Source organism: Schistocerca nitens, chromosome 4 (genome assembly GCF_023898315.1).
Source record: "Schistocerca nitens isolate TAMUIC-IGC-003100 chromosome 4, iqSchNite1.1, whole genome shotgun sequence".
NCBI classification, from domain to species: Eukaryota; Metazoa; Arthropoda; class Insecta; order Orthoptera; family Acrididae; genus Schistocerca; species Schistocerca nitens.
In genome coordinates, this window is record NC_064617.1 from 905,068,235 (window position 1) to 905,140,323 (window position 72,089).

Here is a 72,089-nt window from a genome sequence, read left to right on the forward strand (position 1 = left end):
CTTATCATCAACAGGGTAGTACATGACTAACAACTCCAACACTGAGAAAAATAGTAGTGGTGCTTTACAATTAAGTTTATTTAAATTTCACTTGGGAATCACTCACTATTTGAAATGCAACTAACATAAATAGATATAACCAGAATTGAAATGGACAACTTGTTAGCACAGAGTTTCGTTAATTTCTTTGAAGATCTGCACTGATCCCAGCTGCTTTCTTTTACAGATCCTTCTTTTCCACCACAAAAGCCACATAAAAAAGAAATGAGAGTGACTTAAGTTTGGATTCTATGAGGTTCTAAGATTCCACCATTACATTCACCAAATACTTATAGTATTGGAGATGACATAATCACCAAAAAGTTTTAGAAGTTTGATTAAAAATTAACTTCAAAAGTTATCACACAATTTTGTGTAAATCATTGATTAGAGACTTTATTTTAGACCTATCACTCATCCACACCAAAACATCTGTTTCTTACAATTCATGGAGATTCATATGAGCCCCTTCAAGCCCATGTGGTGTAACTCAAATTATTCTTATTGTGAGATATTTAATGCTGTACAATGATTGTTATTCACAATTCAACAGTACTTTTTGTATTACCTTTTTATCATATATGCTGTCAGAATAGTTTATCCTTACTAAAATTAACAATTTCAATAAATTTTATTCAGTTGTAGACCTGATGTAAGGGCCCAAATTAAGTTAAACCACTTGTGATATAAACAAGTAAAGGATTTTATTTGCTATAAAAATAGACATAGGTTTTACATAATGCATTAGATGAGTATGTGCCAAGCAAGATCGTAAGAGATGGAAAAGAGCCACTGTGGTACAACAACCAAGTTAGAAAACCGCTACGGAAGCAAAGGGAACTTCACAACAAACATAAACATAGCCAAAGCCTTGCAGACAAACAAAAATTACAGGAAGCAAAATGTTGTATGAGGAGGGCTTGCGAGAGGCATTCAGTGAATTCGAAAGTAAAGTTCTATGTACTGACTCGGCAGAAAATCCTAAGAAATTTTGGTCTTATGTCAAAGTGGTAGGTGGATCAAAACAAAATGTCCAGACACTCTGTGACCAAAATGGTACTGAAACAGAGGATGACAGACTAAAGCCCAAAATACTGAATGTCTTTTTCCAAAGCTGTTTCACAGAGGAAGACTGCACTGTAGTTCCTTCTCTAGATTGTCACACAGATGACAAAATGGTAGATATCGAAATAGACGACAGAGGGATAGAAAAACAATTAAAATCACTCAAAAGAGGAAAGGCTGCTGGATCTGATGGGATACCAGTTCGATTTTACACAGAGTACACGAGGAACTTGCCCCCTTCTTGCAGCAGTGTACTGTAGGTCTCTAGAAGAGCATAGCGTTCCAAAACATTGGAAAAGGGCACAGGTCATCCTTGTTTTCATGAAGGGATGTCGAACAGATGTGCAGAACTATAGACCTATATCTCTAACGTCGATCAGTTATAGAATTTTCGAACATGTATTATGTTTGAGTGTAATGACTTTTCTTGAGACTAGAAATCTACTCTGTAGGAATCAGCATGGGTTTTGAAAAAGACGATCGTGTGCAACCCAGCTCGCGCTATTCGCCCACGAGACTCAGATGGCCATAGATATGGGTTCCCAGGTAGATGCCGTGTTTCTTGACTTCTGCAAGGCATTTGATACAGTTCCCCACAGTCATTTAATGAACAAAATAAGAGCATATGGACTATCAGACCAATTGTGTGATTGGATTGAAGAGTTCCTAGATAACAGAACGCAGCATGTCATTCTCAATGGAGAGAAGTCTTCTGAAGTAAGAGTGATTTCAGGTGTGCCACAGGGGAGTGTCGTAGGACCGTTGCTATTCACAATATATATAAATGACCTTGTGTATAACATCGGAAGTTCACTGAGACTTTTTGCGGATGATGCTGTAGTATATTGAGAGGTTGTAACAATGGAAAATTGTACTGAAATGCAGGAGGATCTGCAACGAATTGATGCATGGTGCAGGGAATGGCAATTGAATCTCAATGTAGACGAGTGTAATATGCTGCAAATACATAGAAAGAAAGATCCTTTATCATTTTGCTACAATATAGCAGGTCAGTAACTGGAAACAGTTAATTCCATAAATTACCTGGGAGTAGGCATTAGGAATGGTTTAAAATGGAATGACCATATAAAATTAATTGTCGGTAAAGCAGATGCCAGACTGAGATTCATTGGAAGAATCCTAAGGAAATGCAGTCCAAAAACAAAGGAAATAGGTTACAGTACACTTGTTCGCCCACTACTTGAGTACTGCTCACTGGTATGGGAACCGTAGCAGATAGGGTTGATAGAAGAGATAAAGAAGATCCAACAGAGAGCAGCGCGCTTCATTACAGGATCATTTAGTAATCGCGAAAGCTTTACGGAGATGATAGATAAACTCCAGTGGAAGACTCTGCGGGGGAGATGCTCAGTAGCTCGGTACGGGCTTTTGTTGAAGTTATGAGAACATACCTTCAAGGAGTCAAGCAGTACATTGCTTCCCCCTACGTATATCTCGCAAAGAGACCATGAGGATAAAATCAGAGAGATTAGAGCCCACACAGAGGCATACCGACAACCTTTCATTCCACGAACAATACGAGACTGGAATAGAAGGGTGAACCGATAGAGTTACTCAAGGTACCCTCTGCCACACACCGTCAGGTGGCTTGCAGAGTATGGATGTAGATGTAGAATTTTAGTTGTCATCATTAATATTGTTATTTCCATTCAGTGGCCCAATATCTCCAGCATTGTCAGAAAAAAAGAAGAATATGAAAGATCTGGCAGTGAAAAGACTTGACAATAATATTGTACCAATCATTGGGACAAAAGATCTGTTGTGTCTTGTTGCAGTTTTCTATTGAGGCAAGACCACCATCATTGAAGAGATCGGAATGGCCACTGTAACGTTGTTGCATTGATTTGTTATGAAAGCAGTGCTGATAGACAATAAAAGCGGGTTAAAAGCTGATATATATAAAGAGAATTTAAATAAAAAGAAATAAATCAGTTTATATTTGGAAATTTATTTTAACATTGATCATTGAAATTTCAGCATCTTAAACTTGATTCATAACTAAACTGGTGCCTTATTTAGGCTTGTGAAAATGTGAGATTGTAATCTTACAGAACACATCAAATATGGAGCCAAGATTGGGAGACTGCATACAACACTGCATTCATAAAATAACACACGAAGAACGTTGAAACATATGCAAGAGGAAATTAACCACAACCAACCGATTCAATTTTCACCCAAAGAAGTTACGTTCGTAGCACAACCCTGTCCGTCATGTAATTACCACACACTGGTATACTAAATTCATACTAACTCTCTGTGAAATCTTCCCGAAAAGAATAGCAGAGGGCTACTTTGATGATTACACCACATGCTTCACGTGGTCAACTTGGTTTACACAAAGAGTGTAACTCCACAATAATTTTGATAATTAAAATAAATTAGATCGAAAAGCAATTTACAAAAGAAAAACCTCGAACTGGTTACTATTGTCTTACTATTAACCTGATGGGTCAAACAATTGTATAAGCACGTGGTACTGGTCTCACAAAGTACACCCGCCGGCCGAAGTGGCCGTGCGGTTAAAGGCGCTGCAGTCTGGAACCGCAAGACCGCTATGGTCGCAGGTTCGAATCCTGCCTCGGGCATGGATGTTTGTGATGTCCTTAGGTTAGTTAGGTTTAACTAGTTCTAAGTTCTAGGGGACTAATGACCTCAGCAGTTGAGTCCCATAGTGCTCAGAGCCATTTGAAAGTACACCCCACGTGGGTTGAACATAAATAAAAGTTGCTATATTGAAAAATATTGTCAAGACGAGACGTTATAATCTCACGCACATTCGCATTGAAGATTGATGATGCTAGTTAGAGTTACTGATCAACACGTGGTTCCACTTTACTCACAAAGTAGTGACAAAGCAACTACTGGAATGTATTCTGAACTTCACACTCGAATTACACTGTGTTGCAATTTAAGATAACATTAGATATTTTAGAGCTAAACCTGAAATAAAGGTGATTAAATTTTCAGTTAGGCTGATCTTAAGAAATCCATTGTCCTACAGATTTAGCAGACACGCGCTTAGCCGGAGATCTTACCACTTCACATGCTCGCCACGGACAGATTGCCATGGTCCCTTCCTGAGGGTGGCTCACAAATACAAACGGAAGTGGCCAGAGAGGCAGCTTCCTATACCAACATCACAAGGACGGACAGGACCATACTAAGAATAGAAACCTCTCTGCTTTTAGAAAGCGTAGCTACCTGTTCCGACGTTGGTCCTACTGTTCTCTAGCAGACAGGCTTGTCTGCTACCATCCAGCATGCAACTAGAAATACATTTGCTCATTCATTCTTTCACACAGAAGGGAAGGGGGATGACAGTATCTTATCATATACAGTATATAAAAGAAAGCGGATGTAGGTTCCGTATGAGACTGTGACATGAATTACATATAAACTGTGTTTTAAAGTGTAGTAGTGTGACAGATCGTTCTTGTTTATGTGTAAAAGTAACACGTTCCACTGCTCAGTCTCTTCCCAGATAGTCAGAAACACCACAGTAATTTTAGAAGTGGAATGTATGCCATAAATGACAACAGATTTAAGAAATTAACATGAAAGGAATCCAACAGAGACCTTTCACCACTTTTCATGAACTTTTGGTCTCTGATTTCAATATTATTCTACTCCTTAAAACTAGTGTCATTAATTTCAGTGCTATTTCCCAGTTCCTAGTATGACTGTACATTGCTACATGTTTTGAGGATGGTGGTCGTATTTCGCTCTGTTTGATAAAACAGGAACGAATTTCTTAGAAACATCGAGCTCCAACCACTTCATTCCAGCAGTTTATGAATCCCAATTTTGATGACAGCTCGTGGCATCCAAATTGGAAACATGTGAATTATGTTTGTAATAAGTTACTTAATATGTCAGTGCAGGATAGGGCAGAGAATTTTCTAAATCAAAAGAAAAGGCATAGTTGGAGCTATCAGAAACTGATTTTTTGTGTCCATTTTCATGGAGTCCTGAGTTTGTCCAGGCTTATGTAGATGCAATTCATGGTCTTGTTGAAGCTGCTGCCTTTTCTTGTTCATCTGTTGATGCTTGAGTTTATTAGCTAAAGTATCACATTGTACAAAAGAGAATTTGTGATGCACTTGGGAATGGAAGGTGAATGTGGCAAAAGTTCTATAGTAAATGTTTTTTGCAGCTGGCTCATTTCTTTGACTTTCAGTATGTTTTTTGCACAAATTACTGAGCAGCTGAATATTCAATTTTTCTGTTTAATATTTTGTGATTGGGTTGTGGGATCTAGTGTGGGATCTAAGAGGGGAATGGCACTATGTGATCACTATGGTGTCACCGCCAGACACCACACTTGCTAGGTGGTAGTTTTAAATCGGCTGCGGTCCATTAGTACATGTCGGACCCACGTGTCGCCACTGTGTGATCGCAGACCGAGCGCCACCACATGGCAGGTCTAGAGAGACGTACTAGCACTCGCCCCAGTTGTACGACGACGTTGCTAGCGACTACACTGACGAAGCCTTTCTCTCATTTGCCGAGAGACAGTTAGAATAGCCTTCAGCTAAGTTAATGGCTACGACCTAGCAAGGCGCCATTTGTACCATTGCATGTATCTCAAGATAGTCTCACTTGTAACATCAAGAATGCTGTATACCAAAGGACGATATAAAAGTTAAGTGTTCTAGTAGCTACGTTCTTTTCTTTATCACATTCATTACGAATCCTGTTCCAGACTTCGCGCCAGTCGGTGTGTGTGTACGTGGGCCCTTTCGGCTACCCGTCTCTGTGGACTGGCTGCCTTGTCAGTCCACTACATTGGCGACGAGTCTAAAAAGGGACTTTAGCGTTCGTATTGCACTAATTTGCTTGTGTCATGGCTTCGCCACAATCTCCAGATGTACTGTCCGAATTTTATCGCTTGCAGAATCAGCAGACGCAGGCGTTATTGGATGCCCTGGGACAGCTCGTCCAGGGTCAACGTGCGCTGCAAAACGATGCGGCCGCCGCCGCTTCATCGCTACCGCAGCCACAACACGCAGTTGCACCGTCCTTCCGTAGTTTTGATTCAACCCAAGAAACATGGCCGGAATGGTCTCGACAATTTGGATTTCATCTCGCCGCCTACAGAATTCAAGGTAATGAGCGGTAGCCGTTTTTGCTTTCGTGTGTAGGTGTGTCCACCTACCGTGTGATAGTGAAATTGTTTCCCCGACGCGACGTAGCAACTCTGTCCTACGAAGAAATTTTGTCAGCTTTAGATGCCTATTTCAAGGAAACAGTAAATGTCGTTGCAAAAAGGTATGCGTTCTTTCGTACCAAACGTACGGCCGGTCAGACTAATCGGGAGTGGGTTGCCACTTTGCAAGGACTTACTAGGGATTGTGCATTTGAATGTGACTGTGGACTCCCTTATTCAGATACGATGGTCCGTGATGCAATTGCACAGAACGTTTCTGATGTTCGCATAAGGGAACAGATTTTGAAACTAGTCAATCCCTCCCTTCAACAAGTGATGGACGTATTGGATAGGCAAGACACACTTGACTTTGCTCAGGAATCATTTGCAACTTCGCCAGCAGTGTGTCGCATTAACCGGCCTGCCGGGCGCGCTGCGCGGACCTGTAAACAGCCTTCGCGCTCGTCCGCACCGCCACGTGTCCCACGTGTCCCGCGAAAGCTAGCAAATGCAGTGAAATCATGCCCGCGGTGTGCAACTAGACATTCGCGTGAGAATTGCCCGTCACGCCAAGCTATTTGCTTTTTCTGTAATAAGAAAGGACATGTTCAAAGTGTTTGCCAGAAAAAGCTTAGATCGGACACTACCAACCATTCCAGGCCCTTGGCTTCGCGCCGGAATCGCATCAAGGACACACAGGCTCGGGAACCTTCGCCAATGGACATTCATGTAGTTAATGCCACTCCGCCCAGTGTTCCTCTCGTTACCAGTGACTGTGTTCATCCCACAAAAAGTGTGCGTCAACGACGACGGAAGTCCTGTCACGTCGCACGTGATTCTGTACCAGTGTCTGTTCAAGTTGCACAAAACAGTCGCTCTTGTCGTCAGCAGGACAATAAACTTTTTGTAGATTTGGACTTTACCGGACTGAATGGCAGGGTGCGGGTGGCACAGCCTCACCTGTTGTTAGGCTCCCCACCCCATCGCATACGTCAACATGGGGTCCTCCCCACGGCGGGCGGAAGCCTTATCACACGACCGTTCGCCGATTTGCGGGGGAGGAATGTGGTGTCACCGCCAGACACCACACTTGCTAGGTGGTAGCTTTAAATCGGCCGCGGTCCATTAGTACATGTCGGACCCGCGTGTCGCCACTGTGTGATCGCAGACCGAGCGCCACCACATGGCAGGTCTAGAGAGAAGTACTAGCACTCGCCCCAGTTGTACGACGACGTTGCTAGCGACTACACTGACGAAGCCTTTCTCTCATTTGCCGACAGTTAGAATAGCCTTCAGCTAAGTTAATGGCTACGACCTAGCAAGGCGCCATTTGTACCATTGCATGTATCTCAAGATAGTCTCACTTGTATCATCAAGAATGCTGTATACCAAAGGACGATATAAAAGTTAAGTGTTCTAGTAGCTACGTTCTTTTCTTTATCACATTCATTACGAATCCTGTTCCAGACATCGCGCCAGTCGGCGTGTGTGTACGTGTGCCCTTTCGGCTACCCGTCTCTGTGGACTGGCTGCCTTGTCAGTCCACTACAATCACATACTACTACTACTTTTCTTTTGGAATTTTATACCTGGAACTTTTTGGCTTATTTATCTCCACGCGAAGGCTCTATAAGTTTTATCCATTTATGGCTCACGTCATTCCACCATCAGAGATTTTGAATGTTTCCAAGAAGTATTTTTTTCATTCTGTTTCACTTCTTCCATCAATATTCACATGAAAAATGTTAGTTGCAGTTTTTTTTTAAATTTTTACTGCCATTTGTTGGTCATTTTATCAGGCCACACAACAGCACATTTTGAGTAAAGATTCTGAATGTGGTGGAAAATATTAATCGCTGGATTCATTATCATCCCAAATAATTGTCTTTATCACTATAACTCACAGTGAAACACACTGAACCCAATTTAAACAACTAAATGAGTAAAATCCTGTTATTGGAACAGTCAGAATATCGAACATCTTACGTGAATTCAGAAAACTCAAAACAATAGCAAGCACAGTGGTGTAACTCACAACTTCACCACATCAGCTGTTAATGTATAGATGTCCGTACTTACAGCAGAAACTTCTGCTGCTATATGTGCTGTTGCTGAATGAGCATAGTAGAAATTATTGCTGTTACTGTTCAGTTGCTTAATGAGTTATGGATCACACCATTTGCACTGTTAACAAAACACCACATGCTGAACAAGATCCTGACCCTATCAAAAGAGAAAGAAAGAAAGAAAAAGTGTAGTTATACCCCTTAGACTTTAAGCAGCTCATAAATTATATTTATTGTATCAAATACTCCTAATTCAGATATACTGAAACTTTTTATGAGAGTAGCAAGAAGTATATTTTTATCCAACTCACAAACAAATATCCTGTGCCATATTACTGCAAGCTGTGCAGTGTGCAGTTTGGCATGGCGGTCAGCATTGCTGGCTGACATGCTGCAGGTCGCCAGCTCAAACCCGACAGTGAGCAGTTATGTGTTATTTAGTATTTATCATTTTTGAAGGCTCTCAAAATGTCTTATGTTTTTATTTCAACGCTGCTCATAATTTTAGGCATTGCTGTGGTATGCGAGGCGAGCAGGCAGGTGTGGAGGCATTGGTATGTGATGATATAAAGAAGCTTATTTACCTATCACAAGGCGGCCAGGCTAAGCCGTGAAATCTTGGCAACATCGCAGAAAAGCAGCGAAACTTCGAACATGCCTGAGGAGGGCTTTCACACCATTGTGTCACAAAGGTGTTGATATGTACATGCTTGGAAGGTACAAAGCAACACAATAAATGTATCATTAATCACTGTAAATCCCCTTTGATTCTAACAAGACTGTGCACAGTCTGGCAGCACGCTATGTGATACCATGGCTATGCACGCCCCCTCCGTGTTAGCTGTGAGCAGGTGAAAGTGATCTGGGCAGTCATCTGCACCAGACCAGCAGGGTTAAGTACGCACCCATGGACTTGGGCAGTATAATGGATGAGCTATCTTCAGGCTGTACAGTAGTAGCCAGAGTTCTGCCTTGGAGGTTAGCAGTTCACAGCCAGGGCAGTACGACTGCCATGCATCCTCAGCAGGGTGAACTTCTCTTCTGTTAGCAATGGACCTCTATGTGGATCTAGGCAGGAGTTCATGTTACAGACACTTCTTGCTCATAGCTGCACAGTGCTAAATGGTGCACATGCTACTGAGTGAGGCAAATAGTGGCAGTATAGTAGAATGTGGACGTCACACATCCAGCAGCCAACAAACCATACAACTCAAGGGACATATCTGTGGGGTTGGAGCTCTTCAATCATTGTTGTGCATAAAGATGTTTCAGCTTTCAGCCAAGTTTTCCTAGCCAGCAGCATCACCTAACACCTTGTCATTTCATCATCTTGACACTGTAGCGGCACCACTCACCCTGGGTTGTTACAGTTTGGTGTCAGTAGTATCTTGGTATTAGTGGACCTTATCTGGTAGATGTTGCCAGCACAATTGACCTACATGCAGCATGGCTTCGCAACCACATCATGCAGTTTTGTCAAACAGAGGGTGTGAGTGAACAGACTTGGTTTTTGTGGTTGTTTTCCCCATTTTGTGTGTAGAAGACATGGAAATAAGTGGGATATTCACAGAAATTTGAGGGCTTCACCTGTGTAGCCAATGGAACTGGCTGATCTTTCCCAATTCTGCAGTAATGCTTCTTCATTATTTGGTACTGGTGTGATGCGGTCATTGTAATTTGCTTGGACATTCTGCATGGAATCAATACCAGTAATTTGTGTTGCTGTAGGTACTGGCATATGGCTAGTCAATGCTCAGTGTTAAGATGGTTGTTGATAAGACACAATATGTAAATTTTGTATTGCGGTATACAATCTGTTGTAGGCATGTTCTGTGTTACTTCATGTGTTTTATTTCATGTGCTTTGGAGATTAAAATTTTGCAGTGACAGAGTTTCAGCACAGGACATCACGTGTCAGGATGCAGTTCAAACTTTGATTAATGAAGTAGCACCACTGAGAGTGGATGATATGCACTTGTGTAACAAGCTTGCAGCTAGGGTTGAGGAGTTGGAATTAGCCAAGCAACCTACTCCTTTATTAGATCCAGCCACAGACAGTTTGACCATGCCTTTCTCTGGAAAGTCAGCTGGCGACATAATGTATTTCTTGGATGACCTGCAACTAAGATCCAGTGTTGCAGGGTCAGTTACTGCTGGTGACAAATTCACAATTGTTAGAGAAAGACATATATCGGATGCACATAGGGACTAAGAGGTGCGCAAATGTTTGATGAACTGAAACAAGGCCCACTACAAAGGTACAAGAAGGAAAACAATGTAAGGTTTTCTCATGAACAGTTGAGTATTGTGTTGAAGAAAAGTCACTAGAGAATTTTGCAGACAGGACGTAAGGTGAATGTGCTGACATATGAATTAGGGGAAAGTGATGAGGGAAATAAATTCCTACTCCAGGAAGCAGAACAGAGGGCATTGGACACATTTTTAAGAGGCTTGCTGCCTGATTTGTTGAGAATGGTAAGAATGCATATCCAGAAGCATTTGTACTCTATGATCAGATTAGCCACAGAGTTTGAAGAAATTGATCTAGCAACAGGACTGTGGGATAAGAGGGGAGCAGTTCCACTAACATGAGATGCTACAAATGTGGGAGGACAGGACATGTGCAGAGGCAATGTAGTAGAGGCAAGGGATGAATAAGTAGGTGTTAAACACTAGAGGGAACCCCAGGCAAGTTCCCAGTGAATTTTGATGCAACAAGTACAGATGCAGAGGCAGAATGTAGTATATTTGGAGTAGTGAAGGGTATAAAGCACAAGTTTTTTTGGACAGAGGGGTGCATGTATTGGTAGCAAGTGTGGACCTCATGGGTCAGAGGCAATTGCACCCTCCATACCATAATTTACATGGTGTTGGAGATAATGACGTGGAATCTTTGGATTCAGCAGTGGTAGATTTTCAGGTTGGGACATAGTGTTTTAAGCAATGCATACACGTTGTGGCCTGGATAGGTGAAGGTTACGGCATGAGGTTTAGACTTTCTAATAATGCAGCATGCCAAAATGGACCTTAGGAATCATGTAGTTGAACTCATGGGGACAATGTTCAAACTAGGGGAGAAAGCTTGTAAGGGATGAAACACTTGAACTATGATCAACAACACTAGTGATTAATTTGCTTGTTATAGTGCCACAAGGGACCAGGAAGTTGGTCTGGGTAAATGTGGAACCAAAATTGCCTGTTAATGCATTGTGTTTGGTAGAACCACTTGCATAAAATGCCTTAGAAGTAACACATTGTTTCGCAAGGAGAAGCATTTTGTGCATATGGGAGAGATTGGTGGGAAAGTGGTATCCATGAACTTGGATAATGCTGCACCAGTGCTGTAGAGCTGAGCAAAGGAATGTTGGTAACTAATTTGGAAGTCCTGGATGATGTACAAACCACCTATAATGTTGGAAGAATTCATTGATTAATAACTAGGTGATGGAGTAGTAGAAGATAGCACAAGTACATTTGTGGACAGCCATGGTGGTTGTGCCAAGAAGCTACCAGATGGTACTAAGAGATATAGATTCTGCTATGAATGCAGACATCTTAACAGTAAGATGAAAAAAAAAAAACTACTCCACAACAGAAAATGAAATGCACAGTGTTGATACTTGGAATCATGTATTTCTGATGTTATTTGTATGGAAGAAAGCTCAAAGTAATAACTGACCATGCAGCTTTTAAGTGGTTGTTGGGGCTTAAGGACCACTCTAGTAGACTGACCATATGTGCATTAAGATTGAGCAAACTTGAGTGTGAAGTTGCCCACAAGTCTGTGGAATGTAAAATGTATGTGTCACAGCTGCAGTTCACTATTGGTGATGGGTTGTGTAAAACAGTGAGGTTGGGGCTGAGGGTAGTAGTGCCAGCAGAGCTTAAAGAAGAAATTCTTAAAGAAATGCATGATTGCATATTGTCAGGAAATGGGAATTGTAGAACTGCGAACAGGAGAGTAGTGGAACACTTTGGGTAGAAGTTAAGGAAAGATGATGTGGATCGAGTTTGGATATCGTGTTGCACAGAGTCAGGGTTTGGCAGGAGAGGTGATAGTGTGCAGGCATTTGGGCAGGTGAGACATTGTGTGTGGCTCACAGTGCACCCTGTGCAGTGTTGATGTCTGCAAACTGCTTAACAGCAGTTGGAATCCCTCCACCTGTGCCTGCGGGTTGGCGGGGGAGGGAGGGGGCGAGGTTGGCCATTGGTGGGGGCTGGACTTGCTGGGAGCAGTGTAGCAAGTCAGTCTGTACTGTGGCACGCTGCTATCTTCACCAGTGGTGGCAGGTGGAAGAATGGGAATGGCTGTGCAGTGCATGTGACCCTTTGCAGTGAGTGGTAGCTGGGTAGTGGGGGTGGTCCAGTCAAGAGTCACTAGTGCGGGAAATGCGTTCCTCACTGTCCTTGCACACATAAACTGCCTATGGTGCACTAGTACGTATAGTCGTTAGTGGTTGATTTTTCAGTTCCTTTATTGGAACAGAACACCATTACATAAAAATTAACAGGAGAACATTAACAAAATAAAATTATGTAAAGAGAAAAATTGACACAGGGGAAATAATTCCTATAGAACACGGTGACCTCACTGAACTGAAGGTTGCAGTGAGTGGAAAGTAACGAATTGTAAAGGTAAAAAAATAATATACATTGACTTCATACCTAAGCAAATACAGGATATAAAAAGTAAAGGATTCACAAATGTGCCTTGCATGAAATAATTTAATCTAAGTGTATGTGGTATCACTACAGATGAGATGCTGGGGAAAAGCCAAGATAACACCACCATAGGGTCTCTCAGTTGAGGTGTGCATGCCATTTATATACAAGTGGTCATGACGACGATGGAGGAGGCAACGAAAAAAGCTTGTGGGCATGCAAATGGTAGTCTACAATGATCAGGGGACATGCAGCATACTATCCACTAGGATACAATTGTTACTAAGAATACCGTGTCATGAAAGTAGCCTAGAGATCCCAAGAAACTGCCTGGGTTGGTGTGAACATCAGTATCAAGTTGATTTATATGAGCAAAAATTTAATCCTCTGCCACTAGCACTCAGCAGGGTTTGCAATGGCCAGCAATCATTGTTCAGCCAAAGCATGTAGTACATACTCAACTGGCATTGTGTTCTCATCATGTGTACATATCCTGAGTACTGTTACTACATTTTGTGCCAGGTCCCTTTTTCAAGTTCACATAGCACAACTGACACTATAAAACATTATATCACTCGGGCTAGCATATCAGTCGTTTGGCATCAGCACAGGAAGTTCCAGTCAGGGAGCTCCTTACGTTGCATGCTTCTCTTTTGAAAAGCCCTAAAGCTGCAGCAGGGCAACACTTGGTGGAGAGAGATTCCACTTCATAGGTCCATTTTGCTCATGGCTGATCCACATGTCATCTGCTGGCATGCAAGCAGTGTAGTGCATCACCACATTTCCTTGAACAGATGGTTCTGTATCCCACTCATGATGCAAGTACATTGGATCTGGTGGTGACAAACTGATCTGACCTCTTTGTGGATGCACAGATGGAAACTGGTATCAGTGAACAGGATTACTAAAGTACAAAGAACAACTAAAACAAGTGGAAAGATATATATCTTCAGTAAACTAGATAAAAAAGCAGCACAAAGCAGGAGTATGCACAGGAACTAAGGTTCAAGCTAAGAAGAATAGTTGACAATGCACTGGATAGATATGTACCTAGTAGAACAGTTCATAATGGGATGGACCATCCATGGCATACAATCACTGTAAAGAAACAGAGACTTATGCATAATAGGTGTAAAACAAAGCATAATACTGTAAATAGATCCTGAATGAAATGCATTTTTCAGTAAACAGCACAATTTGTGAAGCCTTCAAAGAGTACCATAGTAAAATATTGTCAAATGACCTTCCACAAGAATCAATGAAATTTGGATCATAAGTAAAGGCTGTTAGTGGCACTAAAGTTTGTGTCCTGTCCCTAATGTATGAGACAGGAACTGAAATTGAGCAACGCTGAAATGCTTAACTATGTTTCCAATTGTTCCCAGTGAAATAAGTATTTGTGTCAGTGGTGTTGAGAAACAGCTGAAATTGTTAAAATTGAACATAGTTCCAGGGCCCAGTGGAATCTCTGTCAGACTCTATGCTGAATATGTGGCTGAGTTAGCCCCTTTCCTAACTGTAATCTGTCACATACACATCAAACAAAAAACCTGCTCAGTTCTGGGGAGAAAGCACAGGTCATACCCCTTTACAAGAAGGGTAGTAAAAGTAATCCACAAAACTATTGTCAGTGTTGTTGACATCAATTTGTTGTAGAATCTTAGAACATACTTACAGCTCAAAAATGATAAGGTGTCTTGAACAGAATGCCCTCCTCCTTACCAACCAGCATGGATTCAGAAATATCAGTTATGTAAAACCCGACTTACACTTTTCTCACACGACATACTGAAAGCTTTGGACCAAGGCAGTCAGGTAGGTACAGTATTTCTTGATTTCTGGAAAGCATTTGACTCAGTACCATATCTACACTTATTGTCAAAAGTATGATCATATGGGGTATCAAGTGAAATTTTGACTGGATGGAAGATTTTTGATAGGGAGGACGCAACATGTTATCTTGGATGGAGAGTCATTGTCAGATGTAGAAGTAACTTCGGGTTTGCGCCAGGGAAGTATGTTGGGACCTCTGCTATTCATGTTGTAGATAAATGACCTTGTGGACAATATTAACAGTAACCACAGACTTTTTGCGGATGATGCAGTTATTGATAATGAAGTACTGTCTGAGAGAAGCTGCATAAATATTCAGTCAGATCTTGATAAGGTTTCAAACTGGAACAAAGATTGACTACTTGCTTTAAATGTTCAGAAATGTAAAATTGTTTACTTCACAAAACAAAAAAAATGTAGTATGCTATGACTATAATTGAGCCACAGTTGGAATCAAAACAACTCATACAAGTACGTGGGTGTAATACTTTTATAGGGATATGATATGGAGTGATCACATAGGCATTGTCAGCAAAGCAGGTGGTAGACTTCAGTTCATTGGTAGAATACTGGGAAAATGCAGTCAGTCTATGAAGGAAGCTGCTTACAAATCACTCGTGTGACACATTCTGGAATATTGCTCAAGTGTCTGCTACCCATACCAGATAGGACTAACAGGGGATACCAAATGGCAGTGGAAATGGTCACAGGTTTGTTTGCTCCAAGGGATAATGTCAAACAGATGCTGAAGAAACTGAACTGGCAGACTCTTGAAGATAGACAAAAACTTTCCCAGAATGTGTGCTGATGAAGTTTCAAGAACCAGGTTTAAATGATGATTCTGGGAATACAGTACAACACACCTTATGTATAACTCACATGGGGACCGTGAGGACAAAATGTCGTGCACTTCACAGTGATCTTCATAGAATAGATGTAGATATAAACGGGAAGTCTGTTGTATTACACAGTTGTAAGTTTTTTGTCTGCAACAGCATTAGTCAGAGGATTACGTACAACAAGAAGCACAATTAATAAAAAATGAGAAATGAATAACAATGTGAAGACAGTTGATGCCACTGACACAAGCGAGTGGGTGGGCTTGTCACGTTGAAACCTGCTGTAATTTTTTTACCACGTTTATTTCTAGTCACTTAAAATACATGCACTCAATTTCAGCTGCCGATACATTTTGGGGGTATTCCAACAAAATCACACACATGAATATTTGCTGGCTTGGCACTTGCAACTAAGAGATGGATCCCCCTTGATTCACTGTGTATTGTTACACTTTCATGACTGAGGCTTCCTTTCAGTGTGTGTAGTCTTTGGGCAAGTGTTGTCATTAATATCTAGTTGATGTGGTGAATGGCAGCTTGTTCTAAATGTGGTGTGCTGTTTGAGACATTCATATTGATTAAATATGTAGAAGTAACGTTGAAAAGGGGAACATTAGGTCACTTGAGGAAAGGCAAATGGTCATCTTCAGTTATTGGGAGATCACATATGGAATACTTGTGTGACCCATTCCTAAGTACTGTACTGCTTGAGTGTGCGCCCCCGGGAGCTGAGTGGTCAGCATGACAGAATGTCAGTCCTAAGGGCCCAGGTTTGATTCCCAGCTGGGTTGGAGATTTTCTCTGCTCGGGGACTGGATGTTGTGTTGTCCTAATCATCATCATTTCATCCCCTTCGACGCACAAGTCGCCGAAGTGGCATCAAATCGAAAGACTTGCACCTGGCAAGTCTAGCCAACGGGAGTCCCTAGTCTCACGACATTTATTATTTTACTGCTTGAGTATTCAGGATCCCCATGAGGTTGGATTAAAGGATACATTGAAGCAAACGAGAACCTTGCTGTTAGATTTGTTACCAGTAGGTTTAGTCAACATGTGAGTATTACAGAAATGCTCTGAACTTAATGGGAATCCCTGGAGGGTAGGAGATGTTAATTTCATGAAACACTATTCAGAAGGTTTAGAGAATCAGCATTTGCAACAGACTGCAGAATGATCCTACTATCACCAACATACACCTCATGTAATGATTGTAAAATGAGACATCAGGGCTTGTGATGAAGTAGATAGGCAGTTATTTTTCTCACACTCCATGTGCAAGTTTTACAGGAAACGGAATGACTAGCAGCAGTGGTGCAAGGTACCTTCGCTCAGGCAGTATGGAAGTTTGCGAAGTATTTAGTAGCTGTAGAGTAATGATGCCGTAGCATGGTTTTCTACTGATGGCAATGAGCTCAGCTTTGTGGACTGGTTTGGCTGTCCCTATGCGTATACTCTGCCCTTAGCAGTGACACTCTCCTTGTCCTCTTGTGATGGCTATGGTATTTGCTGGAATATAAAATTCTTTTGAAAGGCTGAATTCATTTTTGCATGAGACTAGAGCTTCATAGTTCAACTGTAGCTCCAGACTGCTAACAAGAACTTGTATTGTTAATTATTACAAGACAAGAGTGTATTCAGTGTTAGACAGGCCCCAGGACAATCATTCCATCCAAGAATAACATTATGGCTGCATTTTAGTAAAACTACAAATTCAAGGAACTATGTTCTTTCATTGGTAGCTATTCTCGCAATACAAGTTCCTGTTGGCTTGATTTATTTATCATTTGTGACCTTCAGCACAACAGTGAATCTCAGAATATTGTCTTCTTGAGCTGGCAATGGTTAGCACCAGATGTTACAGAAAATGACATGCCAGAATCGACTGGTTATCAATGATGTCAGTGTAATTTTCCACCTTGGTAACTGTTATCTATGAGGGATTTTTATTCACAGTAGCCTCACCTCCATAGATGGTCACATCTTTTTGTTTCCCTGATTTCAGTGGCTAGACAGAATGATTGGAATCTTTGTATGGCAATGTGAAATGATTGCAGCATATTGGAAAACAACCATGGACTTCATCCCAGATTGGCAGTAGTGATCTGCAATTGCCTGTTGTGCATAGAATTGTCCAGATGTTTAGCATCTTTTGGCATAATAGCTGCCAAACATTCATTTTCTTTCTTCAGAGTAGCCCACAAAAAGCCCAGGGCATTTTCAGTGGAAAGATATTGGCACATTCTCTGTATGCCAGTATTCATACATGTCATTACAATTTGAAAGGGAGCCAGCTGTACCTGTATCATGAGAAACTTTTATGTTGTTTGATGGTTGTAGTATAAGTTAGGAGTTTCTGGATCCTTTTTGCCTTACCTAGATTGTTGCCAATGGTTGATGAATCTGTTCTAGAAATAGTGGTGGTAATTCTTACTGGCTGGCTTTGATGTTCATCACTACTACACTATATGATCAAAAGTATCTGGACACCCCCAAAAACATGTGTTTTTCATATTAGTTGCATTGTGCTGCCACCTACTACCAGGTACTCCATATCAGCGACCTCAGTAGTCATTAGACATCATGAGAGAGCAGAATGGGGCACTCCGCAGAACTCAAGGACTTTGAACATGGTCATGTGATTGGGAATCATTTGTGTCACACATCTGTACATGAGATTTCCACACTCCTGAACATCCCTAGGTCCACTGTTTCCATTGTGATGGTGAAGTGGAAACCTGAAGAGACACATATAGCACAAAATCATACAGCCCGACCTCATCTGTTGACTTACAGAGACGCCGATGGTTGAAGAGAGTCATAATGTGTAATAGGCAGACATCTATCCAGATCACCACACAGGAATTCCAAACTGCATCAGGATCCACTGCAAGTACTATGACCGTTTCGTGGGAGGTGAGAAAACTTGTATTTCGTGGTCGAACGGCTGCTCATAAGCCACACATCATACCGGTAAATGCTAAATGACACCTCACTTGGTGTAAGTAGTGCAAACATTGGACGATTGAACAGTGGAAAAATGTTATGTGAACTGACGAATTATGGTACACAATGTGGCGATCCGATGGCAGAGAGTGGGTATGGCGAATACCCAGTGAATGTCATCTGCCAGCATGCATAGTGCCAACAGTGAACTCCGGTGGTGTTATGGTGTGGTCATGTTGCAGCCCTTGTTGTTTTGTATGGTACTATCACAGCACGTGCCTACATTGATGTTGTAAGCACCTTTTTGCTTCCCACTGTTGAAAACCGAGTTGGGGATGGCAATTGCATCTTTCAACATGATCGAGCACCTGTTCATAACGCATAGCCTGTGGTAGAGTGGTTACATGACAATAACATCCATGTAATGGACTGGCCTGCACAGAGTCCTGATCTTAATCCTATAGAACACAATTGGGATGTTTTGGAAGGCCGACTTCAATACCTCTCCTCAGTGCAGCACTCCATGAAGAATGGGCTGCCATTCCCCAAGAAACCTTCCAGCACCTGATTGAACACATGCCTGTGAGAATGGAAGCTGTCATCAAGGCTAAGGGTAGGTCAACATCATATTGAATTCCAGCATTATCGTTGGAGGATGCCATCAACTTGTAAGACATTTTCAGCCAGGTGTCCGGATACTTTTGATCACATAGCATATCTCTGACCTTCAGGATGCAACACTTGACAAAATGAGCAATATGGCCAATCTTTTGGGCTCTATAAGGAGGTGAATGCCAAAATGGTGTGGTACTGAGTGTGTCAAAATAAAAGTCTTGTACAGCTATTAAAATTGCCTACTTTTGAGTTACATCATATATAAGAACATTTCTGTAATTAGTGGAAGCCATGAATACAAATTATTAATGTATTTATACATTGTCATGTTTAGCAGTCATTAAAATTTAAATATTTGTTTATTTACGATACATAATAGCCAGTAGCAGACATATTAACATGTAAAATACATCATTAAATCATTCTTGACTTCAATTGTGTGATGAGAAAGTGTGTTGTGAGATATGTATGAAAACAAATTGTTAAATTATTTATAATTTTTATGAAACTGCAATAGAACATAATTTGGCACACACTTATTGTTGTTTCTAGACAAGACAGGCGAGACACAAGGCGAGGAAGCCGAAAGGGCACGCGTCAACTCACACAGGCCTGTTTAGGTCTGAAACAGGATTCGTAATGAATGCTATAAAGAAAAGTACGTAGCTGCTAGAAAACTTAACTTTATTCCATCATTTGTATACAGCATTCTTAATGATACAAGTGAGACTCTATCTTGAAATGGTTAATGGCGCCTTGCTAGGTTGTAGCCATGGACTTAGCTGAAGGCTATTCTAACTATCTCTCGGCAAATGAGAGAAAGGCTTCGTCAGTGTAGTCGCTAGCAAAGTCGTCGTACAACTGGGGTGAGTGCTAGTCAGTCTCTCTAGACCTGCCGTGTGGTGGTGCTCGGTCTGCAAATACTGACAGTGGCGACACGCGGGTCTGACATGTACTAATGGACCGCGGCCGATTTAAAGCTACCACCTAGCAAGTGTGGTGTCTGGCGGTGACACCACACTTATTTAGTGTAAACATACTGTCATATCAGTAGAGATTAAGATGTAATAATTTATTTGAATTTGATTTATTATGTTTGTAAAAACATTAAGAAATGCTGTTTGAATCTCATAGTGCCACAATAATAAGAACAATATGGACATGTTTTGCCTAGCGTCGGAGATTTCCTTTTGAATAGAACTAAAAATAATAAATTCAAAGTACAAAGTGTAGACATTAGCTATGGAATAAAATGTACACATAAGTAGATTTAAGAATACATACATGCAAAATTTATAATGTATACAAAACAGTGGAGTAAGGAAGTAGCAGACATGACTATAGCAGTTGGTCATGTGACCAAGCACTGGGGTTGGCAAGCACAGAAGCTTAATCATCTTTAGTCACTGTCATTCAAGGAGAGAAGATGGGCTTCTGATCTTTGGTGTTGGAACAGAAGAGTTGCTTTTAAATGAGTTTCAGTGGAACTTAGAAAACTTTGTAAATTGTTGAAAATTTTACATATGCACCCAACTCTCACCTACATTCATGTTTGGAAATTTCATTTGATGCTCTGTTTGGTTTTCTCTGCACTATACATTGATTCATGTATCTGCTGCAGGTTTACTTAGAAATATATGACCACCTTTACGCACTTGTTTCCATTGAATCTTTACTTGTAAGTAAAGTTACAAGTTGAACTTAAACCAGTACATTGTTACCTCATTACCCTGTGGGATACACATTATTTAATTTGCATAATTCTATAAAATTTTGCTGATTAATATGTTCACCTACCTCAGTGCATAATTATTTGGGCCAAAAGGGAGCAGCAAATAACCAACCCTTAGATGAAATCAAGTCAGAGTTATTGTAAGTTGCGTGTTTGTCCAATCACTACTACTGGGCCTCTGTGAACATGCAGGTGGTTCATTTTCCAAGCACACTGGTTACTTCCTGACAAGTGAACCACCTGCATGTTCACTGTGACCTATCAGTAGTGAGTGGGCAAGCACACAACCTACAATAATTTTGGCTTGATTTCATCTAAGGGTCGATTATGTGCTGCTGGTTTTTGGCCCAAATAATTGTACATTGAGATAGCTGAACATACTACTTGGCAAAATTGTATAGAATTATGGAGATTAAATGAGGTTTATCCCAAAGGATAATGAGATAACAGTGCATTGGTTCAAGTTCAACTTGTAACTTTGCTAGCAAATAAATAAACAGTGAAAACAGGTGCAAAAAGGTGGCCATACATTTCTAAGTAAACCTGCAGCAGATAAATGAATCACTGTATAGTGCAGAGCAAGTAAACAGAGCATCGAATGAAATTTCCAAAAATGAATGTAGGTGAGACTTCGTAGCAAATAAAATTTTCAACACCTCTCAAAGTTTTCTAAGTTTCACTGACACTCATTTAAAAGCACCTCCACTGTTCCAACACCAAAGATCAGAAGCCCATTTTCTCTCCTCCAATGACAGTGACAAAAGATGACGAGGCTTCTCTGCTTGCCACCTCCAGTGGTTGGTCACATGACAAACTACTATGGTCAAGTTCATTACTTCCTTAGCCCACCTTAGCAGAACACACTGTTTTGTATACATTATAAATTTTTCATGTACATATTCTTAAATCAACTTAAGTGTACATTTTATTCCATAACTAATGTCTACACTTTGTACTTTCAGTTTATTATTTTTACTTCTGTTTTGAAAGGAAATCTCCAAAAGTAGTCAAATACATGCCCATATTCTTCTTATTGCTGTGGCACTATGAGATTCAAAGCACTTATTAATGGTTGAAAATGGTGTGTCCTAATTTTGTTGTGCTGTATGAGCCAGAATGTCCATCACCTTATATCTAACTCAGCAACTAAATTTATTTATACTTAAGCTTCTTACACCAGAATCATTTTACATCACATATATACTGTTCTTGAGAGCTTTGCAATACACTGAACTTTATACACTCTTAAATCACACAAGAGGAAAGTGAATTTGGTTGACACTTCACAGCTCAAAGGTTTCTGATGATTGTAGTCCTCATTGTCTTGAGTCAGCATGAGGCACATGACTCACTGAAATGTATCAGCAGACCAGCAGTCATGTGCACTCATTGCCAGACAAACCATCTATCAAATACAAACAAATCCACATAAAATATTGCCTAGAAATGCAGACCCATGATTCTCAGTAGTCACACTATCCAAACCCTCTCTGGAATATCTCATCCCCACTGTGATCAACTCTCAAATGTGGCTTATTCAGACAATACAAATGCACATATATCAAATATATCCTATGTCACCCCATCAAATCATCAAATGTTCCCAAGTCAGTAACTCTATGCAGATTCCTATGTTTAAGCATCTGTACAACTATATCTATTCAAATGTAAGTGAATCCCAAATATTTCTCTAAATTCATATCAATCCCTTACGTAATACTTAGCAGTATCTTAGAACCCTTTTTTCTGCCATTTCTGTGGCTAAAGATTACTGACCCTTAAAACAATTGTTGTAACATACACAATAATATAGTTTCTACATCTACATCTACATGGACACTCTGCAAATCACATTTAAGTGCCTGGCAGAGGGTCCATCAAACCACCTTCACAATTCTCTATTATTCCAATCTCGTATAGTGCACGGAAAGAATGAAGACTTATATCTTTCCGTATGAGCTCTGATTTCCCTTATTTTATTGTGGTGATCGTTCCTCCCTGTGTAGGTCGATGTCAACAAAATATTTTCGCATTCGGAGGAGAAGGTTGGTGATTGGAATTTCGTGGTAACGAAAAACGCTTTTCTTTTAATGATGTCTATCCCAAATCCTGTATAATTTCCGTGACACTCTCTCCCATATTTCGCGACAATACAAAATGTGGTGCCTTTCTTTTAACTTTTTTGATGTACTCTGTCAGTTTAATTGTATAGATAAAAAATCTGCTCACCAAGCGGCAGCAGAACACACACATAAAAGAAGGTTGTGTTAGGCAAGCTTTTGGAGCCAGTGGCTTCTTCTTCAGGCAAAATAGTTCAAAGGGAAGAAAGAGGGATGAAGGAAAAGGACTGGAGAAAGCTAGGAATAGGGGTAGAGTTCAGGAAAGTCACCCAGGAGCGCAGGTCAGGGGAGACTTACTACATGGCATGAGAAGGATAGAGTGATTGTTGGGGACTGCATCAGATGAGATTTGAAAATCTGAGAGCTTAAAGATGGAAGACAGGGTAAATTGCGAGACAGAGATTACTTTTGAAACATAATGTATGACTTAATAAGAGTGAAAATCTAAGTGCATTGTACGTAACGGAGGTAGTAGGGGGGCCACTGAAAAATAGACCGGTAACACAATGAAAGATGTAGAAAACTAAAATGGAGTGGAGAAAAAGAGTAGTTATTGTGAAGAAATGCTGAGGTGACGAAATTAACGTAAACAAAGGCCAGGTGAATGGCGAGAACCAAGGACGTTGTAGAGCTAGTTCACACCTGTGGAGTTCTGTGAAACTGGTGTTGGGGGAAGAATCCAGATGGTGCGTGTGATGAAACAGGCACCAAGGTCACGATAGTCATGTTGTAGAGCATGCTCTGCAACAGAATATTGTGTGTTGCTAGTGTACATCCTCTGTCTATGCCCATTGATCCTAATTGATAATTTGATGGTAGTCATGCCATTTGTCATTTCACAGGTGGCTCTCCCTTTGATAGTATATGTTTTGCCAGTTAAAGGGCCAGGATGGATAGAGCAAGTGTTGCATTGGGGACAGTCACAGGTGTAGGAGCCATAGAGTAGGGAGATGGGTGCAGAAGGAGCATAGGGTCTGACAAGAATATTGTGGAGATAGGGAGAACAACGAGAAGCTGTTCTAGGTGTTGTGGGAACAATTTCAGAGTGACTGGATCTCATTTCAGGGCATGATTTTAGGAAGTCATTGCCCTGTCGAAGTAGCTGATTAATACATTCCAGACCAGGATAATACTGAGTCACCAGTGGTGTGCTCCAAGGTTGTTTTTTTGAGGGATTAGCAGTACCAGGATTGGATGTGATGGCCCAGGAAATCTGATTTTGAACTAGGCTGGTGGGGTAATTTGTAGGGGATAGGTAAAAATTATCTGAACAGTGGTAGTAATGGGATGGCTGTGTTTGATAGACAACGCAAGTAAGGCACATGTCGTGCTGGATTGTGTGTGTTCAGTACAGACTAGGCATCAGTGTAGATTGTTTACAACTAGCCCACACTTCATATTTGCATTCAGAGGCTGAGGTCAACATGCAGTGAAATACATACCAGTTTTCCAAAGAGGACAGATTGTGGCGGCCCAATTAGCTGGAGCATCAGTAACCAAGACAGCCAACTTATTGAATGTTTCAAGAGCAACTGTTTCAATAGTCATAACAGCCTGCACAAAACATGAAAAGACATCAGTCATCATGTAAACGAAATAGTGGGCACAAATCAAAACTAAATGACAGAGGTCATCATACACTAACATGAATTTTGTCAAAACAACACAAAACTATGATGGCTAAAGTGATTACAGAGCTCAGTAGCCATCTTTGAGACTTCATATCTATTGACATCTATTGGCAGTGTCTGCCGAGAACTCCATAACTAGAATAGTTATGGATGAGCTGCTATACTGAAACCATTAGTGATGACAACCAACACAAAGAAGTGTAAAACACGGTGTTAGAAGCATAAATCCTGAACGGCTGATCAGTGGAAACACATTACATGGTTCAACAAGTCAACATTTTTGTTATTTCCTACATTGGGTTGGTTTTATGTCTGGAGAATACCAAAAGAAGTGTGCAATCCTGATTGCTTGATTCCAATGGTTAAGCATGGAGGTGGAAGTGTGATAGTGTGGGCAGGCTTATCATGCTATTCTGCTGGTCCCATCATTACTCTCAAAGGCTGTGTTACAGCCAATGATGATGTTCCCCAACAATGATGCCATATTTCAGGACAATAATGCACCCATAACGCAAACTCCAGAGGAGACTTCTGCCTCCCTCATCAATACAGGAGATAGAAGAGGTTCTGAATTAAGAGTGGCATAACATTCCACTGTAGACTAAACAATCATTACGTGTCGGTATTCCAAGAAGAATCGCACGTGTATTATGGGTAAATGGGGGCACAACCCATTATTAATAAACCATTTCTAAATAAGTCCAGGTGTTCATGTTATTTTGCCTATCCCCCATACATGCAGTGAAGGCTGAGTTGAAAATGGTGGTGTATTGCTCTAAAGAGTCTGTGTCCGAACAAATAAGTTTGCCTTGAATTCCAAATCTGTAAGGGAGGGAACGTTTTACATGGAAAGGATGGCAACTGTCAAAATGTAAGCATTGTTGTTTTTTGTTAGGTTTAATGTGGACGGAAGTGTGTGGCTGGCCTTCAGTGAGGACAAGATCAACATCAAGGAAAGTGGCATGGGGTTTGGAATAGTACCATATGAAATTTAATTGGGAAAAAGGTATTCAGAGATTCCAGGAATTTTAACAGGTCAGTCTAACCATGAGTCCATATCATAAGTGGTCATCAATGTATCTAAACCAAACCACAGCTGGATACTTATGGATCCCAGGAAAGCCCTTTCCAACCAACACATGAAAAGGTTGACATATGAAGGAGCCATCCTCATTCCCATGGCCATACCCTTGATCCGTTCGTAAGTCTGCCCCTCAAAGGTGAAGTACTTGTTGGTAAGTATAAAGTTGAACAAAGTAAGTAGGAAGGATGTCATAGGTTTGGAATCAGTGGGTACTGACTGAGGAAATGTTTGGCAGTAGACAGACCATGTACATGGGGGATGTTGGTATAGAGGGAGGTGGCATCACTGATGACAAGCCAGGTGTGTGGTAGGAGTGGGACAGGCACGAATTTCAGACGATCTAGGAAATGGTTGGTATCTTTGATATAGGAGGGGATTTTTGTACTATGGTTTGCATGTGCTGATCAACTAAGGCAGATATACGTTCAGTGGGTGCTTTGAGCCCATAGGACGGCCAGGATGATTAGACTTGTGGATCTTAGGAAGAAGGTAAAATGTGGGGGTGCATGGTTTGGGTTGGGTGAGAAGTTCTAGGATTGAGATGTTAGTCCTTGGGAGGGGCCTGAGGTTTTAAGGAGGGGCTGCAGGTCAGTTTGAACCACAGGGATGGGATTTTGATCACAGACGCTGTATGTATAGGTGTCAGACAGCTGGCTTCGACCTTCACTAACTTACTTCTTTCAGTCAAGTTCTCCAGTGGTAGATCCTTTATCAGCTGAGAGGATAATGATGGGGTCATCGGTTTTTGGGGAAGGTAGAGCCAGGAGTTCTGCAGAGGACAGATTAGGCTCATGTTGTAGGAACCTGAGGAATGGTTGTGAAGCTAATGCCGGATGTGAGGAATTCTTGGAAGGCTTTTAAGAAATGATTTTGAGGTAGTGGTGGGGGATCAAGTTGGGATCATGGTTGGAACTGTTCAAGGCAGGGTTCAGTGTCAGGTTTGCTGTTGGAAAAGTTTTGGGGTTGGGTTGCAAAGTGATATTTCCAATTGATATTACATATGAAGGAAAGTAGGTCTGTCACCAAAGCAGCATGATCAAATGCAGGTTAGGGGCTGAAAGTGACATTATTAGATAATTCAGGAGAGGAAAGTGCTTTAGATAAGAGGTTAAGAACACTGTACTGTTGTGACTGGTTCTTGTGGTTATGGGTTATTCTTGGTCTGGGAGGCAGTGGTGAAGGCTGTGGGATATGTAAAGGAGGTTGTCCAAGCTCGGTTTGTAGGAGAGGAGTGGTGATTGATGGTGTGGCTGCTTAGGGAGCTGCAGAAGGACTGGAAGAGAAACACCATTGTTGAGGAGGTAGTTTAGGAGAAGGTGGGATAGCTTTTTGAGGTGAAGTCTGGCATGTTGTTGCAGTCTGAAGTTGGCTTGGCAGATGATACCATCCAAGAAAACAAGAGGGGCAGGTAACTGCAGGATTTTGTAGGAGGAGAGAAGCCTGGTGGAGTGGAAATTGGGTGGTGAGGCATATACATTAAAGATTAGTCGGGTAAGAGCAAGAAATGGCTTTATTTGAAACTGTAAAAGCCTGGTGCAGAGTAGGCTTACATCCAGAAGCAGGGACTTTCCATGTTAAACCTTTTGGAGCAACTCCAAGGGACAAGCAGGTTTCCAGAAACAGAATGTGGGACCTTCGTTTCGATAGTGCAAAAGTATGTTCTATGAGATGGGTTTCATCATGGCAAGAGAAGACAGTTTGGACAATTAATACATACGAAATTCTAGCTTTCACAACCAACGGTTGCTTCGTCGGAAAGAGGGAAGGAGAGGGAAAGATGAAAGGATGTGGGTTTTAAGGGAGAGGGTAAGGAGTCAATCCAATCCCGGGAGCGGAAAGACTTACCTTGGGGGAAAAAAGGACAGGTATACACTCGCGCACACACACACACACATATCCATCTGCACATACACAGACACAAGCAGACATTTGTAAAGGCCTTTACAAATGTCTGCTTGTGTCTGTGTATGTGCGGATGGATATGTGTGTGTGTGCGAGTGTATACTTGTCCTTTCTTCCCCCAAGGTAAGTCTTTCCGCTCCCGGGATTGGATTGACTCCTTACCCTCTCCCTTAAAACCCACATCCTTTCATCTTTCCCTCTCCTTCCCTCTTCCCAACGAAGCAACCGTTGGTTGCGAAAGCTAGAATTTCGTGTGTATGTTTGTGTGTGTATCAACCTGCCAGCACTTTTGTTTGATAAGTCACATCATCTTTGTTTTTAGATATATTTTTCCCACGTGGAATGTTTCCCTCTATTATATTAACTACATATTTACTGTTACATAACATGCCCCTAAAGGACTAGACACAATATTGTACATTTGCTGTACATGGCAATGTCACACTTTCTATTTATGTATTCTTTCTCCACATATTTTTTTCAACCCAGTTACATTCTTCCATCCAAATGGCCTTTTGGACAGTGGATATGCTAACCTATAAGCATTAGGGCATGGTCTACAAATTATCTCAAAGGGCCCATGGTAGAGTTCAAATAGCTTTTTGATTTCTCCATCAATCTCACTGGATTTTTTCTTGGTCATTTCCAACAATTTAGTGCCCTGCTTGAACTTAGTTGGCTTATACCTTTCTCCATTCTTCTGCTGTCCTCATGCTCTTTCTTTTAACATTTGCTGTCTGGTCAGCTGTAATCTTCTCCTGGCTTTTCAAACTTTGAAGTGGAGAGAAATCTACATGTTCTACTATCAAATTGTCTATGTGCCGTAGAATCATTAGCTCCGGGATCTGGTGTGATGGATGTAGTAACTTTTTTCATTGGGGCGATTGTAGAGGCGTGGGAATTGGGAAAATGAGCGAGACTCATCAGTGGTTCTGTAGGCTATGCAGTAGAGATAGAAAGATTGTGGAACAGGAGGGGAAAATTGCTGCCCTTCAGGCTGAGTTAGATGAGGGTAGGCGAGAACTGGGCAGGTTAAGGGAGGAGAAGGGTAAACAGGGGTGGGAAGTGGCAACAGGCATAAGGAACAGACTAAGAGATTCTTGCTTTGTTATTAATGTACAAAATAGGTTTGACCTTGCCTCAGTCAGAAACTGATGAGCCTCTCACAGAAGTAGATGTAGACAGGGCTCAACAAGCTTTCAGCAGCAAATTGAATAAGAATTTAGGGAAGTCTGCAAAGAGAAAGAAAGTCTTGTTGCTAGGTAGTTCGCATGCTAGGGGTGTGGGCCAACTTCAGCAGGATGAATTAGGGTCAGAATACCAGGTCACAAGGTTTTTCAAACTTAGTGCTGGTCTGGGGTAGGTTACAGAGCATTTAGGTTCACTATGTAGAGGCTTTACTAAGGAAGATACCGTGGTTATTGTGGGTGGGCCAGGCAACAGTATTGACAGAGATCCGGTGTACAGCATAGAGTGTGACCTGGCAAAGATTGCATCAACATCGAGTTATACCAGTGTTGGGTTTGTGTCGGTTCTGGAGCACCACGACCGACCTCATTTGAGCTCTTCTGTCAAGAGAGTTAATTTGGAGTTGAAACGGCTATTTCGATCTGGTGCAGGGTCACACATTGGTGTGGTTCCTGTTGATTCACTCTGTAGGTGGCACTATACTAGACATGGCCTGCACCTCAACAAGAAAGGGAAGGGTAAACTGGCTGGGCTGATAGCAGGAAATTTAAAGGGGGGAGGAACTACGTCTCATGGTGGAAACTCTTTTTCAGTGTAAGATCGGTGTCCAGTGGGAAACTCAGCCAGGCAAGTACTAAAGATGTTAAAAAAGTTCAAGATACTCACAAAAGTAAAGTGAAAAATAATGTTAGTGTATTTCATCAAAATATTGGGGGATTGAAGAATAAAATTGATGAGCTTCTGCTTTGTTTAGAAGATATAGAAACTGAGAATGTAATAGATGTACTATGCCTGTCTGAGCATCACATTGTCACTGATATGCTAAAGGTTAGCATCAATGGGTACAAATTAGCTGCACATGTAAGTAGAGATAATATGATGAGAGGAGGAGTTGCCATATATGTCAAAAGCTTCCACAGTGTAAAAAATTTAGAAACTAAAAAATTTTGTGTAGAGCAACATATGGAAGCATGTGCCACTGAACTTAAACTAAATGATGGCACCTTCATAATTGTAACAGTGTATAGGTCCCCCTCAGGGAATTTCCAGCTATTTCTAAAAAACTTGGATGCTTTGTTGTGCTATCTGTCGGACAGGGGGAAGCAAATTATCATTTGTGGGGATTTCAGTGTTGATTCCCTGAAAGAGTGTAATAGGAAGAATGACCTTGTCGTATTACTCAGTTCTTTCAATTTGAGCTCCGTCATTGATTTTCCTACTCGGATAACAAAGAACAGCAGGACATCAAAGCAGTGCATTCAATTAACAATATAAATATTGCAAACTTTAGGGAAAGCCTACAGCAGCTAGACTGGAATGAAGTGTATAAGGAACCCGATGCAAACTTGAAATATAACTTATTTCACGATACATTTTTAAGGGTATTTGAAAATTGTTTTCCCAAGAAAATAGTTAAACATAATTCCAAGAAAACATATAAAAAACCTTGGCTAACTAAAGGAATAAGAATATCTTGCAACAGTAAAAGAGAACTGTATCTAACAGCAAGAGGGAGTACTGACCCCAAAATTGTTCAATATTATAAAAAACTATTGTGCGGTACTAAGAAAAGTTATTAAAAAGTCCAGAAGCATGTGTATCATGTCTGAGATCAGTAACTCTGATAATAAAATTAAAGCAATTTGGAATATTATTGAAAGGGAAACAGGGCAACCAAGAGAACAGGAAGACTTTAGTGCCATAATACTGAATGACAAGTGTACTAACAAACAATCAGAAATTGACAATATTTTCAATAATCATTTTTTAAATGTTGTGGAGAAAATAGGATCTAGATCTTCACTAGAGGAGGCAAGGCTACTAATAGAGGAGTCCATACCTGTGCAGTTTGAAACAACTGTAATTCCACCAACCTCTCCCTCCGAAATCAGTAAAATAATAAACTCACTGAAAAGTAAAAGCTCTTATGGAATTTCCAGGAAGGTACTTAAAACTTGTTCCCCACAGATAAGTAGGATTCTCAGCCACATATGTAATAGCTCTTTGGAGCAGGGTGTTTTCCCCGATAGACTGAAATATGCCATTGTAAAACCATTGCATAAAAAGGGAGATACGTCGGATGTCAACAACTACCGCCCAATCTCTCTTCTGACAGGTCTATCAAAAATTTTTGAGAAAGTAATGTATTCAAGAGTAGCCTCCCATATTTGTAAAAATAAAGTACTAACAAAATGTCAGTTTGGTTTTCAGAAAGGCTTTTCAACAGAAAATGCTATATATGCTTTCACTGATCAAATATTAAATGCTCTGAATAACCAGACTTCATCCATTGGTATTTTTTGTGCTCTCTCAAAGGCCTTTGATTGTGTAAATCATGGAATTCTTTTAGATAAGCTAAATCATTATGGTTTGAGTGGGGCAGTGCACAAATGGTTTACCGTATTTACTCGAATCTAAGCCGCACTCGAATCTAAGCCGCACCTGAAAAATGAGACTCGAAATAAAGGAAAAAAAAATTTCCCGAATCTAAGCCGCACCTGAAATTTGAGACTCGAAATTCAAGGGGAGAGGAAAGTTTTAGGCCGCACCTCCAAATCGAAACAAAGTTGGTCCATTGTAATATGAGACACAATTTAGGTCGAATGAAAGACGATACAGCTACAGTAGTTTGGTTCGAGTCGTAAGCTTAGCAGTTAAGCTTTACCAGGTAGCCATTGCTATGCGTCAGGCGCTCCGTCCGTATTTATACGGGTACCCTTCCTTTTTCATGTGCTTCGTCTGGTTTGAATCGATTGCTTATTTTGCTTTGATCTGATAAGTGCCGTTTTCTTTGTTATAGGTGTTTGTCACTCTAAGCTGAAAATGCATTACTGTACTGTGTCATGCATTGTTTGTCGCATTTTGATAGTGCGTGTTTACGGCCTGTCGCCGCTCGCGGCATGACTTGCTTTTGTGCGCGCTACCGCCACTTAAAAAAAAGAGGAATCATCTCATTAGCGAAACAATGGCAAGAGACTGCTATTTGTTGTTACTTACACTGCTGCTTTCTTTGATAATGATCAGCAAGAACCAAATAATAGACTGCGTATGATAGAACATGTTCTGAACGAGAGTTTAGCGAAAATTTTTCTCCGTTTGAAAATCTTTGCGGCCGCTTCTTTAGTACATCAAATTCTGCACAGAAATTAGTCATCTTACATTTAAAATCTAGTCAGTTGCCGTGCTTCATTTCTGACTGTATCACCATTAGGCATAAGAATAATACGAATATAAACATGACACGATACGTATATTCTTCCGCGTTTGCTGTTGTCTCATTCTAGTTTCGTAGTTTATTAGGCAGACAGGATTTAAATGAGATAGCAGCAAACACGAAAGAATACATGGCAAAATGTTTATATTCGTATTATTCTTATGGTGAAGAGAATAGTGCATGTGATTCACATTTCATCAGGTTCCTATTAGCAACCATCTCTTCTCACAGGTAGGAAAAAAATTGGAACGTAGAGTTGGCCATATTGACAAACATCCCTAAAAGTCTTGCCAGTCGGATTTTCGTAGTACATTGAAATTCTGCTACATTCGAAGATGAACAATACGGAATTTGTATTTACTTCGTTGGATAATGTATGAAAATGTAGTGGTCGAAACTCGGGGCGGAGAAAAAAAAAGCTCGTCTTCTACCCTTTTTTTTTTTTTTTAAATTTATTTACTGATGCAGAGGTTTTGGCACCAGTATTTATCTTTGTGCCCACAAAGCATGCTTGTGTAGCGCTACATATATTCGACGGCAGAAGTTAGTTGTGGCGGCACCTACCAACATTTTTCAGAACTTCCGCTTGCTTTGCACTCGATTCTAAGCCGCAGGCGGTGTTTTGGATTACAAAAACCGGAAAAAAAGTGCGGCTTAGATTCGAGTAAATACGGTAATTCATACTTAACTGGAAGAATGCAGAAAGTTGAAATAAGTGGTTAATGTAATGTTAAAATGACAGCTGATTCCTCAAACTGGGGGAGCTATCAAGTACGAGGTTCCACAGGGTTCGGTCTTAGGTCCTTTACTGTTCTTGATATACATTAATGACTTACCATTCCACATTGACGAAGATGCAAAGTTAGTTCTTTTTGCTAATGATACAAGTATAGTAATAACATCCCAAAACCAAGAACTAAGTGATGTAATTGTAAATGATGCTTTTCACAAAATTATTAAGTGGTTCTCAGCAAACGGACTCTCTTTAAATTTTGATAAAACACAGTATATACAGTTCCGTATAGTAAATGGCACAACTCCAGTAATAAATATAGACTTTGAACAGAAGTCTGTAGCTAAGGTAGAATTTTCAAAATTTTTAGGTGTGTCCATTCATGAGAGGTTAAACTGGAAGCAACACATTGATGGTCTGCTGAAATGTCTTGAGTTCAGCTACGTATGCCATTAGGGTTATTGCAAATTTTGGTGATAAGAATCTCAGTAAATTAGCTTACTATGCTTACTTTCATTCACTGCTTTCGTATGGCATCATATTCTGGGGTAATTCATCATTGAGTAGAAAAGTATTCATTGCTCAAAAACGTGTAATCAGAATAATTGCTGGAGCCCACCCACGGTCATCCTGCAGACATCTATTTAAGGATCTAGGGATCCTCACAGTAACCTCACAGTATATATATTCACTTATGAAATTTGTTGTTAATAATTCAACCCAGTCCAAAAGTAATAGCAGTGTGCATAGCTATAACACCAGGAGAAAGGATGATCTTCACTATGCAGTGTTAAACCTGACTTTGGCACAGAAAGGGGTAAATTATGCTGCCACAAAAGTCTTTGGTCACCTACCAAATAGCATCAAAAGCCTGACAGATAGCCAACTAACATTTAAAAATAAATTAAAAGAATTTTTAGATGACAACTCCTTCTATTCATTGGCTGAATTTTTAGATATAAAGGAAGGGGGGGGGGGGGGGGGGACAACTTAAACATTGGTGTCATGCAATATTTTGTGTAATGTAATATCTTGTACAGACATCTTTTATTAACCTGACACGTTCCACATCATTACGAAGTGTCGTATTCATGATCTATGGAACAAGTATTAATCTAATCTAATCTAATCTGGCCTGATATATTTCATTAGCTCAGATGATGAGAATCCTTTTGCACAACTCTTCATTGTATTCATAAAATCCTCAAATTCAGCCATATCCTCTGTCCATGTGCTATGCTTCTTACTGCAAAACGTCCTACATAGCCTACACAGCTCCTTCATATACCTCGCAGCTGGGTTGCTCACAGGACAATACATGTAAATTCGTATATGCTTTATCCCAGGTCTTTGCATAAATTTGTCCCACACACTAAATAGAAATTGTGCTCCATTACCAGACAGAATGCCCTCTGGTTTTGCAACAATAAAAAAACAATTTCTCTCTAGCTTTTTAATTATAATCTGGCTGATAGCCTTTTTTTAGTGGATACAGCTTTACAAATTTGGAGAACACATCAACAGCTAAAAGAACTTACTTCACACCACCTTGACCTGCTTGTAGTGTTCCAATCAGACCAATAGCCAATGTGAGCTATGTTAAAAAAATTCCAGAACTTTTTCCACAAAATTTTTCTGCGCCTACCTTTTACTTATTGTGCATGGTCTCCTTCGAAATACTCACCTCCACAATTGATACACTGCTCCCAACATCGTTTCCACTTCCAAAAACTGTCTTGGTACACCTCTTGTTGGATCACTTGAAGTGCCATCCACGAATTTTCTTTTATCTCATCTACCATTGCAAATCTTCATCATTTCCATGGGCCTTTCAACTTTGGAATTAAAAAAAATTTCTCGGGGTCGAGATATGGAGAGTAAGGAGGATGAGGCAGCACAGTGATTTTGTTTTTTTGTGCAATAGTCACTCACCAACAGGAATGAATGTACGGGTGCATTAACAAGATGCAAAAGCCATGAATTGTCTTGCCACATTTTGGGCAGTTTTCCATTCTCACATTTTCTTGCAGGTGTCGCAACAAGTCCCAATAGTACCATTGATTAACAGTTTGCCTTTTGGCATGAATTCATGGTGAACTAATCCTACAAAATCAAAGAAAACTGTCAGCATAGCTTTTGACATTTGACCTGACCTAAAATTTTTTTGGTCTTGGAGAACCTTTCCTCTCCCATTGTGAAGACTGAACCTTCTTCTTGACGTCATAACCATAGATCCACATCTCATCACCAGTTATGATTCTCTTAAGCAGCATCTCATTGTCATTTGCACGATCCAAAAGCTCTTTATAGATTGCAAGGTGAAGGTTTCTCTCACCTTGACTCATTACCAATGGGACAAACTTGGCGCAACAACATGCATTCCGAGATGTTGTGCCAGGATATCATGACATGATCCAACTAAAATGAAATGTTGCATTCTTCTGCAATCTCTCACACAGTCAATCTTCAATTGGCATGCACAATTTCACTGACATTCCTGATATGTACACCATCTGTAGACATTGAAGGGCGTCCTGAAGGAGGGTCATTTTAACTTCCATCTGGCCACTTTCAAACTGGGCGAACCATTTATAACACCGAGTATGGCTTAAGCACTCATCACCACAGGCTTCTTCCATCATTTGGTTTGTCTCTGTAAAGGTTTTCTTGAGTTCCATACAAAATATACACACTGTTCCTCTAACTCTGCTGTCTCGAAATTCACAAAGTGTGAAGCACAATACTCTACACAGTACAGCAATGAACAATAGCTAACAGATGCACAACAATGTTACTTCCAGCAGTTACACATTAAACACTGGCATGTGCAGGGATGCTAACCGCATTTCCCTCCAACACACCATTAGTGCGAAATTATGAGTGTTCCAGAATTTTTTGAATAGACCTCATAGTTAACCTTTTTTTTTTCATGAATAATATTCTGCATCTCTCCTTGTTCTGCAACAGTATTATACTTTACTTTTTCACACTTTTCACAAAGCGCCAATTGCCTCGTTATCCTCCTTGCTGTGTTGTTAAAATTAACATAGTCCTATAGTGTTTCCAGACACTTCTGACCCCCATAATGCCCATGACTGTGGTGGACGTAATTTATTAACATTACCACATGCTCATCTGAAAAACATACCTTCCACTCCTCTTTGTCCAAACTTCTGCACCTGTATTAAATCCCCTTATAAATTTTATAAACTTGAACAATTTTCTCCTATCCTTTACTTCCAAAGTTGATTTTGATGAACTTCAAGGTTTGATCCCCATTCTGACGTCTCCTCATGTCCTTACAGACGGATTTTACCACTTGCTGTCCACCCACTCCTTTCATGTACAGTACATGTAGTTCTTTCTCTTCTGCCTTCTCTTCATTTTCTTCCCCAAACCAAGATAACTTTGACAAGGCATCGACCACATTGTGTCTGTATCTGAACATACCTTATATCATAGTTTCAGAGGAAGGCAACTATTTGAATAGGAATTGTACCTCCTTTTACTACTAATATATTGCCTGTTGTTAATGTTTTTTTTTAGATTTAAATTTTGGGGGTGTCCTGGTTCAATGGTTCTTTCCACCTGGTAAGAAGAGAACAACTTCTCCTGTAGAAGTGGTCCACATCCTCTCTCCTGGCTGTCCACTAAAATCAGTACCTTTGTTTTTCTTGTGTTTTTCATTTGTGACTTTTATTTATTTATTTAGCATATGGCTAATACAGACATATCATGAAATTAAATTACATATACTTTGTGACTATTTCACTTTGGACAAACATATCTGAAACAGCAAACACTTGGACATGTCACTACACTTATTTTTGGCATCAATTCACTTTCACTGTTCGTTTTGCATATTGTTTGTCACTGCATTTATCATCATTAAATGAAGTTTTGACTTTCAACTATTTGTGGGTTTCTTAATGTTTCTCTTAATCTCACTGATAAAATTTTCTGAAGATGTATTTTCATACTATATCAGTGTTTTCTTTATGAAGAATTTTTATAATGTCTTCTTTCTTCACTAATTCATTTTCACTTTAAAGTTAATACATCTGTCGTTGCACTAATTGCAGTTGCCGTTTCTAATGCTGCTCTTGTAACACACTTGTTTCTCAACCATGTTGGCAAAGGACTAATATTTTTTAGTTTGATTTTGCATGCACTACGTGCACAAAAGCCTTGTACACTTATATTGAGGCACTTTTGCACAGAATACTATTAAATACTTTATTTTTTTCAGACTGCGTGTTATAGAATGTCTTCAGTCAAATATCATTGAGCCATTAATGATTGGAAAAGTAGAATGTCACACATAGTGTTAGCAACTCTAAAAAATTAATTTGGTTCAGAGATTATGTTGACTATTGTGAAAGCTTCCACTAATAAGTACCAATACAAGTTTATGTTTTGTCTTGATGAAGTCATCAGCAACCCCAGTGAAAGTGTCATTTTCTGCATTGGAGGTTCGTCGGTGGTTCAGTAATGAACATGCAGCACATTCCTATAACTGCATGGTACTATATAATTCTCTTACAGCAATCATCGTCACCTTCCCTGCAGTTGCAATAATTGGTCACCATTTTAAGCATTGGAGAACATAGAAATTTCCAAAATGTATTGACTTGCTTTATGGTTATAGTGACGCAACTATCTAAAGTATATAATTCACAAAAAGTCCGAAGATATGCAGAAATTTGCAGCGTGTCTCCATATACATGAGAATTAACTGCCACAAATATGGCTTAGATATACCATAGATGATCATTCATTATTGTAAAAGACACTGCATATGAAATTTACAACAGCTCACTGTAGAAACTACTGCAAAGGCATAAAGTAAAGCATAGGGCTGTAGCTAGAAAGATGCTGAATGAAACACATGTGGCAGTCAAGAGAACAATGCATGAAGCCTTCAATGTCTATCTTAGTTGAATAGTGTTGAAATATCTTTCACAAAACCCAAAGGAATTCTGGTCATATGTAAAGGCTTTTAGTGGTACCAAAGTCAACTCATGGACAAGAGAAAACCTAAGTTTGTTTGTACATAAGCTCCCTAATGATACTGTAATCACTAGAGGAGACTTTAATCATTCAACAGTCAAATGGGTTAATTGTAGTTTTGTTAGTGGTGTGGATGATGAGACATCCTATAAAATGTTACAAAATGCCTTCTCAGAAAACTACCCACAAACAGAAAAGAGACCTCACCTCTTTGATGAAATCCTCATCGAAACTGGTATCAGTGAGCACGAGGCAGTTTTAGTAACAATGAATACTAAAACACAAAGGGCAACTAAAACAATCATAAAGCAAACTAGCCCCCAGGGGCTTGGCATTTGTTTGCCGGGTATGGGCTTGGTGACCCCAGGGTTCCTGAGCTGGAGACTGGTAAGTGCCACCAGTCCCCTGCCACCATAAACTCTGGGCATGCTTCAGTGACCACCGTGTGGTGCGACGATGGAAGGTTGTGTGTGTCAGGGAATGGGGATCTTGGCTTGATTGCCCGTATCGTGATAATGGAATAAACCTCTTTAAAAAAGCCCTTAATCTCAAGGTGTGCTGCACGCTGATGAGATGCATGGCTGTTGAGGTGGAGCAGTCATTAGTGGGCAACCTCTGGGGAACCTGCCACACCTCAGTTATATAAGGCTTACCTAGGCACGTGGGACTCTGTCTAGGTAGACTTCTAGTTCCTCTTTGCCTCCTCCCAGCGGAAGGGGTTGGCTGCTGGTAGGTACCAACACCCAATCCAACAGGAGGGCACATGTAGCCAGTCCTGACTCAGGAGCGAAATCTCAGGGTATCATGACTAGTGACAGAACACATGCTGGCAGTCAGGTTGTGTTTTTAATCATTAAAAGGAAAGAGGGAAGCTTCAAGAAAGTTTTAGCTTTCTATATTCAAAAAGGGCTCGAGTGCATTGCTGGGAGTTTGAAATATGTTAAGCGATTGCATAATGGGATGTTGTTGGTGGAAACCACTATTTCCCAACAAGCTAAGAATCTATAGAATGTGCAAACCCTAGGGGAATATGCCATCAAAACTGAACTGCACACCACCTTGTATCACAGCAAAGGTTTCGTGACATGCAGAGATGTGGTGGACATTCCCAAAGAGGAACTGAAAGATGAGTGGGCTCCAGCAGGAGTAGTTGACGTGCAAAATGTCATGAAGAGGGTGGATGGGGTTCTTGTTAAGCCTGACTCCTTTATCCTGATGTTTAATAGCACGAAACTCCCAAAGCATATTAAGGCAGGTTTCATTTGCTTAAGTGTGCAGCTTTATGTACCCAACCCAATGTGATGTTTCAAATGCCAGCACTCTTGGGTCTCGTGGAGCAGCTACTTGTGGCAAGTGCTGTCAGGCCACCCATGACAGTGCGCATTGTTCGTCTCCATTGAAGTGTGTGAATTGTTCTGGACCTTACTCCATCTGGAGTTGGGACTGCAGCATGTATCTCGAAGAACAGAAGATGCAGGAGCTTAAAACTATGAAGCGCATCCTCTACACTGAGGCAAGAAAACGATACATAAAGCCATGCTGCCCCTGTGTTTTGCCACCTCCTTCACTTCAGTTGTTAAACAGCCCATGTGGAAAGCTGACGCTGCTACACAAATGGAGGCTGCTAGTGTCGGCACTAGTACTTGTGTGTGTTCCTGCACTTGTGCTGCTGCAGTCATTTCTAAGCCTGTCCATCCCCCAAGAACTTCAGAAGAAGCTGTGGTTGCTGACATTGTGGAGCTCCCTGCCCCTCCAAAGGTTCTGTCTGGTACGCTGTCAAATACTGCCACACCCTCAACCGCAGTTGTGGCTGCAAAGTCTACCCAGGGAAAAAATCCAAGGCGAAACGTCAAACACCGGTGGAATTGGGCAGAAAACAGCCTGACGATGTCGACATCGACCTCTCTGACGTCTCTCTTGATTGTTTTTTAGAGGCTATGGAGCCTGATGTCGGACTGGGACAACCATCTCGCTCCAAAATTGAGCCTCCACACATTGTAGGCTCCCCTCCCTGTCAGAAAGTTAGGATGAAAGTACTACCCCCCTGATAGATGGCTCCCATTATACGGTGGAACATGAATGGATTCAGGACGCACATGGAGGAACTGAAACTCCTAGGGCAGCAACGCCCTCTGTGCTTGTGTTTGCTGGAAACACATTTCAAAGCATCTGATGCCCCTGCTGTACAGGGCTATATGCTATATCACAAGGATGACCTGACTGGGGAAAGAGGCAAAGGAGGGGTTGCTGTGTTTGTCAGTAATGGGCACCACTCCTCTGCTCTCCCCCTGGGTACTAACCTGCAAGTAGTTGCAGTTGAAATTCATTCATGTTGATGACTTACAGTTACTCCCTTTATTTACCTCCTCTGGATGCAGTAGCCTTCGAGGCTCTCACAGATCTTATGGAATAACTCCCCTGACCATTTCTCCTCCTGGGAGACTTCAATGCTCATCATGTCCTGCATGGCGCAACCTTTACTTGCCCTCAGGGTCGAGTTTTGAAGACCCTCCTGACATCTCAAGTGTTGTGCATCCTGGGCACTGGTTCTCCGACTCATTTCTGTGCTGCTACTGGGTCATTCTCAGCCATCAACCTATCCGCTCTCCAGCCTTCACTGACTCAGTACACTGGGAGGTCATTGACGACCTTCATTCCAGCTATCTCTTCCCCATGCGCATTCACCTCCTGGATGGTGTGTTGCTGGAACAGAAGCCGCCAACATGGATGATTGGCAGGGCTAATTGGCCATTCTTCAGTCGGTTGGCTGTCTTTGAACACCGTAACAGCATCCAGGAATGGATGGATCACATCACACATGTGATCCATCATGCTGCTGACCTGTCCATACTACAGTATCTCGGCCCTCTTAAGCGGCGACCTGTACCTTGGTGGACAAAGAGTGCCATACAGCCATCTGGGACAGGCATGCAGCTCTTCGATGGCTTAAATGCCACCCAACAGCAGACAATCTCATCAGCTTTCGAATCACGAGATCGAAGGCTTGTCGTGTCGTTAAAGATAGCAAGAAACAGTCATGACAGGAGTTCCCGGATTCCATCAACAGTTCCACTTGTTCCACAAAAGTATGGGAAGCCATCCAGAGGATTTCCGGTACATGCAGCCATTTACCTATAACAGCAGTACTGAAATAGGGGTGCCTCCAAACAACACCCAGAGACATTGCTGGCCAAGCATTTTGCACAAACTACTGCCAATGTAAGCCAGGATCCAGTGTTTTGTGCAATTGTGGAGAAGGAAAAGTTGGACATCAGGTCCAATGGTTCTGAGGCCTACAATTCCCCTTTCTCCATGTGGGAGCTCGAATCAGTACTGACTGAGATTCATGACACTGCACCTGGTCATGACCATATCTGGCACTGCATGCTTTGACATTTGCCTGCGGCATCCCAGGAAATACTCCTCGAATGTTTTAATCTATTATGGCAGACAGGCAACTTCCCCAACTCGTGGAGGGAGGCAATTCTGATCCCTCTCCTCAAGCCAGGAAAGGACCACACATGTCCAAGTAGTTATCGGATCATTGCCCTAATGAGCTTTATAGGAAAGACCATGGAGCGAATGGTTAACTGGTGTCTGGTCTGCTTCTTAGAGACCAGGCATCTCCTTAGCTATTCTCAGTGTGAATTCTACCGATATCGGTCCACTGTAGACAACCTGACCCTCCTAGAGGTGGCTATTCAGCAGGCTTTCCTCTGCCAGCATCACTGTATTGGCATTTTCTTATAAGTAAGGCATACGATACTACTTGGAAGCACTCTATACTCTCGCAACTGCATCAGTGGGGCTTTTGTGGCCACCTTCCCATTTTCATTCAGTCTTTCCTGTCTCAGTGGTTTTTTCGGACCCAAGTTGGTGCCATGATCTCTGATTGATTTGAGCAGGAGAATGGTACCCCCCAGGGCAGTTTTTTAAGTGTTACCCTCTTTGCCATAGTCATCAACAGTATTACATCTATGGTAAGGAGTCCTGTACAGTGCTCCATATTTGTGGCTGATTTTTTTGTTTCCTGCTCCTCCTCCAGTGTTACAACGGTGAGCCGTCAGTTGGAACTTACAGTGCGACGGTTAGAGGAGTGGGCTGCAAAGACGGGTTTTTGGTTTTCTGCTGATAAGTGTGCATGTGTTCATTTTAATCATTCTCTTCGCCCTTTTAATTTGCCAGTATTGAAGATGGGGGACACCATCCTACATTTTAGACACACAGTGCAGTTTCTGGGCCTTAATTTTTGCTCCAGATTGTCATGGTTGCCACACCTGCAAGACTTGAAAGCCCAAACCCTGAAGGCACTGAACATCCTCAAGTATCTTAGCCACAGATCTTGGGGAGCGGACAGGTCCCATCTCCTCCAGTTTTATCGGGCTTTTGTGGGTTCACGACTCGGCTATGGGTGCACGTTTTATGGGTCAGCGAGGTCTTCTTATTTGCGGATCATTGACGCTGTCCACCATGAGAGGATTCGGCAGACCACAGGTGCTTATCGGACCAGTCCTATACCCAGCCTCTGTGCTGAGGTGGGAGAACCACCACTTACCATCCGGTGCCAGGTCCTCCTGGTGAGCCAAGCATGTAATTTCCTCACAGCTCCTACTTCACCCGCACTCCACATTGTTGTTCATCCACATATGGAGCACCTTTTTTCCCAACTATCCATGAGTCACGATGCTGTTTGGGATCTGCGGGAAGCATGTGCTGGAGTCACTCGGTATGGCACCAGTCCAAGCCCAAATCCAGGGTTTTAACCGTCTACCACCCTGGTTACTAGAGCGGTCCAGAGTGATTTTAGATTTGGTGCGGTACAGGAGAGGTAGCACTCCTGCTTCTGTTTTTACTGCGATAATTTCTGCCACATTATCTGAGCACCACAACCATGTAGCTGTTTTTACGGATGGGTCTAAACAGAATGATTCCGTTGGTTGCCTGTCGATTTCCCGGATCATATCCTCAAGGTCAGACTGCCTTCCGAAGATACCATCTTTGACGCAGAATTATATGCTATCTTGCGAGCACTGTGCGGGCTTTCAAATAAAAATTAATGGTGGTGGATCTCAACTATGTACCCTCAGACTCAGAGTTGAAATATTAAAGGTTTTGGCTGGTTTCATTGTCTAGGGGCTGGGATATGTAGTTACCGCATTACAAGCCAAATACTGCTGAGTCTACAGCATACAATATGAATATACACATGAATTGAATGGTCAAAGCTTCCTATCACTCGGCAATTGCGAATTTTGAATGTAACATTGAAAGTTATAAATGAAAGATTGCAATTAATAAAACCTGCAGGTTATAAGGGGGTTGTTTGCATTGTTACCCCAGATGATGATTACACGAATATTTTGTCAGGATTTGTAAGCAGTGGGTCCTTCAGGTATGGCAGTATGCGAACATGAGAAATAAGTATAAACAGTTTTATTAGCAAAGGCGGATTACAAAACACGCATGCTACGCGCACCCGTGATCACTGTGTCTGACATCATAATTATGGTTGTATCGAAAGGCTCCATGGTGAGCTAAGAAAAGACGCATATTTGTGCCCGAGGCCATGCTAGTTAAAACGGCATGCTGCGGACGGCGACCAGTGGCGTACTCGCTGCATTGCACTCGGCCGGACGCACGTGTACTGACCAAGCAAATTGCCAGCGTTCCAGATAGGCCAGCTGGCAAGTGCGTGTTATGTACTGTACAGCTGTGTGCATCCCGTAGACCCTTACATCACTCTCCCCAGAGTAAAAGAGCAACCATAAGTGGCTCCAAACGACCTCCTGGGCATTATGAATCTGTTTCGCCATTTGTGGCATCAGAAGGCATTGCAACATGTATTTCATTTGCAGACACAGTAACGTTCGGTCTGTGCTCCTGTGTCAATAAGTAGTTTGATGTTTTTCCCACAATATACAGCACCTATCATGAAGTCATTCTCGGTCTGATTTAGTCTGGAACTAACAGGAATCACTGTCTCTGGCAAGGGGCATAAGGGGTGGTGGCCTATATGTCCCCGTACTCGTTTAAAGATCTGACAGATTGTCTGCTGTTCGCATTACCTTTCTTCTTGTTGCTACAATCTCTCAAAACATGATCCTGCATCCCGCAATGATAGCAGATTTGATTCTCTTTACAATCCTTACGCTCGTGACCCAGCTTATTGCATCTGTGGCATTGTTCTGTTGTATTGAACCCTCTGTGTTCTTGTTTCTGCATCTCATTCAGTTGTCTTAGTGCTTCAATGATACCAACAGCTGATTCTACTGCTTCCTGAAACATTTTACATTGTGCAAATCTACCAGCTTTGCTTACTTCCTCTCTGTGCAACCCATGAATGAATGTGTCCAAGGCTCTCTGGTCAGCTTCAAACAACTGAATGCGATTTTCATCTTCTACCAACTCGTATGTTTGAGTGTTGATGTATCGAATTTTGTCAGCAAACTGCTCGATAGATTCGTCTCATCACATTCGCAAACTGTGAAGCTGCTCTCTGTAAAATCTGATCACGTTTTTACTTTTAAATCTCTGAACAACAGTCGTTCTAAACACATTGTAATCTTCCGTTTTCATGCTTGTAGGCTCTGCACTAATGAAATCTAGTGCTGCTCCCTAAATTCTTAATTTGGCAACCACTAGCTTATCGGAATCTGCCCATGATCCTAAGAGGGTTGCACCTTCAAGTTTATGAAAAAACTTTTTCTTATCCTCTTCAGGTTTCCATCTAAACCCTGGCACTGAGGGCAATTATGAAAAATTCTTTATTTTAGTTGTACTTGTACTGCATGAACTGACATTTGACAAGTCTTTCGGTTGTAACGCTCGCTTCTTACAGTTCATTAATAACAGTTTGTAGATTAACAACATTATTCTGACTCTATTGTAACATTTAGTATAATTTAATGCCAATGAGTCACTCACATTTAAAATAAAATCCATCACTGCCCTTCTTATGATAGCCAAACTGGAGTAGACCAACCTGAATTCCAGCGTTGAATGTCCCCGCATAGTCGGAAGATGTTCATGCTGCTGCTGCTGCTCAAAGTTCATGTTGTGTTGCACCTCTTCAAGATTGTAGATTTTCCACAATTATCCCCATGCTGACACCACTTCTATAAGGGGTTGTTTGTGTTGTTGCCCCGGATGATGATTACACGAATATTTTGTCAGGATTTGTAAGCTGTGGGTCCTTCAGGTATGGCAATATGCGAACACGAGAAGTAAGTTTAAACAGTTTTATTAGCAAAGGCGGATTATAAAACACACATGCTATGCGCACCCATCATCACTGTGTCTGACATCCTAATTACAGTCGTATCGAAAGACTCCATGGTGAGCTAAGAAAAGAGACATATTTGCACCTGAGGCTGCACAAGTTAAAACAGCGCAGTGCAGATGGCAGCCAATGGCATACTTGCCGCATTGCCCTCAGCCAGACGCATGTGTACTGACCAAGCAAATTGTCAGTATTCCAGATAGGCCAGCTGGAGAGCACGTGTTATGTACCATATAGTTACGTGCAACCCGTAGACCCTTACAAGTTGCTATTTTTAACGACTGTAATTGATGAGTACGATATTAGAAATACATTTAAGAATGCCGTTTATTACTGCAACAAACTTATTGGTGTTGATGGTCCAGCAATGAAATAAAATATAAGTTGAGTAACAGGGAAAAAATAGATTCCTACTTCATGTAATTAGTTATGGACAGCAACACAGCTCGTGAGATATTCACTTCTAAACACATACTGCGTCTTCACTGCAGAAGCCGCAGAAATCTCACAAATACACAAGTTGGAACTACAAAATATTTCTACATCCCGCAACCACGTGCAAACTGCTCAACACTCTCCAAGTATTTCCTGCAACCGTCCGTCATGCCTTCCCGTGCAGCCCTCCTTGTGTCCTGTGCCACTTACTTCGGTAGTCGCCTACCGTAGAAACGAGCGCTGTGATTGGCTAGAGCTCCCCCGCCATGTCTCCAAGCCAATGCACCCTCACAAACATATTGAAACACATACGAAATACTGGATTTACATTTAAATAAGTTGAAATTAAATAAATATTCCTATGGCTGGACCATAAACACGCTCTAACACACATTATTAAATACATAAACAAGTTGAATAAGCTTATATTAAAGGAATAGAACCAAAGGTAGGCCAGTAGCCTTATGTCTCTATGCTTTCTAAAACACAGCAAATATTTGACCAATTTCTTCATGAATAGTTTATAACAGATATAAACAAAGACATAGATGAATAAATTTATTTATAAGCATACTGCTCCAATTTTTTCATGTGACTGTGGAGTACTTATGGCCTGACATGATCAATAGTAATCGGCCATTTTGAGCTCCAATACCTATTGTACTAATCAATTTACATGCCTGTAATTCATACCAGTTTAGGTTTACCCTAATAGCTTTCTAAAGACACATCGATCGATGAAATCGGATGAACCATTTAGATTTTGGAAAATTGTTGTTGGGTGTTACTTGTATAATTTACAGTCAGATACTACACTTTAAACTAATAAAGATATTGGAAATCCGATTACACCACCAGAATCATTGTGCAAATAATGGTAGTACGTTTTCTTTTTATGGTATCATGATTCCTCTGGCTACTGTTAACTACTACATTAACTGTGAAATGTCTGCCATTATGGTTTCACAAAGTCCGCCATGTTTGGCACTCCTGGCATTCAAATCTCCTTCATCGACACAAAGCACAGTTCTCGTCAAGGCTTCAGCATGGCATTCCCAACCACCCAGTCGTCCTGGACCATGCACTCTGGCTACTCCTCTTGCTTTGGGTAACGTTCGGCACCACACGGTTGCTGATGAGCCCCGGCTTGCCGAGTGGCCCGTGCAGCCATGCCAACTCCGAACTTAGACTATTTTCAGGGCACCACAACTTACCCATTACTTCACACACCTCCACTTATTAACATTCTGACTTGCCAGAATGTTCAAAGTAGCACCCTTCAGTTCATACAAGTACATATAAAACAAATTACAAAGAACAGAATTAAATGATTGAAATGCCAGGCCAATAGTGTTTACAAATTTTTTGTAGTGATGTGGGAGCAGCATGAATTTCGAACTAACTTAAACTAACACAAATTATGAATGAAACAGGATATTAAATATATGCCTGCATTTCAGTTATGCATAAACAATTTTCTGAACAAGAAATAATTTTTTTTAATGCATTTTCATTTATGTATGATTTTGTAAGCACTTCTTGTGCCACTCAGTGCTTAGGCGCCTTCTTGCAGTAATTTTCCCGTCACACTACACACGCTCATACAGATTTTAGCACGAAGCATCGATCAACTCACATCAGTCTTTTGACCAATTGCGTCACAGTAATTGTGTCTGCCTCTGAATTCCAAGCTCCACTGTGTATCGTGACAAATCTGTCTACAACGAAAACCAATAGTAGAAACCCATCAACAAACCATTTCCCAAACCGAACCAGGATCCTCGCTAAAGATTCCCTCCAGCAGAAAACGATACTTTAGGAACAAAGTCAACAGAGTGAATGACTGAATCACAGTATGCTCAAATTCCCACGAGTTCTATTTAATTGACTTTAATAAATCCTTCCTACCTCTATGCACCAAAAAATGCATTGATTTACAATTACAATTTTAATACCCTTCAAACTGACCACTAAATCCTTTGCCACACTCTTATACAAAGCATAAATCAATACATATTTTACTTAAATCCACGAAGTCACTGACCTCCATGCAACCTGAGTGCCTACACTCCCCCCCCCCCCCCCCCCCCCACCTGCACACGCACAGTGCCACAATAAACTAACAAATTACAAATGAGTCCCCAAGTAAAACATATAAAATTATCCCTCCAAAATTACTACCACTAATTACAAATAAGAACAGCTTTTCATTTCTCCCCTGTCTCTATATACTCTTGACTGCATCAATCACTTCCTTAATTCTGTTATGCATATCGACTTCCTCACTCCAACCCTCAGTTACAGTGGTATGAGCAATCTGATTTTCACCTGTTAAAAGTCTTTTATATTTTACTTGCATTTTTTCATTCTGAAATTCAAACTCTTGGCATTTGGTCAGGAAGTCAGTACCTAAAACTACCTCCTTTACTAGACCACTCACTACAAAACATTCTATCTCGAATTTATTTTCTCCAAATTTGAATTCTAAAAGTATTTGTTGTCTTATTGGCTTACTCATACCACCAACTGCAATTTTAATCTGAACGCTAGTGACTGGGAAGATTACTAGTTTCCTATTTTTCATCATGTTCATAAAACATTCCTACACCACTGACACATTACTGCCTGAATCTAGAAGTGCCTCTACCATTTCTTTGCCAACTTTAATTTCAATAATTGGCTACACATTTACCTTTTCCTTTCATTCTAAATATTTCTTCCTTAATAAATCATTTTCTACATCTCGTCCCTTCTCTTCCACTTCTGGCATATACACATTCTGTTCTACCCATCCCTCAATCTCGTGTTCATCCCAGAATAATTAATTAAATATTTCCTTCACCCCAAATTCATTCCTTCCCTTTTATAAATCTCTAGCAATTTTAAATTTCCCTCGTTTCCACATATGCAGCAGTAACGACCATAAAGTTCTACCGTACCAACGCCAATCAGTCGCACTAAAATCACTATCCTCCTTCACATACCAATTCGTACGAACTTCATTACACAAACTACCCCCATCCACACTATTTACATCAGCCCTCTCTAAATTTTCTGTAAGTTCTTCAACACCTTTTGCTGATTCACTACCCACAACATGCACAACTTTACTGTTTTCCCTTCCAAAACATCGACACTTGCAGCTTCAACAAAATTACACGTCAGTTTACTGTTAAACACTTTATCTTACTGAAATGATACATCAATGCCTAAGCCATCATCACCATAAATATTCATCTCAGTAACCTTATCTGCTGATACATCATTTAAATCACTACATAAATTCACATCAGAAACCTTACTTTCCTCCGTCCACAAATTAACTTTACATGAATCGTACACAGCTTTATCCTCTGCTGCTACATTATGCAAATTGCTGCTACATTATTGTACAATTTTGGGACTTCCAGACTTGCTACATTTTGTTGTGATCAGACAAAAATCAGCATGCACTGCCATTTCTGCACAATTTTCATCCAGATTAACCCCCGATCCTACTTTACATACATTGTCACATTCATACTCTGACAAACGTTTTAGATCCATAAATTCATCAATAAGTTTCATTTTGCCTTCATTCGTGAGTAGAAACGCGTAAATTCCTTCCTCCGAAGTATCAAAACCAGTAGCTTTTACAGCATTACATCAGTTACCATTACTCTGTCCCTTTAAACAGAAATCATCTACCTCCGCTGATACATTTTTAACAACTGCTGGAAAGACCAATGCTAAGCCTCCCTTAGTAACATTGGCACTTTCTGCCGAAACACAATCACCCTCCCTTGCACCTGGTGAGACCAAAGCTACGCCGCCTTCACTGACATGGTGGTTTTTCGCTGACTCACAAATACTTGCTACTACACCACCTTCCTTACTGAAATTGCTACTATCTGCTAATATCTCATCAGAACTCTCCACACAATTTGCTTTCGCAAAATTCATATCCTCTTTAACTTCTTTTTGAACCACTGAACTTTTCTATTCACCACCACTCATACACTCATTCATTACACATCCATTCCCTGCAAATTTATTCCCATTACTTGTACTTAAATCTCTCACAAATCTATACTTCCACCATTTGTGCCTGCTTTTATTGAAAGGGCCACCTTTATAGTCTTCCTCTTTAACGTACTCCATATTACACATTTGTTGCCTTTCTCCAAACCTATCAACATTTTTAAAATTACCATTATTTCCAGTCCTTTTCATCACCTGTTCAGATCGCCATCCCCAGACCTGAGATGTGGCGAACATCAGTTTCCCGACTGGTTGTTACGCGATTGCACTTCGCACGAATTTCCCCTGTCAAATCTGCGTTCTTTACTTGGGACCCATTCTAGGAAGTTATCACTTCTGTTCATTCTCCGACCATTACGCTCATTCCAGCTACTATCTCCCTGAGAGTTCTCACGATTATTATTTTGGTGATGATTATTTGGATTCCCATTTTGATAACTACCACCCAGTTTGCTCCGAGGTTTGAACTTCAAAGCCCTCTCTAAGTTTTCTACAAATTCTAGAAATTCTTCCATGGAATCACATGGACTATGGACAAGATCCCACTGTGAATTTTTGGGAAATTGCCTTTTTAACGTGGTGATTTCTGTTGAAACCCCCAATAGATGTTTCACAGGCATAAGCTTGTCAGGTTCGCACTTGCAAAAATCTCTCATCATCCCATTACCGTACCTGTAACTTAGCCCGTTTAAAAATTCATTTTGGATCTGCGTCTGTTTTGCCTCTCTCCAAAATTTATTCAAGAAACACTTTTCGAACTCTTCGGATGATTCGCACAAACTACATTTAACATTTGCCCAAGACTGTGGGTCTCCCTCCAAATGCCGTTTAACATATTTTATTTTCGCTTCATCTGACATGCCATGAACAAAAGCGTCCCTACACGCAGCCAAAAAATTTACTGGGTGATATCTTCTGTCATCTGTATAACATTTCACAGATCCGGTATTTGCCCAAGGGATATTTATAACCGGCGTGGCCTGTTGGGAGGCTAACGAATTTAAATCACTTTTATCTGTTGCATTTGTGTTGTAAATTCATTTTCACTAGTGATACTGGACTCTATTTTATCTTTAATTTTGCCCACTTATTTCTCCCCCACACCTACACGATTAGCAATGTCACTAAGTGCTAAATTTATATCACTTTTATGAGCATCTTGCTCTTTTATACAGTCGCTTACCTTGCCCCCAAGTTCCGTCTGTATCTTGTCCATTTTTTCCCCAAGATCTTTTTCCACTGATTTGATTTTAGATTTTACTATTACAACTTTGTCTGTAATTTTCCCCATATCCACTCGAACACATTTTAATTTATCATCATTTGCTTTTTCAAGGTTACCCATAATTTTTTCAACTTCCTTTTTCACAGCAGAACCTATTTCAGCTCACATTGTACCCATATCTGTTCGAATTGTACTGATATTATTTGCCATTGTATTCATATTATATCCCAGTGCCTGGATCATTTGTATTAGCTGATACGTCATATCTCCCCCACATTCATTCCCCTTGCCTGAATTTCTACTAGTTACACTTTTGCGCTCTGATTTCAGACTAACTGGCTCACTTCCATTTTCAGAATTACACATACTACATGACTTTTTTTATATTCACGAGATCTATAAGTGGAGCTTGAACTTCAGAGTTAAACACTATTTCACTATTTGCACAGGCACTTATCTGATCTGAGATGGTTCCCTCTGCCAGCGTGATGGTAGTGGAAGACGACATTGAAGACTGCCCTGGAGTACTCGAAGACGCTGCCGTCGTACTGCTGTTGAAATGCGTCTGCCACTGGAGAAGTCGCCTGATGTAACTGTAGCTGCTGCCGGTACCATGTGTACCAACTGTCTCTGATACGGCTGTCAGTTAAACACATTACCCGCTACTGTTCCCTGCACTCAAATTATTTAGTCTCTGAGCCCCCACACAAATTTCCTTTAACATGATAGATTAGGATCTCTATCAATAGCATGTGTTAGTTGTGAAATTACTGCATAAATTCACTATTTCCAGAAACCTACTTGCAGAAAAACACTGTGTTTTGTGATAGGTGCACTGTACAGAAATCCCTACTGGTTTTGCAAAAGTTTTTACACTTCGCATAGTAAGCTGAATAACAGAGAGCTAAAAATTAATGGTGGTTGCCCTCAACTATGTACACTCAGACTCAGAATTGAAATATTAAAGGTTTTGGCTGGTTTCGCTGTCAAGGGCCTGGCATATGTAGTTGCCACTTTACAAGCCAAATACTGCTGAGTCTACAATATACAATAAGAATATACACATGAATTGAATGGTCGAAGGTCCTATCATTCGGCAATTGCGAATTTTGAATGCAACATAGAAAGTTATGAATGAAAGATTGCAATTAAATAAAATCTGCAGGTACTATTTTTGATGACTTTAAATGATGAGTAAGATAGCAGAAGTAGCTTTAAGAGTGTGTTTATTACTGTAAAACACTTATTGGTGTCGATGGTCCAGCAATTAAATGCAATATAAGTTGAATAACAGGGAAACAATAGATTCCTACTTCACGTAATTAGTTATGAACTACAACATAGCTGGCGAGATATTCACTTCTAAACACATACTATGTCTTCACTGCAGAAGCCACGGAAATTTCACACATACACAAGTCAGAACTACGAAATATTTCTATCTCCCGTGACCAAGCGCAAACAGCTAAAAACTCTCCAAGTATTTCCTGCGACCATCCATTGTGCCTTCCCGTCCAGCCCTCCTTGTGTCCTGTGCCACTGACTTCGGTAGTCACCTACCGTAGTAACGAGCGCTGTGATTGGCTAGAGTGCTCCCACCATGTCTCCAAGCCAACGCACACTCACAAACATATTGAAACACATACATTTACATTTAAATAACTTGAATTTAAATAAATATTCTTATGGCTGGACCATAACACGCTCTCAAAGGAATAGAACAAAAAGTAGACCAGTAGTCTAATGTCTCTGTGCTTTCTCAAACACAGCAAATATTTGACCAATTTCTTCATGAATAGTTTGTATTGGATATAAACAAAGACATAGACAAATAAATATATTTATAAGCATGCTGCTACCATTTTTTCGTGTAACTGTGGAGTACTTATGGCCTGACGTGGTCAATAGTAATCGGCCACTTTGACCTCCAATAACTCATGTACTAATCAACTTACATGCCTGTAATTCATTATACCAATTTAGGTTTACACTAATAGCTTTCTAAAGACACGTCGATCGACAAAATCGGATGCACCCTTTAGATTTTGGAAAATCGTTGTTGGGTGTTACTTGTATAATTTACAGTCGGATACTAAACTTTAAAGTAATAAAAATATTGAAAATCTGATTACACCATCACAATCATTGTGCAAATAATGGTAGTACGTTTCTTTTTATGGTATCATGATTCCTCTCGCTACTATTAATGTCTACATGAACAGTGAAATGTCTGCCATTATAGTTTCACAAAGCCCACCATGTTTGGCACTCTCGGCTTACAAATCTCCTTTATTGACACAAAGCACAGTCCTCGTCACAGCGTCAACATGGAATTCCCAGCCACATGGTTGGCCTGGACCACGTGCTGGGGCTACCCCTCTTCCTCCGGCTAATGTTTGGCACCACGCGGTTGCTGACATGCCCCAGCTTGCCAAGCGGCCCCTTCTGGCCATGCCAACTCCGAACTTAGAATATTTTCAGGGCGCCACAACTCACCCGTTACCTCACAACTGGAGCAGATGAGACATTATCCCACTGTTAGATTTCTCATCTGTTCAGATTCTCTGAGTGCCCTTTATTCTATCCAATGTTTGTACCCATCAGATAAAGTGATCCAATGTTTGTACGCAGCAGATAAAGTGACCCAGACTATTCAGGACGCCCTCCTCCAACCACAGCGACTGGGGAAGGTGGTGTCTTTCTGATGGCGACCAGGGCACTTGGGAAAGTGCCATTCTCGCTGTTGGACAGATGTTCTCAGCAGATCGGATTGTGCAACAAGTACACGATGCTCTCCTTCTCTTGCACAGGCAAAACAAGGAAATCATTTTTTGCTGGGTTCCAGGGCACATAGGCATCCAGGGAAACTAACTCTCTGATGCTGCTGCTAAGGAGGCTTGCTCCCTTCCTTCTCCTGCCCACTGTTCAGTCTCTCTGCAGGCTGTCACTTCATTTGTGACCAGGAAGGCCATATGTTGGTGGGAGTCCCAGTGGCTGGAAGTGAGGAACAATAAACTATGTTCCATCAAGACTTAAGTGCGACCCTGCATCACCTCCTTCCGCTTGCGATGGTGTGAAGAAGTAGCCCTTACTTGGCTTAGAGTGGGACATTGTCCATTGACACATGGCTTCCTCTTACTTTGGGAGGAGCCCTCTGTATGTCAGAGATGTGGGTCACAGTTGTCAGTACGACATATTTTAACTGAGTTTGTTTTATGTGACAGCCTGTGGGTTGAACTGGATCTCCCACAGGATCTTCCCTCTGTTTTAACTGATAACGAGGTGAGTGTTGTTTGTGTCTTAAAATTTTGTGTGCTGTCTGGAATTCTTCCCAAAATACTTGGTGTGTGATCTTAATGTGTCCCAGAGTGGCTGGGTCATGTATTATTTCTAAGTCATCATCCAGCCACACTTATTTGTCCCTTTTTTAACAGCATATTTACAGGTCTTTTCTCCATGATTTCATTTAGTTATCCTGCTGTGTCTCGCTGGGGTTTTATTACAGGCTTCTCTGAACCTCACCTTCTTGATGTTGCTTTACATTTCCTGTGGTGGGATCAAACGTAGTTTTCCAGTTTATTGATCTTCTTCAGTGTAACATTAATGCAAGGGCACTGATGACCTAGCTGTTTAGTGCCTTCAGCCATAAATGATCATCATCATCTTTTGGTGTGCTATCCCCTTCATGCTCTCACCTCGCTGTTGAGGTATAAAGTCCTGTGTCAATGATAAGACGAGTGGCTAGAAGGGACTGACAACAAGCTCCATGTCATCAAGCCCACAACTCGGCTGTGGTGTACTTCCTCCCAGCCACATCGACGGGATGAGGTCCTTATTGTCTTCGTATCGGCCACAGCCCTATGATGCATGGATTTTTACCCCAGTGACCATCTGATGTGTGGTGCTTGTGGCATGCAGATCACGGTGCACCACATTTTATTGGACTGCATTTTATTTACTGACCAGCGGACTCTATATCATGTAATGATCAAACAAATGTGGTTCACATTTAAAGTTTTGTAAATTGTCCCTTGTTTTTAACAAGATTTGGGGGAGATATTTTTAATGTGTCAGCAGGGTGGCTGGTTCACCCAAGTTTTTTGTAAATAGTCAGCCAGCCACATTTCCCTATGTTGTTCTTTTAGCTCTTCTGTGCTTTGTTTCCCCTCTGTTTTACTTTCTTGATTAGCTATCTTTCCTCCTCATTGGTTTTAGTGCATGTGAGAGTGCCTGTGCGATAGGGAGATTGTGTGGTCATTTTGAGTGCATGCGTGTAAGAAAATTTTAGTTCTTATCCACATTTGTTTGTTTTAATAAATGTCAGGGTGCTGATAACCTCACTGTTGGGTGCCCATTAGATCCCAAAACACACACACACACACACACACCACACACACACACACAGGAAGGCAACAGCAAACCACGTCCATTAGGACCTTACCTGGTGTGGCGGTGTGGGTCTCCCACATCATTCCCCTACATTCTGTCAAGAAGCACGGGACTTCATTTCCATTCCATATCATAGTTAAACTGCTGTAGAAACATGGCCCGTCTCTTGAGTCTTATTTAATAGCTTACATTCTTGCAAATAACTTAGAGTGTTATGGTCGTTGTATACAATCACTTTTCTACCTTCCAGATGTGTCCTGAACTTCTGGTATCCAAAAACTACGGCCAACAATTCCGTATCTGAGATACCATACATTAATCCATATTTGGATAGTATCCTGCTTGCAAAATCAATTGCCCTGTGCTCTTTGTTTCCATCTACTACTCTCTCCTGATATAGCACTGCTCCTACTACTCCATAATCTGAGCTGTCTGTCCCAAGACAGAAAGGCAAACATATATCAGGATAATACAAAATCTTGCCATTATTTAAGCTATCCTTTATGGTTTTGAATTCCCTGTCATATTCAGGCATCTAGCACCAGATTACGCTTTTTTTTAGTAATCTACAGAAGTTAAGTGAATTCAGCTTACAGTCACATATATACTTCCTATAGAATGAACATAATATGATATATGATGACAGTTGTTTCCTGTTTGCTGGCACTTTGTAGTAGCCTTTATTTTCTCTTTATTGGGTAAAATAAACTTGGGTGTCAACTGATGCCCAAGAAATAGTAATGTTGCTAGAATAAATTCACTCTTACTCAATTCCAGTGTCATTTCCCCTTTATATATAGCTATAAATACATTCTCCAACAGTTGACAGTGCTCTTTCCAAATACTGCTAGTTATCAAAATGTCATCTACATACACTGTCAATTCCTCATTAGTTCATCACCCAGCACATGGATTAAAGCTCTCACATAAAGTGCTACAGCTGTTGATAAATCAAATGGCACAACTGTAAACTGTAAGTACTTCCTGTAAATTTGAAAGCAGTGTACTTTTTGCACTCCTCAGCCTGCTACGGCTGCCAAAAGCCTGAAGTTAAATTTACATTGGACATAACTTCAGAAGTACAAAACTTCTCGAGCAGCTCATTCACATTTTCTGGATGATCGTTTTCCTCAACAATTATTTTATTTAGCATGGTTGCACCCAACACCATTCTTATAGAGCCATTTCTTCTTTTTCACCACTGCTACTGGATTGCAATACTCTCTTCTCCCATCTGCAGTATTCCCCACTTCAACATCTTCTGTATTCTGGCACTTACTGTGTCTTTATCAACTACTGCTACTGCTATAGTGCAAGGCTCGCCTTTGTTACTTCATGTGACACTACTCGAAAAACATCATTGAAATCTACAGCTTTTCCCAGTCTGTCAGAGAATAGATGCTTACATTCACACAACACATCTGTAAGCTGCACCCTCTGTTCCTCATTTAAATGACCCATTTCATTTATTTTATCATATGTTTGTTGTTCAGTACACATTTCATCACCTATCTCATCTATCCTTTGTAAATGAGTCATAGGCTCATCCTTTTTCAGTTCTCCTTTGAATTTTATTTTGTTTCTGCTTACACCTGCATCAGATTCCACATCTCTGTCCATCACGAAAGTGCTACAGTCACACTAGTACAGAAATCCATACTGAAAATGATATTCAGTGCCAAACCCTTGATCACAATGCAACTTATATTAAAACAATAATGATTAACCTTAAATTCCAGTGATACTTCTTTGCTGATAGAGTTACTACATGTCCCAGTTACTGTCTCAATTTTGATTTCTGTAACTGATAGTTATATTAATCCTAAACATTTAATTTGTTGCCAGAAAGATTCAGAAATTGCAGACAAACTTGAGCCAGAGTCTAATAATGTACATATTTAGTTCCTCCCACACTGATATCAACTATAGGATGTATCACCATTACTTCAGGTCTGTTCAGTTCTGATTCATCTAATAAATAAGCTTCTATTTTGCTACGATACAAATACCTTTACATCTTTCTCCGAAATGCACATCACTATCCTTTTCAAACAGATTTTTAATGGCAACTTCAACATTTTCTTCTCCACTTAATTCCTCCAGTTTTTTGGCAATTTTGAATTTTAATTCATTCCATTCTTCAGGCAACAAGGTTTTTTGTAATTTTGCATATGATACCTGACCATTGAAACTGTAGTCAACCCCCTCCTTTCTTAACCAACTACAATTTCCTGCTTAGCTGAATGGTAACATGCTTGCCTCCCATGCAGTGGGCCTGTGTTCGATTCCCTGCCAGGTTGGAGATTTTCTCCGCTTGTGGACTGGGTGTTGTGTGGTCCTCATCATCATTTCATCGTCATCATTGACACACAAGTCGCCCAATGTGGTGTTGACTGAAATAAGACTTGCACTTGGCGGACAAACCCGAGTGGGGCTTTGCGGCCAACAATGCCACATGATCATTTCATTTTATTTCTCCAAGTAACGAATTAATTTCACTTACTGGAATCCATCCTACTTCTTCCTTTTGCATATTATGATTGTTGTCATCACTTCCAACATGTGATCTACACTCACTAACAACTTCCTCAAGTTTCATTGGCCATGGCTGGCAATTGAAAACACAGATACTGGAAACACAACTGCTGCTGTACTTATCTTTCAATTTCTCATGTGATGTGATGTCTGCAGTCATCAGCAGCAGCACAACAATGTGATGACTTAGTTGGTGGCTTCCACATGCAGAAATATCGAGCTGGAGCGATGAGACATGGTGTGGATCCCTGGCAGCACTTGGATATGGTGATTGGAAGCACTGGTGATGGCGTGGAACTTTGGCAGTGCGTGGACATGACTTGGACCCTCGGTAGCATGTGGAAATGGTGTGGAAGACAGCTTTACCTACAGCAAAGTGTGGAAATGGTATGGAAGTTGGCATATGTTTGGTGGCATTGCATGTGGTAGCGCATGGTCACGACTCACCAGGCAGTGTGAATGGCAGCCTTACAGTCATGGTGGCCCTATGATATTGCCGTAAACATGTGCCAGTGCATATCTTGCCCTGTCATAACATGCTGTGACTCATTTGGCATGGACACAACAGTGCAAGCAATGCCTACTATTACATTACTGCTGCTACTGCAGAGACATAGCTCAAAGTCCCCAAATAAATTATCTACTGCAGATACCATGAATGACTATTTGGATGCCAGATCCTGAAACAGTACTGAATATTGTGCGCAATCCTGGACAAGACCCTTTCTCAAGCTACTTCCTGGCAGGTGAACCACCTGCATGTTCACTTTGGCCCTGTCAGTAGCAACCTGTAGTGATTGGCAAGCACACAACTATACAAAAATTTTGGATCAATTTCATCTAAGAATTGGTTATTTGCTGCTGCCTTTTGACCCAAATAATTATGCACTGTGGTGGCTGAACATATTAATCAACAAAATTTTATAGAAGCATGCAAATTAAATGAGGCATATTCTAGAAGATAATTAAGTAACAATGTGTTGGTTCAATGTGTAACTTTGCTTGCAAGTAAAGAATCTGTGAAAACAAGTGCAAAAAGGTGGCCATATACTTCTAAGTAAACCTGCAGCAGACAAATGAATCACTGTATAGTGCAGAGCAAAGCAAGCAGGGCATCAAATGAAATTCCCTATCATCAATGTAGGTGAGAGTTTGTAGCACATGTAAAATTTTAAACACCTTGTAACATTTTCGAAGTTGTAGTAAAGCTCATTTAAAAGTACCTCTCAACACCAAAGATCAGAACCCCATCTTCTCTCCTCAAATGACAGTGACAAAAGACCACGAAGCTTATCTGCTTGCCACCTCCAGTGCTTGGTCACATGACTAACTACTGTAGTCAGGTTTGTTACTTCCTTGCTCCACTTTAGCAGAATACACTGTTCTGTATACATTATAAGTTTTAATATACATACGCTTAAATCTTCTTTGTGTGCATCTTATTCTATCACCAATGTAATACATATTCTTATTTTTCTTATTGTTGTGGCACTACAAGATTCAATGCACATTTCGTATTGTTTTTACAGACATAACAAATCGTATGTAAATAAATTATTACATCTTAATCCCTATTGCAAAGTCAACATGCTGCTGCTAAGTAATTGTGTGCCAAATTCTGTTTTATCACAGTTTAATCAAAACTATAAATAATTTAACAATTTGTTTTCATCCATATCACACAGCAAGCTAGCTCATCACGTAATTAAGGTTATGAACTATTTGGTGGCATATTGTACATGTTGATATGTCTGCTAATAGTTATTATGCATCATAAACAAATGGAATTTTAAACTTTAAATATCAGTAAAAATGGTGATGTTCAAATATGTTAATAATTTGAGCTTAGGGCTTCCTGCAGTTCCAGAAATGTCCTTACTTTTAATCTGACACATTTCAGTTGCCAGGTCACATTGGCATTCACCTTATAGCACCCTGAAGATTGGCCATGTTGCTCATTTTGTCCAAACAGTAACATAAATCATAAACCCTTATATCTTCTCTCTTAAGTATTTACTGTATTAGTAATGTGATGTGAGATCCTGATGGTCTTCCATGACTACCATTGGTATTACATTTGGAAATCTTTTGAACGTTTTTCAGTGTACCCTTTTTTGGTGTATTGTCTCGAAGTGTTGGCACCACTTGGTGAAGTCCCCTACTGTGGTGACATTGTTCAAAAGGAACATTTCCTCAGGTGTTTAACTTGCAATGCTCTCAACATATTCAGGTTCACCGAATGGAGTTGTGTGAAAACACTCTTTATGTATGACTGTGTCATCTCCCCTGGCATTGGGCTGTTCTTCAGTTGTTTTTCAGCTATGTGCACCTGCTGCTTACTGCTACCAAATGTCTTCGTAGTTTAAGCCTGAAATTTGTTGCAACTCTTGAGCTTTTTCTTGCAAAAGTAGACATTTACCAACATTTATGTCATTCCACCTTTTGTATTTAGTCACACATTCATCTCACTTTTAGCCATTTAGTTCATCCTAGCCAGAGTCTCCTGAAAATGTTCCTGCCTGATGTGCATCTGATTCACCAGTGCTTTTCTGTTCACTGATACCTTGGCAGTGCAGACAATCTTGAGTAACATTCTGTTTGCATTCTGGTTCCCACAAATGAAGCTGACAGCTTTTGGGTAGCATTGTTGGAACCATTACATTGTCAGTGTCCAAGATACTCTACCATATGAGCAGTTATCATAAAGGTTTGATGATCATCTAGCGAAAATAAATTGGTGATGCTTTTAGTTCTACTATACATAATTACCCTTCAGTGCGAGACAATTTTTCCAATGATGGTTGAATTGGTGGCATCATTGGTTGTAAAAGTGTACTTTTTAACTGTTCAAGAAATGTTCCACCTTGAAAGCCACTTTGTTATTATTCAAGGAATACCTATCACACAATGGTTTTTACATCTGGAGCGATGAGGCAGTATTTGATACCCAAAAAAAGGAGCAAGTTGTGTCTTGTGCAGGAACAGCTGTATCATTTTTGCGTAGCAGAAACACATACTTGGACAGCTTCTTCCAGTACTTTGTAATGAGAGCCTCCTGTAACATTGTCAAGAGATTTTGGTAGTATACTGCTGTGATGTATTGCACCTTACAAGCAAAATCTGTTAGTACTGTATCATGGCAATCACAAATCTTGAGCATTCTTCTGTAGCACCACATCTCGAAACATTCTATTCCCTTTTTGTCTAAACAAGGGTCCATGTTTCACTTGCATACATCCCTACACTCCATACAAATGCTTTCAGAAAAGACTTCCTGACATTTAAAGCTATACGTGATGTTGACAAACTTCTCTTCTTCGGGAACGCTTTCCCTGCCATTGCCAGTCTACATTTTATATCCTCTCTTACTTCGACCATCATCAGTTATTTTGCTCCCCAAATAGCAAAACTCATCTACTACTTTTAGTGTCTCATTTCCTAACCTAACTCCCTCAGCATCACCTGATTTAATTCGACTATATTCCATTGTCCTCGTTTTACTTTTGTTTATGTTCCTCTTATATCCTCCTTTCAAGACACTGTCCATTCTGTTCAACTGCTCTGCCAGGTCCTTTGCTGTCTCTGACAGAATTACAATGCCATTGGCAAACCTCAAAGTTTTTATTTCTTCTCCATGGATTTTAACTCCTACTCCAAATTTTTCTTCTGTTTCCTTTACTGCTTGCTCAATATATAGATTGAATAACATGGGGGATAGGCTAGAACCCTGTCTCCCTCCCTTTTTAACACTGCTTCCCTTTCATGACCCTCAACTCTTATAACTGCCATCTGGTTTCTGTAAAAACTGTAAATAGCCTTTCGCTCCCTGTATTTGATCCCTGCCACCTTCAGAATTTGAAAGAGAGTATTACAGTCAACATTGCCAAAAGCTTTCTCTAAGTCTACAAATGCCAGAAACTTAGGTTTGCCTTTCCTTCATCTATCTTCTAAGATAAGTCATAGGGTCAGTATTGCCTCACATGTTCCAACATTTCTACAGAATCCAAACTGATCTTCCCCAAGGTCGGCTTCTACCAGTTTTTCCATTCATCTGTAAAGAATGGGTGTTAGTATTTTGTGGCCGTGACTTATTAAACTGATAGTTCGGTAATTTTCACACCTGTCAACACCTGCTTTCTTTGGGGTTGGAATTATTATATCCTTCTTGAAGTCTGAGGGTATTTTGCCTGTCTCATACATCTTGCTCACCAGATGGTAGAGTTTTGTCATGGTTGGCTCTCCCTAGGCTATCAGTAGTTCTAATGGTATGTTGTCTGTTTTATCTTAGGTCTTTCAGTGCCCTGTCAAACTCTTCACGCAGTATCATATCTCCCTTTTCATCTTCATCTACTTACTCTTCTGTCTCCATAATATTGCCTTCAAGTACATTGCCCTTGTATAGACCCTCTATATACTCCTTCCACCTTTCTGTTTTCCCTTCTTTGATTAGTACTGGTTTTCCATCTCAGCTCTTGATATTCATACAAGTGGTTCTCTTTTCTCCAGAGGTCTCTTTAATTTTCCTGTGGGCAATATCTATCTTACCCCTAGTGATATATACCTCTATATCCGTACATTTATCCCCTAGCCATACCTGCCTAGCCATTAAGCACTTCCCGTCGACCTCATTTTTGAGACGTTTGTATTCCTTTTTGCCTGCTTCACTTACTGAATTTTTATATTTTTCAATATCTAAATTCAATATCTCATCTCTTACCCAAGGGTTTCTACTAGAGATCATCTTTTTACCTACTTGATTCTCTGCTGCCTTCACTATTTCATCTCTCACAGCCACCCATTCTTCTCCTACTGTATTTATTTCTCCCATTCTTGTCAGTCATTCCCTAATGCTCTCTCTGAACCTCTCTACAACCTCTGGTTCTTTCAATTTATCCAGGTCCCATCTTCTTAAATTCCTGCCTTTTTGCAGTTCCTTCAGTTTTAATCTAGAGTTCATAACCAATAGATTGTGTTCAGAGTCCACATCTGGCCCTGGAAATGCCTTGCAATTGAAAACCTGGTTCCGAAATTTGTCTTACCATTATATAATCTATCTGAAACCTTCCAGTGTCACCAGGCCTCTCCAATGTATACCAATCTTCTTTCATGATTCTTAAACCAAGTGTTAGCTATGATTAAGATATGCTGTATGCAAAATTCTACCAGGCGGCTTCCTCTTTTGTTCCTTTACTCCATTCCATCTTCCCCCCATGAACCATGGACCTTGCCGTTGGTGGGGAGGCTTGCGTGCCTCAAGGATACAGATAGCCGTACCATAGGTACAACCACAACGGAGGGGTATCTGTTGAGAGGCCAGACAAACGCGTGGTTCCTGAAGAGGGGCAGCAGCCTTTTCAGTAGTTGCAAGGGCAACAGTCTGGATGATTGACTGATCTGGCCTTGTAACAATAACCAAAACGGCCTTGCTGTGCTGGTACTGCGAACGGCTGAAAGCATGGGGAAACTAGGGCCTTAATTTTTCCCGAGGGCATGCAGCTTTTACTGTATGATTAAATGATGATGGCGTCCTCTTGGGTAAAATATTCCGGAGGTAAAATAGTCCCCCATTCGGATCTCCGGGCGGGGACTACTCAAGAGGATGTCGTTATCAGGAGAAAGAAAACTGGCGATCAGCGGATCGGAGCGTGGAATGTCAGATCCCTTAATCGGTCAGGTAGGGTAGAAAATTTACAAAGGGAAATGGATAGGTTAAAGTTAGATATAGTGGCAATTAGTGAAGTTCGGTGGCAGGAGGAACAAGACTTCTGGTCAGGTGACTACAGGGTTATCAACACAAAGTCAAATAGGGGTAATGCAGGAGTAGGTTTAATAATGAATAGGAAAATACACTCCTGGAAATGGAAAAAAGAACACATTGACACCGGTGTGTCAGACCCACCATACTTGCTTCGGACACTGCGAGAGGGCTGTACAAGCAATGATCACACGCACGGCACAGCGGACACACCAGGAACCGCGGTGTTGGCCGTCGAATGGCGCTAGCTGCGCAGCATTTGTGCACCGCCGCCGTCAGTGTCAGCCAGTTTGCCATGGCATACGGAGCTCCATCGCAGTCTAAAGACTGGTAGCATGCCGTGACAGCGTGGACGTGAACCGTATGTGCAGTTGACGGACTTTGAGCGAGGGCGTATAGTGGGCATGCGGGAGGCCGGGTGGACGTACCGCCGAATTGCTCAACACGTGGGGCGTGAGGTCTCCACAGTACATCGATGTTGTCGCCAGTGGTCGGCGGAAGGTGCACGTGCCCGTCGACCTGGGACCGGACCGCAGCGACGCACGGATGCACGCCAAGACCGTAGGATCCTACGCAGTGCCGTAGGGGACCGCACCACCACTTCCCAGCAAATTAGGGACACTGTTGCTCCTGGGGTATCGGCGAGGACCATTCGCAACCGTCTCCATGAAGCTGGGCTACGGTCCCGCACACCGTTAGGCCGTCTTCCGCTCACGCCCCAACATCGTGCAGCCCGCCTCCAGTGGTTTCGCGACAGGCGTGAATGGAGGGACGAATGGAGACGTGTCGTCTTCAGCGATGAGAGTCGCTTCTGCCTTGGTGCCAATGATGGGCGTATGCGTGTTTGGCGCCGTGCAGGTGAGCGCCACAATCAGGACTGCATACGACCGAGGCACACAGGGCCAACACCCGGCATCATGGTGTGGGGAGCGATCTCCTACACTGTCCGTACACCACTGGTGATCGTCGAGGGGACACTGAATAGTGCACGGTACATCCAAACCGTCATCGAACCCATCGTTCTACCATTCCTAGACTGGCAAGGGAACTTGCTGTTCCAACAGGACAATGCACATCCGCATGTATCCCGTGCCACCCAACGTGCTCTAGAAGGTGTAAGTCAACTACCCTGGCCAGCAAGATCTCCGGATCTGTCCCCCATTGAGCATGTTTGGGACTGGATGAAGCGTCGTCTCACGCGGTCTGCACGTCCAGCATGAACGCTGGTCCAACTGAGGCGCCAGGTGGAAATGGCATGGCAAGCCGTTCCACAGGACTACATCCAGCATCTCTACGATCGTCTCCATGGGAGAATAGCAGCCTGCATTGCTGCGAAAGATGGATATACACTGTACTAGTGCCGACATTGTGCATGCTCTGTTGCCTGTGTCTATGTGCCTGTGGTTCTGTCAGTGTGATCATGTGATGTATCTGACCCCAGGAATGTGTCAATAAAGTTTCCCCTTCCTGGGACAATGAATTCACGGTGTTCTTATTTCAATTTCCAGGAGTGTAGGAATGCGGGTAAGCTACTACAAACAGCATAGTGAACACATTATTGTGGCCAAGATACACTCCTGGAAATTGAAATAAGAACACCGTGAATTCATTGTCCCAGGAAGGGGAAACTTTATTGACACATTCCTGGGGTCAGATACATCACATGATCACACTGACAGAACCACAGGCACATAGACACAGGCAACAGAGCATGCACAATGTCGGCACTAGTACAGTGTATATCCACCTTTCGCAGCAATGCAGGCTGCTATTCTCCCATGGAGACGATCGTAGAGCTGCTGGATGTAGTACTGTGGAACGGCTTGCCATGCCATTTCCACCTGGCGCCTCAGTTGGACCAGCGTTCGTGCTGGACGTGCAGACCGCGTGAGACGACGCTTCATCCAGTCCCAAACATGCTCAATGGGGGACAGATCTGGAGATCTTGCTGGCCAGGGTAGTTGACTTACACCTTCTAGAGCACGTTGGGTGGCACGGGATACATGCGGACGTGCATTGTCCTGTTGGAACAGCAAGTTCCCTTGCCGGTCTAGGAATGGTAGAACGATGGGTTCGATGACGGTTTGGATGTACCGTGCACTATTCAGTGTCCCCTCGACGAACACCAGTGGTGTACGGCCAGTGTAGGAGATCGCTCCCCACACCATGATGCCGGGTGTTGGCCCTGTGTGCCTCGGTCGTATGCAGTCCTGATTGTGGCGCTCACCTGCACGGCGCCAAACACGCATACGACCATCATTGGCACCAAGGCAGAAGCGACTCTCATCGCTGAAGACGACACGTCTCCATTCATCCCTCCATTCACGCCTGTCGCGACACCACTGGAGGCGGGCTGCACGATGTTGGGGCGTGAGCGGAAGATGGCCTAACGGTGTGCGGGACCGTAGCCCAGCTTCATGGAGACGGTTGCGAATGGTCCTCGCCGATACCCCAGGAGCAACAGTGTCCCTAATTTGCTGGGAAGTGGTGGTGCGGTCCCCTACGGCACTGCGTAGGATCCTACGGTCTTGGCGTGCATCCGTGCGTCGCTGCGGTCCGGTCCCAGGTCGACGGGCACGTGCACCTTCCGCCGACCTCTGGCGACAGCATCGATGTACTGTGGAGACCTCACGCCCCACGTGTTGAGCAATTCGGCGGTATGTCCACCCGGCCTCCCGCATGCCCACTATACGCCCTCGCTCAAAGTCCGTCAACTGCACATACAGTTCACGTCCACGCTGTCGCGGCATGCTACCGGTGTTAAAGACTGCGATGGAGCTCCGTAGGCCACGGCAAACTGGCTGACACTGACGGCGGCGGTGCACAAATGCTGCGCAGCTAGCGCCATTCGACGGCCAATACCGCGGTTCCTGGTGTGTCCGCTGTGCCGTGCGTGTGATCATTGCTTGTACAGCCCTCTCGCAGTGTCCGGAGCAAGTATGGTGGGTCTGACACACCGGTGTCAATGTGTTCTTTTTTCCATTTCCAGGAGTGTAGATACGAAGCCCACACCTACTACAGTAGTACAAGTTTATATGCCAACTAGCTCTGCAGATGACGAAGAAATTGATGAAATGTATGATGAAATAAAAGAAATTATTCAGATAGTGAAGGGAGACGTAAATTTAATAGTCATGGGTGACTGGAATTCGAGTGTAGGAAAAGGGAGAGAAGGAAACGTAGTAGGTGAATGTGGATTGGGGCTAAGAAATGAAAGAGGAAGCCGCCTGGTAGAATTTTGCACAGAGCACAACCTAATCATAGCTAACACTTGGTTTAAGAATCATGATAGAAGGTTGTATACATGGAAGAACCCTGGAGATACTAAAAGGTATCAGATAGATTATATAATGGTGAGACAGAGATTTAGGAACCAGGTTTTAAATTGTAAGACATTTCCAGGGGCAGATGTGGACTCTGACCACAATCTATTGGTTATGACCTGTAGATTAAAACTGAAGAAACTGCAAAAAGGTGGGAATTTAAGGAGATGGGACCTGGATAAACTGACTAAAACAGAGGTTGTAGAGAGTTTCAGGGAGAGCATAAGGGAACAATTGACAGGAATGGGGGAAAGAAATACAGTAGAAGAGGAATGGGTAGCTTTGAGGGATGAAGTAGTGAAGGCAGCAGAGGATCAAATAGGTAAAAAGATGAGGGCTAGTAGAAATCCTTGGGTAACAGAAGAAATATTGAATTTAATTGATGAAAGGAGAAAATATAAAAATTCAGTAAATGAAGCAGGCAAAAAGGAATACAAACGTCTCAAAAATGAGATCGACAGGAAGTGCAAAATGGCTAGGCAGGGATGGCTAGAGGACAAATGTAAGGATGTAGAGGCTTATCTCACTAGGGGTAAGATAGATACTGCCTACAGGAGAATTAAAGAGACCTTTGGAGATAAGAGAACCACTTGTATGAACATCAAGAGCTCAGATGGAAAGCCAGTTCTAAGCAAAGAAGGGAAGGCAGAAAGGTGGAAGGAGTATATAAAGGGTCTATACAAGGGCGATGTACTTGAGGACAATATTATGGAAATGGAAGAGGATGTAGATGAAGATGAAATGGGAGATATGATACTGCGTGAAGAGTTTGACAGAGCACTGAAAGACCTAAGTCGAAACAAGGCCCCAGGAGTAGACAACATTCCATTGGAACTACTGACGGCCTTGGGAGAGCCAGTCCTGACAAAACTCTACCATCTGGTGAGCAAGATGTATCAGACAGGTGAAATACCCTCAGACTTCAAGAAGAATATAATAATTCCATTCCCAAAGTAAGCAGGTGTTGACAGATGTGAAAATTTCCGGACAATCAGTTTAATAAGCCACAGCTGCAAAATACTAACACGAATTCTTTACAGACGAATGGAAAAACTAGTAGAAGCCGGCCTCGGGGAAGATCAGTTTGGATTCCGTAGAAATACTGGAACACGTGAGGCAATACTGACCTTACGACTTATCTTAGAAGAAAGATTAAGGAAAGGCAAACCTACATTTCTAGCATTTGTAGACTTAGAGAAAGCTTTTGACAATGTTGACTGGAATACTCTCTTTCAAATTCTAAAGGTGGCAGGGGTAAAATACAGGGAGCGAAAGGCTATTTACAATTTGTACAGAAACCAGATGGCAGTTATAAGAGTCGAGGGGCATGAAAGTGAAGCAGTGGTTGGGAAGGGAGTGAGACAGGGTTGTAGCCTCTCCCCGATGTTATTCAATCTGTATATTGAGCAAGCAGTAAAGGAAACAAAAGAAAAATTCGGAGTAGGTATTAAAATCCATGGAGAAGAAATAAAAACTTTGAGGTTCGCCGATGACATTGTAATTCTGTCAGAGACAGCAAAGGACTTGGAAGAGCAGTTGAACGGAATGGATGGTGTCTTGAAGGGAGGATATAAGATGAACATCAACAAAAGCAAAACGAGGTTAATGGAATGTAGTCTAAATAAGTCGGGAGATCCTGAGGGTATTAGATTAGGAAATGAGACACTTAAGTAGCAAAGGAGTTTTGCTATTTGGGGAGCAAAATAACTGATGATGGTCGAAGTAGAGAGGATATAAAATGTAGACTGGCAATGGCAAGGAAAGCGTTTGTGAAGAAGAGAAATTTGTTGACATCGAGTATAGATTTAAGTGTCAGGAAGTCATTTCTGAAAGTATTTGTATGGAGTGTAGCCATGGAAGTGAAACATGGACGGTAAATAGTTTGGACAAGAAGAGAATAGAAGCTTTCGAAATGTGGTGCTACAGAAGAATGCTGAAAATTAGATGGGTAGATCACAGAACTAATGAGGAAGTATTGAATAGGATTGGGGACAAGAGAAGTTTGTGGCACAACTTGACCAGAAGAAGGGATCGGTTGGTAGGACATGTTCTGAGGCATAAAGGGATCACCAATTTAGTATTGGAGGGCATCGTGGAGGGTAAAAATCGTAGAGGGAGACCAAGAGATGAATACACTAAGCAGATTCAGAAGGATGTAGGTTGCAGTAGGTACTGGGAGATGAAGAAGCTTGCACAGGATAGAGTAGCATGGAGAGCTGCATCAAACCAGTCTCAGGACTGAAGACCACAACAACAACAACAACTCCATTTCCTTTTTCATCTACTACTTTTCCTTCTCTTCCTTTTCCTACTATCGAATTCCAGTCCCCCTGACTATTAAGTTTTCATCTCCCTTCACTGTCTGAATAATTACTTTTATCTCATCATACATTTCGTCAATCTCTTTGTCATCTGTGGAGCTAGTTGGCATATGTACTTGTACTACTGTGGTAGGCATGGGCTTCGTGTCTATCTTGGTTATAATAATGTGTTCGATATGATGTTGGTAGTAGCTTACCCCTGCTCCTATTTATTCATTATTAAACCTGCTCCTGCATTACCCCTATTTGATTTTGTATTTATAGCCCTGTATTCACCTGACTAGGAGTGTTGTTCCTCCTGCCACTGAACTTCACTAATTACCACTATATCTAACTTTAATCTATCCATTTCCCTTTTTAAATTTTCTAACCTACCCGCTCGATTAAGGGATCTGACATTCCACACTTCGATCAGTAGAACGCCAGTTTTGTTTCTCCTGATAACGACGTCCTCCTGAGTAGTCCCCACCCAGAGATCCAAATGAGGGGGACTATTTTACCTCGGGAATATTTTACCCAAGAGGACGCCATCATCATTTAACCATACAGCTGCACACCCTCAGGAAAACTTACGGCCGTAGTTTCCCTTTTCTTTCAGCCATTTGCAATACCGGCACAGCAAGGCTGTTTTGGTTAATGTTGCAAGGTCAGATCAGTCAATCATCCAGACTGTTGTCGCTGCAACTATTGAAAAGGCTGCTGCCCCTCTTCAGGAACCACATGTTTCTCTGGCCTCTCAACAGATACCCCTTCATTGTGGTTGCACCTACCGTATGGCTGTCTGTATTGCTGAGACATGCAATCCATATATTACACATAAAATTTTTCATTTTGTGCATGGTAACATAGTAACAAATAATTTCTAAAAATATTACAGAATGGGATAGCATAAGAAGTGACCACAAACCCCATTATACTACTATAGGCTGAGCTCCACGCATGGCACCACTGTGTTTGTACATGTTGGAGCCTGATTTTCGTAGAGGCCACCACCCATCAGTTCTTACGTGACGTGTGTTTTCTTTGTACCTTAATAACTGAGACAGTTATGTGCTCCAAGTTCTATGGATCATAAGTATAATCTCTCTCTATGTGATGTAGAATGATTCAGGTTGCATTTATAATATGTTTTCTCAGTGAAAAATCTTGTGACACAACATTTAAATGCTTGTCAGAACAAACACACACATTATATTATACTACTACTACACATTCAGAAATTTTTCATGGTAGCAGAAGAATTTATCAAACAGATATGATTTCAAAACTTCATGGCAGATTAAAGCTGTGTGCCGGACTGAGACTCGAACTCGGGCCCTCTGCCTTTTGTGGTCAAGTGCTCTACCGACTGAGCTACCAAAACACGACTCAGAACCTGTCCTCACAGCTTCAATTTTGCCAGTACCTTGTCTCCTACCTTCCAAACTTCACAGAAACTCTTCTGCGAACCTTGCAGATTTCGAGTCTCAGTCAGGAACAGTTTTAATCTGCCAGGAAGTTTCATATCAGCGCACACTCTGGTGCAGAGTGAAAATTTCATTCTGGAGATATGATTTTAGTCTGTGAATGATGTTAATTTTCTGTTGCTTTCTATACATCACTAGATTAATGATCAATAATTTTTATGGCTGACAATTCCTTTCCCTTCTGTGTCATACTAAGGTGGAATGATGAATATTATTAGCGTTTTCTCTTTCTAGTAGTACATTTATGAATGTTTTATCAGAAATTCTGCAACAAAGAACACCACCATAAATATTAAAGTAATTGTTGTGGGGTAATTCATTTGCCCTTATAAGATCTTGTGATGTCTCTATCCTTTGGCAGTATAATTTTCTGCCACTTATAAATAGCACCATTTGCTGACTTTTCTAGTGCTTATGGATACCATCCTTTATTAGTTCTATTCAGGATACATGTTATTGTCTATGTCCATTATTGTATGGTATTTTGTTAGGAAATGTGTATGTTTAGTTGTTTAGTGCTACATTGTCATTGCATTTTGCAGTGCTATGGGAATGTGATTTGTTTATAATTGTGTGTGTGTGTGTGTGTGTGTGTGTGTGTGTGTGTGTGTGTGTGTGCACGTGCACACACATGTGTGCACATGCGCATTTAGCTATTGTTTTGATTCATTGTATCAATAGTGATAATAGTTTTCGTAGTCATTCAATTATAGACAATATAAGCAGTTTTCTGTACTCATTCTACTGCTGACTGTTAACAGAAAACTTAATAATATTGCTTTCATTATGTTCACACAATTCAGAACTTTTTATTTCCTTAAATCTCTATAATTATTGTGGAGATTTGATTTGTAATAGAATTGTTATGGCACAGTTGTTTCATACATCAAAACTGATGCTTTGTATTGGCTTGGAATATATATTATGGTGAGAGATGGATGTCTTTGGGAGTAAATAAATGAAGCCAGTGCGTGTGATCAGTAAACACTTTCGTAAATATTTTAATCAGTGTATGTGGATTAGCTTATCTTTACCTTCAAGACCTTTGTCTCCTGATTAAAACCTTCTGCATTATCATTTCAAAATGGGACAGACTAAATCATAAACAAATTAAAATAATGGTATTAATAATAGTAATATTTGCCAATGTTATGGTGATCTGACTGGTATAGTGCTAGGCTCCAGGCCCAGTGGTCTTGGCATCAATCTGGGGCAAGATTGGGCATTTTTTCCTCATTCCAGTCATTTCAGGATGGCCCCATGTTCTCACCCTGCTATCAACTGACCACCAGGGATTTTTCCTGGGACAAAAGGTGGCCAGGACAATGATCTCTCCACCCTCCCCCTGCCACAGAAAACGAAAGGCTGCACTCTACTTGCAGTCAGACCTGAAGCCTGTTTGAGTGCTATAGCCTTTTCCTTTACTTTTAATTATCAGTAATAATATTTCATATAGTTTTTTTTTTTTGGTCTAGAGAATGAATAATGCAACTTA